Source organism: Zea mays, chromosome 8, assembly GCF_902167145.1.
Source record: "Zea mays cultivar B73 chromosome 8, Zm-B73-REFERENCE-NAM-5.0, whole genome shotgun sequence".
Lineage (NCBI taxonomy): Eukaryota > Viridiplantae > Streptophyta > Magnoliopsida > Poales > Poaceae > Zea > Zea mays.
The window spans coordinates 39,746,652-39,818,740 of NC_050103.1; the positions used below are offsets into that span (position 1 = coordinate 39,746,652).

The window sequence follows — 72,089 nt, forward strand, 5'->3', positions numbered from 1 at the left end:
GCTAGGGCATGATATCCAAGATAGTTTGCACTTGATTAGGACCTTGAATTCAAAGTTTGAGGTACTTTGCCCATACAAATCTTCATGTGATAATGGGTTAAAAGGGGGTAACCCTGGGGTGGACACCCTGAGTAACACCTGGGGTGTTACAGAGGGCACATGCGTCCTTAACACAGGACGCTGGGCACTCAGATACCTATAAATACCCCCGCACAGTGCCCTTGAGAGGCTAGATTAACAGAGCTATTGTCGTCTTGTGCGAAAACCCTGTTTACGTCACTACACACCCCCATTGGATCACCTTGCACCGGAGAGCAAGTTCCAACATGGCCCAAGAAGGGTTTCTTAACACTCCCCCTTGGCCCAATGCCGCGAGATGCATATGTCCCAAAACTCCATAAAAACCCATTGGGAAAAATTGGAGAAAGAGTACATAGCTCACGCTTGTTGTGTCGCACGAATTGCCTCATCAAAAACCTTAGTGAGAAACTTTCATGAAAACTCACATAAGGGAAAAAGAGTACAATTCACCCAATATAATAATTTTAATCTTCTAGATTATTTGGGTACTTCAAATTTACGTTTAAGATTTATTAGGGTGTGTGTGAATTTTCTCCCCCTGAGATCTGCAATTCTCTAAGTCCCATCATTCCAAGTCCTCGGACGCATCTTTCAAAGGATGACGCGGGGAGTGACTTTGTGAACATATCTGCGAGATTTTCACATGACTTTGTGTGCAATATTTTAATCTCATTCATCTTATGTAGCTCATGTACATAGAAGAATTTGGGGTTTATATGCTTTGTAAGATTGCTTTTTACATAGCCCATTTGAACTTGTGCAACACAAGCTGCATTATCTTCATAAATGATTGTGGGTGTTTGCTCAATATTCAACCCACATACAGATTCGATATGGTTGATCATTCTTCGAAGCCATGCACATTCACGCGAGGCTTCATATAATGCAATAATTTCTGAGTGGTTCATTGAAGTCGAGACCAAAGTTTGTTTTGACGACTTCCATGAAATTGTCGTTCCTCCACAAAGAAATACATATCCCGTTTATGATTTGCCTGAATGTGGATCAGACAGGTATCCAACGTTAGCGTACCCAATAAGATTCAGATCTTGATTTTTTCGATAAAACAAACCAAGATCCTTGCTTCCCTGTAGGTAACGGAAGATGTCCTTGATCCCTTTCCAATGCCTTTTGGTGGGTTCCATATTGTATCTTGCTAACAGATTCATGACAAATGCAATATCTGGTCTCGTGCTATTTGTTAGATACATTAGCGCTCCAATTGCACTTAGGTACGGGTATTCAACTCCAAGAACTTCCTCCCCCTCTTCCTTAGGTCGGTATGGGTCTTGGTCTATATGTAACGACCTTCCGATCATAGGTGTTTTGGCAGGGTATGCCTTCTCAAAACCAAATCTTTCTAATACTTTATGAGTGTTAGTTGATTGGTGGATTAATATTCCACCTTCAAAATGTTCAAGCTGCAAGCCTAAAAAAATTTGGTTTTACCCAAATCTTTCATCTCAAATTTAGACTTCAAGTATGAGCTTGTTGGGGCGAAGGCGAACACGCCACCCTTCGCTCGAAGACATCTACTTCGTGCTGCACGGACGAAGACTACATCCACAAGACCCGTTGGACAGACCAAGGATGTCGTCCATACGGAGGCCTGTTCGGCCCCCTTCGCTCTAGCGAGACAAGACGAAGGCCCCGCGAAGGCCATAGGACCTCCTCCCCCCTCAGGACAGGGAGAGGCCCATGTACAATTCGGCCCATGTAGCAGGGCCCCGCGTGAGCAGCGTGGGTTGGGCCGTGTCTGTAATAAAGTATGCCATAATGACTCGTTGTAACCTCCCCTCATGGGAATATTCTAGGGATAAACTAGGTAATTGAGGGTCTAAATGTCCTTGACAGGGTCGGGCAGTCCCTCGAGTACCTATAAATACCCACGTACTGTGCCAAAGCGCGGGGAGAGAAATATTGTGGCTTTGACGCCTCGTGTTAGCATTACAAATCCTTTCCCCCATTTCCGTTGGATCTACCTGTCCTGAAAGGCAGGTTCCAACATTTGGCGGCCACTGTTCGTGCGACGAAAAAACAACCCGCGATGGCCCCCAAGAGAGCAACCTCGAAGGCTGCCACATCCATCGACGACGCGGCGAAGACAGCACTCCTAGCGGAGAAGAAAGGCAAAGCCCTCGTGGATAACGCCCCCCAGGAGGCCTTCGAAGATGATGCTGTCAACAGCAAGAGACAGCGCTAGGATAACCCCACCCCCGACGGCACTGTGCACACTTGTAGTTCCGAGGGCGCACCACAAGCACCACCACCAGGCTTCGCTACCCTAGAGGGCGAAGACACCATAGAGGATGGAGAAGTCATAGGCATCTCGGCCTAAGACCAGCTAAAGATGCGAGCCCTGCGCATCAAAAACAACCACCTGCAAAAACAGAAAGAAATACTTGCAGCCAAACATCAACGAGTCACTATGCAAGCCAAAGTGCGTCAGATGATACAAGATGAGGAGCAGAGAACTCAGGAGCTAGAACAAGAGATCACGCTCATGCAAGGGGAAGGCCCATACAACCTGCAACATGGCCCCTCGCACCGCTAGTGCCTTTCCAGCAACACACACAGGCCGGAGACCCATTCCACTCACAGCGCGACCCCTTCATCCCCCAGCTGCCGCTTTCTAGGGAATCAACTATCTCGATGAGCGAAGTCCTCTGGCTCCGCAGCTCCAAGCATCACCCTGGCCATCCAACTTCAGGGTTGGTGCCTACCCCAAATACAGCGGCATCACCGACCCGACTCAGAACATCATGAGCTACCAAGTCGCTGTTGCATCATCCAGAGGGGACGACGCCACTATGGCCAAGTCCTTCATCATCACACTCGAAGGCCTGGCCTCAACTTGGTATACCAGGCTACCGCCACTGTCATCCGATTTCTAGAAGGAACTTCGCGACAAGTTCCTGCTCAATTTCCAAGGATACCGGCCCGACACAGATGCACTATAACACCCCAGGTGTTACCATGGCTAGAGCCCACCTTGGCACTAAAGGCTGTGATCACATGTGGTAGAGACTTAAGGGAACATATAAGAACCTTGGAGGTATTGTGTTAATCAAGTTGTTAATGTCCTAAGAAGTGTTAATCAAACCCTTGCACACTTATTACCTTGGATAAGAGGGGGGGAAAGAACCCTAGGCCCTCCTAAACCCTATCTCCCAAACCCTGGTTAAGGGGGGGGGAAAGAGAGTAAGCAAGATGCAAAACATGAGTGATCTTTAGCAAAGCCCTAGCTAACCTTATAACCATCAATTAGGGGAGGGTAATATTGCAAAAGACCCCTGGAGAAACCCCAATTCAAATCTCCAAGTGGAGAGAGAGCTAGAGCTCTCTATTTCTCTCTAAGTCCAATTTTTAACCCTAATCTAAAGATCAACCGTGTTCACTTTGAAGATGGCACCAAAACCACTTAGGATCTATACCAAAAATGTGGCATACCACCTAAGGCACCCCCTGGAAAAAGTGGAGACCGAGCCTTTGACGTTTGACAGGTCTTGGCATCAGTTTTGTCGTGATGTGGGCAGTGAGACAAGCCAGATTTGGCGCCCGTCTATCTCTTGATCTAGGGCGTATCCTCCATTGGAACTCACACATGAGAGATAGCCCTAGGTGCCAGGAAGAGGTCTGCGCCGGATTCATGGCAAGATTCGCACGTTTGTGATCTCTGCACGCGTTTGAACAATGGAAGAAACACGTCCACGTGTTCGACGCCTTCTGCCCGCGCCAGAGCATGCCCGCGCGCGCCCCCGCATGCCCAGCGCCGCGCCCGAGCCAAGCCAGCGCCATGGCCCGCGCCCGCGCCTATAAAGCCCTCCCAGGCTTCGACTGTACTCTTCCGCGCACACTCAAACCCCACCGGAGTTTAGCTCGCCGCCGTTTGCCCGTGCGCAGCGTGTCCGCGGCCGCCCAATCCCTCTGCCACCGTAGACCGGCCAATAGAGCCATTCCCAACCCCGTCCAGCCCTCGGAGAAGGCTGTGCACACCTCCGTGAAGCTCCCCGAGAGAGGAATCGGAGTTTGCTTCGCCGGAGAGGCCAGTCCACGCTCGCCGGAGCTCTCAACCCCGCCAGAGTACGTGGACCGGGTAATCCACTCAACCATCCTTCGATTCCTTGTGCACACGGTCACTACGTTACCCCGTGAAGCTCACCGTGCCCTTGGATTGAACCAGTTCGCCGTGGTTTGGCCGGTACACTCGCCGCCGACGAGAACACCCGCCTGCGCGCGTGGACCGAGCGATTCCGGCCATCCCCGACGTCAAGCTGTACCTCGACGTGACCGCCAGAGTCTCCCCGAGCCAACCCCACCCTTCGCCGGACCTCCCTCGCCGCCGGTAAGCCGCGCCACCCTTTTCTTTCGGTTACTGTTTACATTGGGGGAAGGACTGCGGGTGAGAGGGAGAGAAGGTCAGGGGGTTTTGTGAAATGTCAGAGACACAGGGGAATAGTGGTGCAAGGGTAGGATTGCGAGGATTGATTTGGTTTAAACCCAGGGACCTCGGTGTAAACTGTTTTTCCAGAAAACCTTTATTAAGTCTGTTTTTAATTTGAACAGAAACTTTAAAAACTCATAACTTCAGTTTAGTTCATCCAAATTTGGTCAAACCAATTTTGCCAGACCTTAATTAATGTAACCTACTTAAGAAAAATATAAAACCCCTTGGTAGTATAGAAAACTTTAAAGTTCTGATTTAATGTTAGTTTTAGCCAAAAGCTCAATAATAGAAAGAAAAATAGTTGTGCTATTTGACTAGGGTTGGAAAAATTTGGAGAAGTTTATATCTACCTACTGACCTGTTTAAAAATGTTAAACCTCTCTGTCCACCCCAATAAGTTAGTCTTTACCCCTTATTTTGCAATATGCTTAGGATTAAGCAAAATAGAAAAGGGGGTATAAATAATGAACCAGAAGGCACCCCTATTTTTGTTAGGATACTTATTCAATATAGTTCATTGGAAAAACATATCATACCCTGGTTTAGTATAAAATAAGTAGGATACCTTTTATTTTAATAAAATAAGGATAACTTAGAAAAACCCTACAAAAATAACCCCAAGGTAAAAACACCCCCACCCTTGGGATAACTAATGTTTTATTAATGAGAACTTAGGAAAAATATAAAATCTGCTGTTTGACATATTTCAAATAATAATGTAGTAGAAAGTGCCTTTTGACATTAAACTTAAGAAAATCATAACTAAATAACCACCCCTTAGTTTTCTGTGATTTTTAGCACAGAAGCCTATTATTACTATTGGATGCCAGCAAAAATAACCTTTAGGACAGAACCCACCCCTAACTAGGAGATGTAGTGTAAAGTGGCCCATTTTGCATAACTCTTGTTATTTCTGTTTAAAGCCTAGCCTTTGTACTTTAAGCCTCAAATTCTTAAAATAGGCTAGAATAGCAAATGGTAACCCACTGTAATTTTTACAAAATTTTTGGAAATTTTTAAAACACTATCATAGTTCAAACCTACACTAGAAACCATAAGTAGAAAATAAAAGAAAGGGAAAAGTGGGTAATAGAAAAATGGTGCCATCCTAAAATTCTTTATATCTTATCCACTGAAGGATACAAGAGCAATACAAATTCCCTATGTATATCCTCAACAAAAACCTAAGCCTAAAGGTGATAAGTCTAACCCACTAGAAGCCCCACATAAACAAGAAACCCTAAGTTACTTCTTGACTTAGTTTCTTTTTAGCATAATGTTATTAAATCCTGCATAATCATGACATACATGTTCATTGCATTCGATAGACTGTAACCTTGCTGACGGAGAGTACATCCTCGTGCCGGAGCAAGGAGCTGCTCAGGAGGTAGCCCCGGATCCAGCCCCCGAGTCTGCACCAGAGGACCTGCCTGCCACTGCTTTGGAAGGCAAGCCCCGGTTTATGCATAACCTGTTAATTATGCTATTTTACTTCACTCAATGATTGTAGGATGGATTGTGCACTTAGGTGTAGGAATTGTTTGAAACCCTAGTTGCATGATCTCAGGAATCCTTTTGAGATGAATACTAGTATGATAGGTCGAGTAGTTGCTTTATTTAATTAGGATCTCGGTAGAAGACGAGTGATTTTTCTAGCACTCGCGCGAGATCAGGATTTGGTTGTACCCACCTTCATACTATTATGATATTAGTGGTAGACAACAATCCATGGGGATTTGTTGACTACGAGATGGGAAAATGGAATAAGGATTAACGTGCGGATACCTGTGTCAAGCGTTTGAACGTACTAAACACATACCGAGAAATATGGTAAATCGGTAAGCCTAGTACCTGAGTGAACCTGCCCGCAGACTTTACCCCTCACGCGACCTGAGACGTGGTCTCCCATTCCGATTATGGTGGGTACAAGTGCGGTCACTGCATGACGGCAGTCGGGGTCAGTGAGGCATTGTACGCCAAGGCGGTGAGCCCTGATCTGTTGCCAGGGAATCGATGGGGACGGTTGATGTGTGTGGGGACGGAGTGCCCCTATATATCGTGTGTTTAGGTTTACCTTGCAAGGATAAAAACTCGATTCGAATCGTCTGCTTCTCGCTGCTAATGAGACTGCTTGATCCATTGTACTGCATTGAGTAACAAGTGAAAATGTGATGAGTTGATATAAGCTGTTGGTTGCTAATAATGCTTGCTACCATGTATGAATAGATAGTCCACTTTTAGCCTTAAGAGAGTCACACTTAAATTTGACAAAGTTAAAAAAACTTGATTTAGAAACTCAGCTAGTGCTTTTGGCAACCAAACCCCATAGCCAAACAGCTGCATGTCTAGAGGTAGAGGAGTAGACTCCTCACACCGGGTAAGTCTAGCTGAGTATTAGTATACTCAGCTTTGCTTGTGGCATAATTTTACAGGTTCTCTGGAGGAAATGGTTGCTGGAGTGACTTGGCCGTCCATCTTGCCACCGGGTTGGACTGTCGAGTGGGACCCTGCCTCGGCTGAGGAGGAGCATGAGGAGTGATGGGACAGGCTTCCCCATCTCTCTGTTTAATTACCGTTAGTTTTATTCCGCTGCACTTCGAACACTGATGGCTACTTTTGCAAAAATCCGATGGTGATGTAATAATTTTAATACTATGACATGTATGGTTTCATGCTTTATTGTATTTGCTCTGTGACTCACCATCGAGTGAGATTGTGGTACTTGATCCTGTCAGTGGCCGTGTCGGACTAGATCCGAGGGATTGACGGGTTATTCCCATTTAAGTGTGGTCTAGCCTCTAAGGCGGGGCTTAGGCACTTAAGTTGGAATAATTTGGGCAGTTCCGCCACAGCTGGTATCGGAGCTTGTACCACCACAGAGGAATCAATATAATGTGAATACCATCGTTTTTCCAAAGTAAAACTTGGTAGAAACAATGTTGGATAGATAGTAGGACGAGCAGGATAGACCTAGGACGTGAAGCCTTAGGATGATAGAAGGGGTAGCTAGGTGGCTAAGTGATTAGGCCCTACAGGCCACATTTACAGGATGGGAGTTCTTCCCTATTCCTTTTATCTTGTTGTGAAGTCGATCAGGACGAGCATACATGCATTCTTAGTTAAGCAAATGGATAACTGAGTAAGGACTTAAACACAAGATAACAACCAACTAGGTCCCCAGTGCCTTTTTATTTAACTAAAGAAAGGCTGAGTTTTATTTTTCTTGTTCTTTTTATAATTCTTTTTCTTTTTTTACTTACGCTTAACCATACACAGATGACTTCCCACGGATCCTCAGACGACGGGAATGCACTGTCTCACACTGACGGGCTTGCACGAGAGGGCTTTCCCCGCATTTTGTGGGAGGTACTTCAGGGGGCCGGATACACAACACCCCCTCAGTACGCGGTGCAGCAGTTCGAAAAGCACCGAGTGCCCCGCTGTAGGGTGAGGATGAACTTGGAGCCTCATCCCCTGCAGCCAGGCTGGCGCTCTTTGGACTCTGAGTCTTTCGGATACCGAGCGGAGGACACGATCGAGGCAATCGCTCTGCATGGATTGACTACTTTCTGCGGATTCCATCCTTTGGAGCTGGCTACCCACCCCCATTGGCTTGTTCCCCGCCGAGAGGGAGGACGACCCAATGTGGAAGGATCGGGTGGAGCATGCCAAGGATATCTGGGCCATCTACCCAGGACAGACTGCGCATTTGACCGTACGGTGCATGAATGCTCTGTACCGTCTGCAAGTGATGCGCGGTGAGGCGATGTCCCACTTGATGGCACTGCTGGAGGCAACAAAGATTACGTTGGACAACAGAGAGGAACTCGTGGTTGACTTGTCCCAAGAAATGGTGGAGAAGGACTTGCAGGTGGAGCAGCTATCCACTGATATCCAAGAGTTGGAGGAGCTAGTGGGCACCAGGGAGAACACCATTGAGGTTCTTGAGGATCAGCTCATTAATACTCAGCAGCAGCTTGCTGAGGCTAACGAGCACCTGGATATGCATCACCAGGAGATCCAGGACCTGGAGGCCAACGAGGATGTCGACATGGAGGGAGGAGATGAGCCTGCCTCTAGTTTGGACACTGCCGGCTCAGGGAGACCACCTTCCCCCGAGTCGAGTGTTGCCTCGTTTGCTCACTAGATGTCCAGGATAGGGTTAGAAGTTGGATGGTAGGACTCCTCGCAGCTAGCTTAGCTTTTGCACCCTTGGGGTACTAGGCTAGATAGAGTTGAGTCTTTTTGGGACAATTGATGTAATCGTGCTAAACTCTCTTGGGAGCTTGTTTGATGGATGCTTTTATCAGTTTAAATTTGGAAGGAAAAATTTATGCCTTTTAAAATCCTTTTGTTGAAGTCGGAGTCTATCATGTTGTTTTTGACTCTTTTCGCCGCGATAAAATCTTGAACTTGGAAATGTGGTGTTAAGTATGTATGTGGTTTTTCAGATGGCCGGGAGGCAGCGTCGTGGCCAGAATGAGCGTGTTCCTCCACCGCCGCCACCACCTCCCACTCTGCAGGAGCTCATGGCTCAGCAGAATGAGATTTTGAGGCAGCTAGCTCAGCGCCAGCCACCACCTCAGCACTATGGTGGTGGAGACCATCAGCGTCACCCCGCGGCAGCTACCTACCAGGAGTTCCTTAGTACCCAACCTCCATTGTTCACAAGGGCAGAGGACCCACTTGATGCAGATGTGTGGTTGCGAGTGGTGGAATCCAAATTCCCACTACTCCATGGAGCTTGTTCTGAGGTCACTAAAGTCAGGTTCGCCACCCAGCAGCTTCGCGGACCCGCAAGGACTTGGTGGGATCATTTTCTTGCTATGCAGCCAGAGGACCGAGAGGTAGAGTGGAGGGAGTTCAAGGCAGCTTTTAGGGGACACCATATACTAGCCGGGATTATGGACCGAAAGCTCAATGAGTTTCTGGCACTCACTCAGGGCAACAGGACAGTGTTGCAGTATGCCCAGGTTTTTAATGACTTGTGCCAGTATGCGGGATATCATGCAGATACAGATGAGAAGAAGCGAGACAGGTTCAGAAGGGGGCTCAGCACCAAGCTCCGCGACCGTCTCAACACCGTCAGGGCCAACAGTTACAACGAGCTGGTCAACATGGCTATCTCCCAGGAGGAATGCATTACAGCTCGACAAGCAGAGAAGAAGAGGAAGACCCCTGTGGCAGGACCCTCAGCTCAGCCACAGCGCTTCAGGATTGTGTCCGACACTCAGAGCAGGGGACCCCAGCAGCAGCAAGGGCGATGGGTGATCCGACCTCAGCAGCAGCAGCAGCAGGCACCCAACCGCGCCCAGTTTCCAGCTCAGAGGAACAATCAGCAGCAGCAGCAGCAGTACCGCCAGGCAAATGATAACAGATGTTTCACTTGCGGCAACACCGGACACTATGCCAAGAATTGCCCCCGGAACCAGCAGAGGCAGGGGCAAAATGTCAATCAGAACCAAGGCAAGAGGCAGAAGGTGCAAGTGAGGCAGGGCAGGCTAAATTTCACCACCATGGCTGATATTCCAGAGGGAGCACCCGTCATGACTGGTATATTTACAGTTTTGAATTATCCTGCTATTGTTCTTTTTGATTCTGGTGCTTCGCATAGTTTTATCAGTGCCAAATTTAGTGCCAAGTGCCAATTGCCTTTTCACCACACCAATGGGGGTATTACAATTTCAACACCAGGAGGCAGGGTTGCCACCTATCAAGTGAACAGGCATGTGCCCATAAAGTTTGGTAGCATTGTAATTAAAACCACCCTCCTCATCCTAGGTTTGGATAGCGTGGATATCATATTGGGAACTGACTGGTTAACCAGGCACCAAGCAGTTATTGATATTGCAGCCAGGGCCATTGAGTTGCACTCACCGACTTGTGGTGAAACCACACTATATTTGCCCAACCAAGGTTGTACCCGTTCTTGTGCCTTCGTCATGATAGAGTCCCCAGTGGAAAAGATCCCAGTGGTCCGTGACTACCCGGATGTTTTTCCGGATGAATTGCCAGGGATGCCACCTGACCGAGATATTGAGTTCGCCATCGAATTGCAACCCGGGACTGCTCCTATCTCTAAGAGACCCTATAGGATGCCTCCCGCGGAATTGGCAGAATTGAAGAAGCAATTGCAAGAAATGTTGGACAAGGGGTTTATTGTAACACCCTGAATTTGGGGGTATAAAATTTTTTTTCTAATATCCACCAAATTCGGGTGTTACTCTCTCTTTTCCTTGCTATTCTTTTCTTTTTCCTAAATAAGGGGGGATAGGTTTGTAACGCCCTGAATTTGGGGGTAGAATTTTTTCTTCTTTTCTCTCACCAAATTCAGGCGTTACTCTTTTCTTTTCTCGTTCTCTCGCTAAACCTTGACCTTTTCCAAAGTTATAGCGGGGTTTGGCTTGGATTTCCCGTGTTATGAAAAACCCTAAATTACTTTATGTTGTTTGATGCACCATGCCGAACTATGCATTCTTTGATTGCTTAGAGATGTAAGTGCATTCATCTAGAAAGATCGGATTTCGAAAAGGAGAAAAAACCCTTTTCTTTCTTTTCTTTTTCTTTTTCTTTCTCTCTCTCCTCTCTTTCTCTCTCCCGCGCCGTGGGCCGCCCCTGGCCGGCCCAGCCGCCCCCCCCCCCCGCGTGCCCCCTTTGGGCCCATTGACCCAACCGCCCCCTCCCTCCCCCCCCCCCCAAATCCCCCCAATTCCCCAATCCCTCTCCCTCCCTCTCATTTTCTCTCTTCCCCAACCCAACCGCCGCCCCCTGCCCTAGCCGCCGCCCCGCCGCTCGGCCGCCCGTCCCCGCCCCCGGTGAGGTCCCCCTCCCCCTCTCCTCCCTCCCCCATCTCCCCTCCCCTTTTCCCCTTGCCGCTCGGCCGCCCGCCGCCCAGCTCGGCCGCCATGGCCGGCTCGGCCGCCCCGCGCGCCCTGCCCCGTGCCCGCCCGGCTCGGCCGCCCCTGCGCCGCCCGGCCTCGGCCGCCCCGGCCCCGGCCCAACCGCCCGCCCGCCCCTGGCCGGCTCGGCCGCCCTTGTGCGCCGGCTCGGCCGCCCCCTGCCCCTGCGCCCCGCCGGTTCGGCCGCCCCCCCCGCCAGCTCGGCCGCCCGCCGCCGGTTCAACCGCCCCCTGGCCGGTTCAACCGCCCCCCCCTTTTCTTTATTTTTTTATTTATTTTATTTTCTTTCATTATTGTTACTTATTTTATTTTAGGTAGATTAATCATTGTCCATGTTATTGAAATAGGAAACTTAATTTAGAATTTCGTTACGCTAGTTAACTCATATAATTAATTGTTTATCCAGTTCAATGTTGATCAACTAAAAAGAGACTAGGTTTCCATTGGTGCATATAACTGAATTCTTTTGTTAGAACCAATTGTAGCCAATCATTAGTGCATAAGCTTTAACCCCCCCCCCCCCGCGAGACCTTCTCCCGTTTCTTTCTAACCATAATGAATGCGATATCGAATGTCATACTTGATGCATATTCACTTTCTTTGTTCCCTTGTATGATGTACTGTTTGTTTCCCAATTTGAATGGATGAATGTATGTATGCTTGCAATCGCATAGAGAACGATCCGGTTGAAGAGCCCGAGGAACTCGCAGGAGAAGCCCCTGAGCAGCAGTCGTTTGGTGGAGGCAAGTGTCCCTTGACCTATCTATGTCCTATTCATTATTTAATTCACCTCCCGCTTTACACATTTATGCCTAAGGATTGACTAGCTTTTGTTATCCATGTCCTTGTTCACCTATTTGGGTTGGATTATTACTGTTTAGCTTTATGCTATTGCTTAACTCTAATCAATGAACATGATGAGAATATCTATGATACGCTGTTTTCCCTTCTCTTATTATGATGTTGTACTTGTGGTCTTCAAGGGGGCTCGAGCGGTTTCTCGAGTGCCTCTCCGTAAGGACCTGTTCTATGGATGACCGCCCGGGAAAACAGTGCAACCATGAGGGTAGAATGGGGTGCCCTTAGCTGAATAATTAGAGGATCCGGGGTGTAGTTCACTTAGCCGTCGTGCCGTCAATGGGGCTCGGTGTATGCGGCTCGCTCTGCCAAGTTTGGGTTCGTCCCTTGGGGAGGAGTGCGGTGCATTTAGGAAACCTAACGGGTGGCTACAGCCCCGGGGAATCTTTGTAAAGGCTACGTAGTGATGCCCTGCTAGGCCACCTAGGTAGTGGTCAATGGGGAGTAGCTCTCTCCGGGCAGAATGGGAATCACGGCTTGTGGGTAAAGTGCACAACCTCTGCAGAGTGTTTGAAAAACTGATATATCAGCCGTGCTCACGGTTATGAGCGGCCAAGGGAGCTCCAGTGATTAGTGGTACTTGATCAGAGATACTTTGGTACAGGTGGTTATGAGATCGATGATTCTGGTTATGACTATGGAGCTGGTAAGTGGTATTCTTTCCGTTTGGAAAGGGTACATCGGGTTAATAACTTGGGTTAATGCTAAAACTTGGCTTTCTACTAGTAAGTAATAATCTGACCAACTAAAAGCAACTGCTTGACTCATCCCCACATAAAGCTAGTCCACTACAGCCAAACAGGATACTTGCTGAGTATGTTGATGTGTACTCACCCTTGCTCTACACACCAAACCCCCCATCCCTAGGTTGTCAGCATTGCAACCACTGCTCAGGCGAAGATGAAGCTGTGGAAGGAGACTTCCAGGAGTTCCAAGACTACGACGAGTTCTAGGTGTGGGTTAGCGGCAACCCCCAGTCGGCTGCCTGTGAAGGCCGCGGTTATCTACGTTTCTTTTCCGCACTTTGATTTATTGTAAGAACTATATGGACGTCTCAGACGTATGATGTAATCGACTATTTCCCTTATTAATACTATTTTGAGCACTGTGTGATGATGTCCATATTATGTAACTGCTGTGTACGTGAATAACTGATCCTGGCACGTACATGGTTCGCATTCGGTTTGCCTTCTAAAACCGGGTGTGACATAAGTGGTATCAAAGCCGTGCTGACTGTAGGACCGCTGACCTAGAGTAGCATTGGCCGTTTTAAGGACCTATTGATTATTACTTCACCTCATCCTTTCTGCTTCAAAATATTAGTCACCTCGACTAATTCTATGTTGTGCTCCTATATGCCCCTTGCCAAAAAGTATTTTATTCTAGTATGGTCTATACTTCTCTCAATCTATTAGACCTGATCTCATCTTGTGCTTGTGACATCTTTGTAGATGCCTCCTGACCATAGCCTTTAGTCTTTTGGGTCTCTTTCCTCATCCATTATTAAATTGCTACTATTTGACCATCTCTATTCCATTTTGTTATTGACATGCTCGTATCCTTGCATTTTTAATACCCTCATCCCTTAATCTAAAGCACTTACCCTTGTACCTCTACTACCTATTTAAACATTTCAGTTTACATGTCCATGATCTTACTGTCATTTGAGACCCTTTCCTATTCTATTGATAAGTCGCTATCTTTTTGGCAATTTGTACTTTCTTGGTCTTGGTATGCTCGTACCATTGGAATCTTGCATACTCTTATTTTTATATATGCTTACCTTTATGTCCCAATATCTGTTTGAAATATTTTAGTTAACATGCCCTTGACCACCCTTGTTTCCTAATGATCCATGAGTGATCATTTTATTTTGCACACCTGTAGTAATCTCGTTGTTTCCTTGTAACTCCACTCGGTAATGAATCTTTACTTCAACCCTTCTGTTGGAACCATACCGATCTTACCCTTGATTGTTTTCTCCACTTTGTCGTTTCGCGAGTCTTGTCTTAACTATATCCTTTGTTATGCTTTTTAATTATTATCATATGCACCCTTGACACCTCTATATCCTACATTGATGTTTGTCTCATACCTGCCCTCTAAAATCGCCCCTCTTCCGTCTCATACCTTCTTTTTCTTGGTCGTATCCTCTTCTTTGGCTCGCGAGTTTGTAACCTCATCCTTTGTTGTGCTTTTGTTTCTTATTGCCTTTACCCTTCTCATCTCTCAATCTTACCTTGGTGATTACGCTATGTTCGTTGTCTAAAACCTCCAATCTCCCACCTTAGTTCAAGCGTGGTCTCTTACTTATCTCACCCGTGGATATATCCTATACTTTACCACTTGCAAGACTTATCTTAACTCTATTCTTGGTTGTACCTAGATTCCTGGTTTTTATGCACATTTACCTCTTCCTTTATATCCTTATCTATTATCGCCTTTGACCCTTGTGATATTGAGGCCTTCCACCTAAATGTTTACTTTAAACTTATCCTTTAAAAGTTTCCCCTTTCTTTCAACCTAGTTTGAGAGCTGTGAGTTACCCATCTCTCCCTTGATTTCCTTTCAATTCTTGTTGCCTTACAAGTCTTGTCTTAATTCCATCCTTTGATGTGTGTTTTATTTGCTATAACCATTACCTTGTCATCCATCGGTCTTGCCTTGACACTTACCTTTATTCTTGCTTTTAAAATATCTCCTCTCTTCCACCTCAATTTGAGAGTGGCAGTTTACCTATCTGGCCCTTGGACGTACCCTCTCCTTTTCCATTTGTAGGTCTTGTCTTAACTCCATTCTTTATGGTATTTATATTCTTGGTTCTTATGCATATTTACCTCCTCTCCTACATCCTTGTCCGTTATCACCTTTAAACCCTCGTGATACCTATGCCCTTGCCCACATGCCTACTTTGAACCTACCCTTTAAAGCCTCCTCTTTTTCATCGCTGTTTGAGGATAATGCATCACCTACTTCACCATTGATTGCTTCCCCTTCTTTGATGCCTCGCAAGTTTTGTCTAAAATACATCCTTGGTTGCGTTTGTCTATTATCACCTTAACCCTTGTCATCCCTTGATCTTTACCATGATGCTTATCTTGCACCTGCATTTTAAAGCCTCCTCTCCCATTTCATTTCAAGAGTGATGTCTTACCCATCCCACTCTTGTTCGTTCCCTTTTCCTCTGTCGCGTTGCAAGTCTTGTCCTAACTCTATCTTTTGGTGTGCTTTTGCCTTTCATCTCCATTACCTCAGTAATCTCTAGATCATTTCATGATACTTACCTTACGCCTACCTTTTGAAATATCATCCTTCCCATCTTGATTTGAGAATGGTGTTTTACCTATCCTGACCTTGGCTGCATTCCCTCCCTATCAGTTTTAATCCTTGCTTTAACTTCATCCTTTATTATGCTCATGCCCCTACCGTGCATGCCTTATCATTCCCCTTGCCTTTCGATGGCCTTAGAGTAGTTTCCCCTTTGTAAAGAAAGACCACCATCTAGTTAACATTAACGTGTAGCAAAGATATGTTTGTTGTTGTATGCTTGTGTCGTTTGTCTTTGTGTTATGACTGATTTGCTTCTTTGTGATGAGTGTTGATGTGTTGTGGCCCTTGGTCCTCAATGACACTAGTTTACTAGGTGAGTGCCATAGAGTTAAGTAGTTGGGTTCTCCCCCTGCTCACTCTAATCCGTCTATACTTACCTTTTCTCGCTATTCTTTCCTCTCGCACCTATCCAGTTGGCCACCTCCAACTTCTCCAAATCAGTCAAGATCAGAGTCGGCAACATCTTCATCAAGTGCATATCAACGCTTTTGTTAAGGGGGTTAGCCGCTAACCCCAATGAAGACAATGCGAACAACATCAATCAACAAGATCAGAGTGGCGCAGCAAGAGTGTGTGTGGGTCCTAACCTACATGTCCAAGAGATCCTCAAGAATTGTATCAATTGGTCTCGAGCATCTGAAGGTCAAAGCAACCAGTCCGCAAGTTAAAGTTTCTAGAGTCAAAGTTGAGTCAGGAGAAGCTATGAAAGACCAATGAACCAATCTCATTTTCTTGCTAGCCTCTTCTTGAATCTCGAGGGCGAGATTCCTGTTAAGGGGGTTAGATTTGTAACACCCTGAATTTGGGGGTATAAAATTTTTTTTCTAATATCCACCAAATTCGGGTGTTACTCTCTCTTTTCCTTGCTATTCTTTTCTTTTTCCTAAATAAGGGGGATAGGTTTGTAACGCCCTGAATTTGGGGGTAGAATTTTTTCTTCTTTTCTCTCACCAAATTCAGGCGTTACTCTTTTCTTTTCTCGTTCTCTCGCTAAACCTTGACCTTTTCCAAAGTTATAGCGGGGTTTGGCTTGGATTTCCCGTGTTATGAAAAACCCTAAATTACTTTATGTTGTTTGATGCACCATGCCGAACTATGCATTCTTTGATTGCTTAGAGATGTAAGTGCATTCATCTAGAAAGATCGGATTTCGAAAAGGAGAAAAAAACCCTTTTCTTTCTTTTCTTTTTCTTTTTCTTTCTCTCTCCTCTCTTTCTCTCTCCCGCGCCGTGGGTCGCCCCTGGCCGGCCCAGCCGCCCCCCCCCCCCCCCCCCCCCCCGCGCGCCCCCTTTGGGCCCATTGGCCCAACCGCCCCCTCCCTCCCCCCCCCAAATCCCCCCCAATTCCCCAATCCCTCTCCCTCCCTCTCATTTTCTCTCTTTCCCAACCCAACCGCCGCCCCCTGCCCTAGCCGCCGCCCCGCCGCTCGGCCGCCCCTGCAGCCCGGCCGCCCGTCCCCGCCCCCGGTGAGGTCCCCCTCCCCCTCTCCTCCCTCCCCCATCTCCCCTCCCCTTTTCCCCTTGCCGCTCGGCCGCCCGCCGCCCAGCTCGGCCGCCATGGCCGGCTCGGCCGCCCCGCGCGCCCTGCCCCGTGCCCGCCCGGCTCGGCCGCCCCTGCGCCGCCCGGCCTCGGCCGCCCCGGCCCCGGCCCAACCGCCCGCCCGCCCCTGGCCGGCTCGGCCGCCCTTGCGCGCCGGCTCGGCCGCCCCCTGCCCCTGCGCCCCGCCGGTTCGGCCGCCCCCCCCGCCAGCTCGGCCGCCCGCCGCCGGTTCAACCGCCCCCTGGCCGGTTCAACCCCCCCCCCCCCTTTCTTTATTTTTTTATTTATTTTATTTTCTTTCATTACTGTTACTTATTTTATTTTAGGTAGATTAATCATTGTCCATGTTATTGAAATAGGAAACTTAATTTAGAATTTCGTTACGCTAGTTAACTCATATAATTAATTGTTTATCCAGTTCAATGTTGATCAACTAAAAAGAGACTAGGTTTCCATTGGTGCATATAACTGAATTCTTTTGTTAGAACCAATTGTAGCCAATCATTAGTGCATAAGCTTTAACCCCCCCCCCCCCCCGCGAGACCTTCTCCCGTTTCTTTCTAACCATAATGAATGCGATATCGAATGTCATACTTGATGCATATTCACTTTCTTTGTTCCCTTGTATGATGTACTGTTTGTTTCCCAATTTGAATGGATGAATATATGTATGCTTGCAATCGCATAGAGAACGATCCGGTTGAAGAGCCCGAGGAACTCGCAGGAGAAGCCCCTGAGCAGCAGTCGTTTGGTGGAGGCAAGTGTCCCTTGACCTATCTATGTCCTATTCATTATTTAATTCACCTCCCGCTTTACACATTTATGCCTAAGGATTGACTAGCTTTTGTTATCCATGTCCTTGTTCACCTATTTGGGTTGGATTATTACTGTTTAGCTTTATGCTATTGCTTAACTCTAATCAATGAACATGATGAGAATATCTATGATACGCTGTTTTCCCTTCTCTTATTATGATGTTGTACTTGTGGTCTTCAAGGGGGCTCGAGCGGTTTCTCGAGTGCCTCTCCGTAAGGACCTGTTCTATGGATGACCGCCCGGGAAAACAGTGCAACCATGAGGGTAGAATGGGGTGCCCTTAGCTGAATAATTAGAGGATTCGGGGTGTAGTTCACTTAGCCGTCGTGCCGTCAATGGGGCTCGGTGTATGCGGCTCGCTCTGCCAAGTTTGGGTTCGTCCCTTGGGGAGGAGTGCGGTGCATTTAGGAAACCTAACGGGTGGCTACAGCCCCGGGGAATCTTTGTAAAGGCTACGTAGTGATGCCCTGCTAGGCCACCTAGGTAGTGGTCAATGGGGAGTAGCTCTCTCCGGGCAGAATGGGAATCACGGCTTGTGGGTAAAGTGCACAACCTCTGCAGAGTGTTTGAAAAACTGATATATCAGCCGTGCTCACGGTTATGAGCGGCCAAGGGAGCTCCAGTGATTAGTGGTACTTGATCAGAGATACTTTGGTACAGGTGGTTATGAGATCGATGATTCTGGTTATGACTATGGAGCTGGTAAGTGGTATTCTTTCCGTTTGGAAAGGGTACATCGGGTTAATAACTTGGGTTAATGCTAAAACTTGGCTTTCTACTAGTAAGTAATAATCTGACCAACTAAAAGCAACTGCTTGACTCATCCCCACATAAAGCTAGTCCACTACAGCCAAACAGGATACTTGCTGAGTATGTTGATGTGTACTCACCCTTGCTCTACACACCAAACCCCCCCATCCCCAGGTTGTCAGCATTGCAACCACTGCTCAGGCGAAGATGAAGCTGTGGAAGGAGACTTCCAGGAGTTCCAAGACTACGACGAGTTCTAGGTGTGGGTTAGCGGCAACCCCCAGTCGGCTGCCTGTGAAGGCCGCGGTTATCTACGTTTCTTTTCCGCACTTTGATTTATTGTAAGAACTATATGGACGTCTCAGACGTATGATGTAATCGACTATTTCCCTTATTAATACTATTTTGAGCACTGTGTGATGATGTCCATATTATGTAACTGCTGTGTACGTGAATAACTGATCCTGGCACGTACATGGTTCGCATTCGGTTTGCCTTCTAAAACCGGGTGTGACATTTATTCGTCCAAGTACTTCACCATGGGGATGTCCAGCTTTATTTGTGAAGAAAAAGGATGAGAGTTTGAGGATGTGTGTTGACTACCGCCCTCTCAATGCGGTGACTATCAAGAACAAATACCCACTGCCCCGTATTGATGTTCTGTTTGATCAGTTGGTAGGAGCCAAGGTATTCTCCAAGATAGACCTTCGCTTAGGTTACCATCAGATCAAGATCCGTGCCAGTGACATTCCCAAGACAGCTTTCTCTACCAGATATGGGCTGTATGAGTTTCTGGTGATGTCTTTTGGGCTGACCAATGCCCCGGCCTATTTTAGGTACCTGATGAACTCAGTGTTCATGCTAGAGTTGGATAAGTTCATGGTCGTTTTCATTGATGATATTCTGGTTTATTCCAAGAATGAAGCCGAGCACACCAAACATTTGCATACTGTACTTCAGAGACTGCGTGACCATCAGTTGTATGCTAAGTTGTCTAAATGTGACTTCTGGCTGAAGGAGATCAAATTCTTGGGTCACACAATTTCTCAGGATGGGATATCAGTTGATCCTGAGAAGGTGCAGGAGGTGATGGATTGGAAACCCCCGACTACAGTGAAGCAAATTCGGAGTTTTCTGGGTTTGGCACGGTATTATCGACGATTTATCCCGGATTTTTCCAGAATTGCCAAACCAATGACTGAACTGTTAAAGAAAGGAGTCAAGTATGTTTGGAGCCAGAAGTGTGAAGATGCCTTTCATACCTTGAGGCAGCATTTGACAACAGCCCCAGTGCTAGCTCAACCTGACAACACCAAGCCATTTGAAGTTTATTGTGATGCTTCTGGTACCGGATTGGGATGTGTCTTGATGCAAGAGAACAGAGTGATTGCTTATGCTTCCCGAGCACTTAGACCTCATGAGCAGAACTACCCCACACATGACCTGGAATTGGCAGCCGTGGTTCATGCTCTTAAGATATGGAGACACTATTTGATGGGAGCTCACTGTAACATCTATACTAATCACAAGAGCCTCAAATACATCTTCACCCAGGCAGATCTGAACATGAGGCAAAGGAGATGGTTGGAGCTAATCAAGGACTATGATTTGGAAATGCATTACCATCCGGGCAAAGCAAATGTTGTGGCAGATGCCTTGAGCAGAAAAGCCCCGTGCAATTGTATGAGCATGGATGCAAGAGTCACCACCCTGTGCGATGAGTTGTGCAAGCTGAACCTGGAAGTTGTTTCTTCGGGTGACTTAAGTTATATCTCGGTGGAACCCACATTGCAAGAGCAAATAGTAAGGGCACAGATTGAGGATAAGGGTGTCCAAATGATTAAGGAAATGGTCAAGCAAAAGGCAGAGAAATACAAGTGTTTCCGACAGGACAGCAAGGGAATTCTATGGTTTGGAGATAGAGTGGTTGTTCCCAAGGACCCTGAGCTCAGAAAGAAGATACTGGATGAAGCTCACCTTTCCAAATTCTCCATGCACCCTGGTAGCAACAAGATGTACCATGATCTCAGATCTCTATATTGGTGGACCAGAATGAAGAGGGAAATTGCCAAGTACATATCCGAGTGTGACACCTGCCAGAGGATCAAGGCCAGTCACTTAAAGGCAGCAGGCCCTTTGCAGCCCCTTCCCATACCATCTTGGAAATGGGAGGACATTTGCATGGACTTTATAGTGGGATTGCCCAATACATCCACGCACCATGATTCTATTTGGGTTATTGTGGACAGGTTGACCAAGACCGCTCACTTCTTGCCAGTGCACACCACCCACAAGACGGAGAAGTATGCAGAAATTTATGTTGATCAAATAGTGCGATTGCATGGTATTCCAAAGACCATTATATCTGACAGAGGAGCACTGTTTGTGGCATGCTTTTGGGAGAAGCTGCAAGAATCACTTGGGACCTAAGTAATCCGAAGCTCAGCATACCATCCCCAAACAGATGGCCAGACCGAAAGGGTGAATCAGATTTTGGAAGACATGTTGCGAGCATGTGCACTACACTACGGGAAGGATTGGGACAAGTGTCTGTCTTTGGCAGAGTTTTCGTACAATAACAGCTATCAGTCTAGTCTGAAGATGGCACCTTTTGAGGCATTATATGGGAGAAGGTGTAGGACCCCACTGAATTGGTCTCAAGCAGGAGAGAGGGAAATTTTTGGACCAGACTTGGTACTTGAGGCAGAGGCAAAGGTTAGGGTTATTACCAAGAACTTAGAAGCTGCTCAGGCCAGACAAAAGAGTTATCATGACAAGAGGCGGAAGCCCCTACAGTTTGAAGTGGGAGATCATGTTTATCTCAAGGTATCACCAACCAAGGGTGTCCAGAGATTCGGGATCAAGGGCAAGTTAGCTCCTCGCTATATTGGACCCTACGAGATCAAGGAAGCTTGTGGACCCGTTGCCTATCAATTGGAATTGCCACCTCACATGTCAGCAGTTCACAATGTGTTCCATGTATCTCAGCTGCGGAAATGTGTTCGCCTACCCACTGAAGTACTACCGGAACCAGACATTGAGATAGAACCAGACTTGTCCTATCAAGAGTGCCCCGTCAAGGTATTAGATCAAAAGGAGAGATCAACTCGGGCAAGGTCGGTCAGAATGTATAAAGTTCAATGGAGTCACCATTCAGCAGAAGAAGCTACATGGGAGACTGAGGATTTTCTACGCTCTCGCTTCCCCGACTTTCTGCCCAAAGGAATCGGTACGTAACCCCAGAACCCCACCCCCACCTGCCCTTTGAATACAAATATAAGAAAAACTTAGATAACAAGGATATTCTAAGTTGTGGATTTAACTTAAGAAGGGCTTCCTTCTGAAGTTGCAAAGAGAATGACATTCGAAGAGCAGTTAACAAGAGAAACTTGAATATAAAGAAAGAGTAGCACCAACACACCTTCAAGCACCCTCCAAGGGACTCTACCTAAAATCTCGGGACGAGATTCCTTTAAGGGGGGAGGGCTGTAACACCCCAGGTGTTACCATGGCTAGAGCCCACCTTGGCACTAAAGGTTGTGATCACATGTGGTAGAGACTTAAGGGAACATATAAGAACCTTGGAGGTATTGTGTTAATCAAGTTGTTAATGGCCTAAGAAGTGTTAATCAAACCCTTGCACACTTATTACCTTGGATAAGAGGGGGGAAAGAACCCTAGGCCCTCCTAAACCCTATCTCCCAAACCCTGGTTAAGGGGGGGGGGAAAGAGAGTAAGCAAGATGCAAAACATGAGTGATCTTTAGCAAAGCCCTAGCTAACCTTATAACCATCAATTAGGGGAGGGTAATATTGCAAAAGACCCCTGGAGAAACCCCAATTCAAATCTCCAAGTGGAGAGAGAGCTAGAGCTCTCTATTTCTCTCTAAGTCCAATTTTTAACCCTAATCTAAAGATCAACCGTGTTCACTTTGAAGATGGCACCAAAACCACTTAGGATCTATACCAAAAATGTGGCATACCACCTAAGGCACCCCCTGGAAAAAGTGGAGACCGAGCCTTTGACGTTTGACAGGTCTTGGCATCAGTTTTGTCGTGATGTGGGCAGTGAGACAAGCCAGATTTGGCGCTCGTCTATCTCTTGATCTAGGGCGTATCCTCCATTGGAACTCACACATGAGAGATAGCCCTAGGTGCCAGGAAGAGGTCTGCGCCGGATTCATGGCAAGATTCGCACGTTTGTGATCTCTGCACGCGTTTGAACAATGGAAGAAACACACCTCCACGTGTTCGACGCCTTCTGCCCGTGCCAGAGCACGCCCGCGCGCGCCCCCGCATGCCCAGCGCCGCGCCCGAGCCAAGCCAGCGCCATGGCCCGCGCCCGCGCCTATAAAGCCCTCCCAGGCTTCGACTGTACTCTTCCGCGCACACTCAAACCCCACCGGAGTTTAGCTCGCCGCCGTTTGCCCGTGCGCAGCGTGTCCGCGGCCGCCCAATCCCTCTGCCACCGTAGACCGGCCAATAGAGCCATTCCCAACCCTGTCCAGCCCTCGGAGAAGGCTGTGCACACCTCCGTGAAGCTCCCCGAGCGAGGAATCGGAGTTTGCTTCACCGGAGAGGCTAGTCCACGCTCGCCGGAGCTCTCAACCCCACCAGAGTACGTGGACCGAGTAATCCACTCAACCATCCTTCGATTCCTTGTGCACACGGTCACTACGTTACCCCGTGAAGCTCACCGTGCCCTTGGATTGAACCAGTTCGCCGTGGTTTGGCCGGTACACTCGCCGCCGACGAGAACACCCGCCTGCGCGCGTGGACCGAGCGATTCCGGCCATCCCCGACGTCAAGTCGTACCTCGACGTGACCGCCAGAGTCTCCCCGAGCCAACCCCACCCTTCGCCGGACCTCCCTCGCCGCTGGTAAGCCGCGCCACCCTTTTCTTTCGGTTACTGTTTACATTGGGGGAAGGACTACGGGTGAGAGGGAGAGAAGGTCAGGGGGTTTTGTGAAATGTCAGAGACAAAGGGGAATAGTGGTGCAAGGGTAGGATTGCGAGGATTTATTTGGTTTAAACCCAGGGACCTCGGTGTAAACTGTTTTTCCAGAAAACCTTTATTAAGTCTGTTTTTAATTTGAACAGAAACTTTAAAAACTCATAACTTCAGTTTAGTTCATCCAAATTTGGTCAAACCAATTTTGCCAGACCTTAATTAATGTAACCTACTTAAGAAAAATATAAAACCCCTTGGTACTATAGAAAACTTTAAAGTTCTGATTTAATGTTAGTTTTAGCCAAAAGCTCAATAATAGAAAGAAAAATAGTTGTGCTATTTGACTAGGGTTGGAAAAATTTGGAGAAGTTTATATCTACCTACTGACCTGTTTAAAAATGTTAAACCTCTCTTTCCACCCCAATAAGTTAGTCTTTACCCCTTATTTTGCAATATGCTTAGGATTAAGAAAAATAGAAAAGGGGTATAAATAATGAACCAGAAGGCACCCCTATTTTTGTTAGGATACTTATTCAATATAATTCACTGGAAAAATATATCATACCCTGGTTTAGTATAAAATAAGTAGGATACCTTTTATTTTAATAAAATAAGGATAACTTAGAAAAACCCTACAAAAATAACCCCAAGGTAAAAACACCCCCACCCTTGGGATAACTAATGTTTTATTAATGAGAACTTAGAAAAAATATAAAATCTGCTGTTTGACATTTTTCAAATAATAATGTAGTAGAAAGTGCCTTTTTGACATTAAACTTAAGAAAATCATAACTAAATAACCACCCCTTAGTTTTCTGTGATTTTTAGCACAGAAGCCTATTATTACTATTGGATGCCAGCAAAAATAACCTTTAGGACAGAACCCACCCCTAACTAAGAGATGTAGTGTAAAGTGGCCCATTTTGCATAACTCTTGTTATTTCTGTTTAAAGCCTAGCCTTTGTACTTTAAGTCTCAAATTCTTAAAACAGGCTAGAATAGCAAATGGTAACCCACTGTAATTTTTACAGAATTTTTGGAAATTTTTAAAACACTATCATAGTTCAAACCTACACTAGAAACCATAAGTAGAAAATAAAAGAAAGGGAAAAGTGGGTAATAGAAAAATGGTGCCATCCTAAAATTCTTTATATCTTATCCACTGAAGGATACAAGAGCAATACAAATTCCCTATGTATATCCTCAACAAAAACCTAAGCCTAAAGGTGATAAGTCTAACCCACTAGAAGCCCCACATAAACAAGAAACCCTAAGTTACTTCTTGACTTAGTTTCTTTTTAGCATAATGTTATTAAATCCTGCATAATCATGACATACATGTTCATTGCATTCGATAGACTGTAACCTTGCTGACGGAGAGTACATCCTCGTGCCGGAGCAAGGAGCTGCTCAGGAGGTAGCCCCGGATCCAGCCCCCGAGTCTGCACCAGAGGACCTGCCTGCCACTGCTTTGGAAGGCAAGCCCCGGTTTATGCATAACCTGTTAATTATGCTATTTTACTTCACTCAATGATTGTAGGATTGATTGTGCACTTAGGTGTAGGAATTGTTTGAAACCCTAGTTGCATGATCTCAGGAATCCTTTTGAGATGAATACTAGTATGATAGGTCGAGTAGTTGCTTTATTTAATTAGGATCTCGGTAGAAGACGAGTGATTTTTCTAGCACTCGCGCGAGATCAGGATTTGGTTGTACCCACCTTCATACTATTATGATATTAGTGGTAGATAACAATCCATGGGGATTTGTTGACTACGAGATGGGAAAATGGAATAAGGATTAACGTGCGGATACCTGTGTCAAGCGTTTGAACGTACTAAACACATACCGAGAAATATGGTAAATCGGTAAGCCTAGTACCTGAGTGAACCTGCCCGCAGACTTTACTCCTCACGCGACCTGAGACGTGGTCTCCCATTCCGGTTATGGTGGGTACAAGTGCGGTCACTGCACGACGGCAGTCGGGGTCAGTGAGGCATTGTACGCCAAGGCGGTGAGCCCTGATCTGTTGCCAGGGATTCGATGGGGACGGTTGATGTGTGTGGGGACGGAGTGCCCCTATATATCGTGTGTTTAGGTTTACCTTGCAAGGATAAAAACTCGATTTGAATCGTCTGCTTCTCGCAGCTAATGAGACTGCTTGATCCATTGTACTGCATTGAGTAACAAGTGAAAATGTGATGAGTTGATATAAGCTGTTGGTTGCTAATAATGCTTGCTACCATGTATGAATAGATAGTCCACTTTTAGCCTTAAGAGAGTCACACTTAAATTTGACAAAGTTAAAAAAAACTTGATTTAGAAACTCAGCTAGTGCTTTTGGCAACCAAACCCCACAGCCAAACAGCTGCATGTCTAGAGGTAGAGGGGTAGACTCCTCACACCGGGTAAGTCTAGCTGAGTATTAGTATACTCAGCCTTGCTTGTGGCATAATTTTACAGGTTCTCTGGAGGAAATGGTTGCTGGAGTGACTTGGCCGTCCATCTTGCCACCGGGTTGGACTGTCGAGTGGGACCCTGCCTCGGCTGAGGAGGAGCATGAGGAGTGATGGGACAGGCTTCCCCATCTCTCTGTTTAATTACCATTAGTTTTATTCCGCTGCACTTCGAACACTGATGGCTACTTTTGCAAAACTCCGATGCTGATGTAATAATTTTAATACTCTGACATGTATGGTTTCATGCTTTATTGTATTTGCTCTGTGACTCACCATCGAGTGAGATTGTGGTACTTGATCCTGTCAGTGGCCGTGTCGGACTAGATCCGAGGGATTGACGGGTTATTCCCATTTAAGTGTGGTCTAGCCTCTAAGGCGGGGCTTAGGCACTTAAGTTGGAATAATTTGGGCAGTTCCGCCACATGCACTGGCCGAGTTATCCCTCTGCAAGCAGCAGGAAAAGGAAACACTTTGCGAATACTACAGAAAATTCCTGACACTCAAATCACAACTGCCATCAGTTGACGATCACATAGCAATCCACTACGCCATCAGTGGTCTTCGGTCCGGTGTCCTGTACAGTCATTGTATCAGGGATCCGCCCAAGCACCTATAGGAGCTCTACCAACTGTTTGAGAAGTATGCCAAGTCTGAGGAGCTCCATCTGCGTAAAGTTGAATCCCAGAGGAAGCCCAAGGACCCTCTGCAGTCCAGCAGAACTTGGATCCGGCTGGCGTAGTCATATTCCGGCAGGGACAATCGCAACCAGCAATAGGTGCACACCATAGCCAATCAGCACCCAGCCGGAGAGCCCACACGCTGTCAGGAATACCCCCTCAAGGCCGCGGCAACGGCGCAAGAGGAAGGGGCCAAGGACGGACCCAACAGTCGCAACGATTCTATTGCTTGTTTCACGGCGAAGACTGTGCGCATCCAACAAGGGACTGTCCAGAGACTAAGGCCACCAATGACAGAATGGCCAGAGCCCAACTAGCCGACAACCAGCGGGTCGTCGCGCACACTTACCACCCCCAACAACACCAACAACCCTACCATAACGAGCAAATTCAACACCAACCCAATCATGCTTACCATCACCATCAAGAGGTGCAGGTTCTACCACCACCGCCTCCGCACCACCCAAATCCTCCACGTCACAACCCCCCACCGCCAACACTCAAATAAGAAGACTTCGCCGAGCCAGCATACCGCAGAGTCATCCACATGATCATTGGGGGATCCAGCGTGGACTTCGACACCAAGCGACAGAAAAAGGACCACTATCGAAGTGTGAACCACGTCGCTCTCACTCGCCCAGTGGTGCAAACGAAGTGGTCCCATGTACCGCTCACCTTCGACGCCAGGGATGTCCCTTTGCGCAGCGCTCCACACGCAGACGCCATGGTAATCAACTGCAGGGTAGCAGGTTGGGATCTGCACAAAGTGCTGGTCGACAACGGCAGTCAGGCTGACATCATTTTTCTGCACGCCTTCGATCGTAGTGCCACTGTCGATAATACATATATCCTCCATAGACCTTTCATAATACAATTATTGCAATTACTAATTATCATAAGGGAAATATTGCATAGTAAATTTAAATAGTTCAACATTCATGAAATAAAGATAATGCTCTTATAGAGCTTACATACCATAATTTATGTTTTTTTGAACTCTGAAAAATAAATGTGCATGCAAGCACTGAAATGGAATCAAGGAAGGCTTCGGTGTCAGCCTCCACTAGAGCTATGGAGGTGTTCTCTTCGGTGGCAATCATCTTCACAGCACCTGCAAGATCAAGAGGCATGCCATATGCTTCAAGTGTAGGGTCTTCTTCTATGGCTTCATTGTTGGTTGCCATGGTGAAGTGTGCCTCAGGTTTATGTTTGTGTATGTTCTTTGCCTTATATGCTTCTATGACATGCTTTGGTGACTGACATGTTTTGGACAAATGTTCCCACATGCCACATTTGTAGCATGTTTGATCTTGCAATCCAAATGGCTTGTGTTGCGGCTTCTCTTTGCTTGTTTTCTTTCCGTGAGCATTGATGGGATTAATTGTGGTTTCTTTCCGTGAGCATTTGTAACATTTGTACCATGCTTGTCTCTCTTTCTCTGGATATGCTTTCTTATCTTGTACGAGGCGACATTAACTTTAGTGCTAATACCCTTTCCATTTGGATAAGCATTAAAGTTCGTCTTCAATGCATCATCTTGTACCTCATTTACTTGCACCATATCGATAAGATCGCTATACTGCTTGTATGCGTCTTGTCGATAGTTGCGGGCAGATTGAATGGCGCTTGGGTGGAAGGTAGTTTTTTCAATCTTATTCTCATCTGTTATCACCTTACCACAAAGAGATAATTTGGTGCATATTCGGTGCAGTGCTGCATTGTATTCTCCCATAGTTTTGAAGTCGGCATATCTAAGACGAGCCTAGTCTTATTGTGCTTGGGGCAAGACTGTGTATTTTAACCTCTCAAAACGCGGTTGCAATGCATTCCAGAGGTTGCTTGCCTTTCTCTCTGACATGTACTCATTCTTGAGTGTAGGGGAGAGATGGTGCCGCAAAAAGTGCAATGCTTGATCATTTTGCTCGTCGGTGGCCACTTCATCTTTTTGGCCAAGCCTGATTGCGGCTTTGAGTTTCTTGCCTCCAAGCACAATCTGCACATAAGATGCCCACGTGAGGTATTTTGGCCATGTAGGGCTAACACCTCAAATTCACGGCTCACAATATCGGCCATCTACATGTAATAAATTCCATAATTAGATTACTTCTTGTAATCATTTTAGAGAATGAGATGAATAATTGCAAAAAATACTCTTAAATAAAATGTACTACATACAAATATAAATGCACGAGCAGGTACACTTCTATACTTCAGATACAAATTTCTAGATTCGTTACAATAATTAAATAATTAAATAAATTTCAAGTTTTTTTTGTAGAGAGAGGCACCGCTACCCATGGCCACTGCCATAAAGTCTAAGCCTTGACATGTGTGCATGAGCAGGTATCCATGTGCGCATGCTGTTTTTTTCTTTTTACTCCAGCGCATTTAAGATGACAGGTGTGCCAGGATCTTTTGGTTTTACTAGACGTCGCCTACATATTTCCCTCTTTTTTTATCTACTTCCCTTTGCGTTGGACATAAAATAAATGGGAGCGGGAGCGACAGCCCTTAGCTAGCGTGCAGCCTAGGCGACCGTGGAACCCGTTCCCGCATGGTTGTGCAGCAGCAGCGACACTGCGGTGTCTGCGTGTTCACATGCATGTGCTGCAGCGATGGTGCAGGGCCTGCTTGCTCGAGCAGTGAGGCCACGGAGGCTGCGCGTTCTAGTGCGGTGACGACAGCGACGCTAGCACAACTGTTTTTGCTTATTTTTTTGATGCAGTAAAATAAAACATGTTCATCACACGTAATTGATCGACGTGTGTCGGTGACTTCGAATCAGTAGCAATCACGTGTACATCCCACCGGCTTCGTGCCGACGATAAGATCTGCTAGAGGATGTGTTTGTTTCGATACTTGTGCTCAAATAGAAAATAAAAATAGAACTTCAAGTGAGCATAATACATAAAATATATAAGTTCAATACCTTTTTACTTCCTTTTCTTGCTCTCCTTTGTAGAGCCACGTGCGTGATAACGTGTTAAGAACCCCTTGCTACCGAGTGTAGTCCAATGACTCTTTAACTGAATAATAATAGAACACAAGAAGACAACAGTGTAGAGAGAAAATGATTCTTTGTTACTATATGGTGTTGCTGTCCAAAGTTACATGATATGAGAATCCCGTCTCTATTTATAGACAGAAACTAGTGTTTCGTGCATATGGGCCAAATGAGTCTTCTTGGCCCAAGAAGAATTTCTTAACAAAGTGCATCCGCTTAGGGCATATTCGGTTACACCAATCCTCCCAATCCTCCGAACATGCCCTTGGTGGGGAGAGAAACGGTGGTGGTGGAGGTGGAGGTAGGGGCGGGGGCGGGTCCGGTTACTAGGTGTGCCGGATCGCTGCCGGCCGGCGGGACACTCGGCGAACGAGGAGACTGGATGGCGCGGGCTGTGGTAAATTGGTGCTTGGGAGGGAGCTCACGATCTGATCTAGAGGTCTTGGCTGCCGGGAAGGGCAGGCAGGCGGCGGTGGGGCGGGCGGGGCAGCTTGGAGCGGCAGTGGGGGAGGGCTCGCTTGCCGTGGGGGCAAGGCGGGAGGGCGAACCGGACATGCTCAGTTCTGGCTATATGAGTGATGCAGTTGTGACTTCCTTGAAAGATAGGTCTTGTTTAATCAGCAGACAGTTCCCCTTTGTGTATTTCATGGATGGTGCAAAGACTTGGTACGAACATATTTGGGTAAACTAGACCTACATAATAAATAATTTGAGTATTAGCTATTGGACTATCTTGCACTGTGAACTGGTGAAGCATCATGATCCTGACTCCTGAGTGGTCGCATGCTTCTTCACACTACCAACCTGACATATCTTAGTTTTCAGATGCATATTTTTGGTATTACTTAGCACTGGTATCATTAGTTCTGACTCATCAACATCCTTTAGTTCAGATATATTCTGGTTCTTCTAAAATTATACTTTCATTTTCAACAGTTCAAACCAGTAGTGAAGAATCAAGAGGAGGAAGCATCCCAAAAGGTGTCAAAAAAGAAACTGGACAAAGGAGCTAACAAACTTGGTGCTGCCCAAGCTGCATCATGATCTTCCTGTGAGAAATGTTGCCGGTGCCTTCAGTTGCAGTGGCTCCAGTCTCCAAATGTACAAAGATGGTTAATACGAATGAGGAATGCACTTCATGACAGGAATCAGCTGATTTTTTCTTGGGCTATTGATGTTATCAGCAGATCCTGTGCCTCGGCATATTATTTTTCATAGAATGTATAGCATCAATTTCACTAGTTGTACAGAAATATGACATGCTCAATCAAAGAGTTTTTGCATAATTCATTCTTCAGTTCTTACAGGATTAGCACGGGCAGGTACGCAGAACTCTGAATTAAGCAGCAGAAAATATTTACTGAGTACACTACCAAAATCCGGCAGAATTCTAAATTTAGCAGGATAAAATATTTACTGGGTATCTTACTCTTTGCAACGATTTATTAAGTGCAATTTATCGGACATTCGGCAAAACACACATGTCGAGTGCCATTCTTGATGAATAATGACGGGAACATTTCTCACACCTGAGAATAAGCAATATATCGACGAAAATTAGTAATTCTCGTCGGTTCTTGAGAACCGATGGGACTTTGTGGACAAGGTTTAATTAATTTCTGTTGACCACCGACGAGAATCAATTAATTCCGTCGGCTTTTAGTGGCCCACGAGAGTTATGCAAGCTGCAGCGGACACGGCCGACGTGTGCGGCACAAAGCCACAGGGTACAACAACATGAGCCTGTCTGTCTGTGATCATATGATGTTGCGGCATGTTCCGTCGCAGGGGTAGGGGCAGTCGATCGCCTTGACTTGAGCTCGACCGAAGTACCAGTCGCCCACTGACTTGGCAATCCCCTGCATTCATAATTTGCTTTCGTAATACTAATATATGTATGGCTGCAATGCAACGGTTTGGTTGGTTTATTACCCTGCTTTGGATGGCGGGGGAGGCACCTGCCGCGTGGCTCCAGCTCCAGGTGGCCGGCAGCTCGGACTGGCAGTGCGCGAAGCAGGAGTTGATGAAGAGCCCGTTGTTGCTCCTGGAGCCGGCGAAGCGCCCGCCCAACACGGACGCTACCATCTGGTCCCTGAAACCTGCACGCGCTAGCTGTCGCACTAATTGGTGGATCGGATCCAGTGGTGTAGAAACAAACAAAGGCACGGGTGGGTTGGACCTTGCAGGAATTTCATCTGGGTCGCGTCGCAGGCAGAGTGGTTGGACTTGCAGGCTCGCCAGGCTCCGCTGGGGTCAGCTCCGCTGGGTGCCAGGCTCTCCTGTATCTGTAGATCGCATAGCTAGATCGTTGGATCGATCTTTATATTAACGCAACGCAAGTGTGCATGTAGTATATATGTACCTGCCAGGCGTCGTACGCTGCGTTGAGCAGGAAGATGGGGGTGTTTACGCCATCGATCACGTTCTGAGGGAAGAAGCACTGCATTCAACTCACAAGGAAATTAATTAAGGAGCATGCATGCCTGCCTGCCATTTGCTAGCTACTGGAACTGCAAGTGCGAGGAGGAAGCTAAAGCTAGCAACAGCGGCTAGCGCGGCGGGCGTACTACGCACGTACCGAGGCGGTGTCCAAACGGGCAGTGCACGCCGGCGGCAGGTTGGGACCCACCCCCTGCATGGCCACGATGTCGGAGTAGTAGGACCGAAGGCTGCGCCCGCCGGAGACGTCGATGCTGCACCAGGCACCAGAGATATTGATGGAGCAATGCAACAGATACTGTAACAAACAAATAAATAAAAGGTTCGTTAATTTGGTACGTCTCCCCCACGTACGTACGCGTCGAGGAAGAGGCCGGCGTCGGCGAGGCACTTGACGGTAGTAGTGGTGGTGGTACCGCCGGCGGCGGCGGCGTTGTTGGACCGAGGGAAGAAGGCCTGGAACTGGTCGCAGTGCAGTATGACCGCCAGCCCGCCGGCGGAGCAGCCAGCGAGCAACACCTGGTCCGCAGCGGCCATCCCGATGGAGAGGAGGTGCCGGACGGTGGCGTCCCAGACGCGCTGCCCGCGGAAGTAAAACCCGTTCACCTGCAATTAGTGTATTGATCGTCAGGTCCACTAATCGAATTGAGCATGCCCATGATATGGCTATGTCGAAATGATGTGATTTTTAACAATATACTAGTTTCTACTCCTATGCAGGTAGTGTTCAGAGGAACCCACTGGATAAGACAATGGTCCGTGTTGCAAAAAGAGGAAAACATGACACAAATCAAGTGGGGATGTCGTGCGCTTGAGACTACAATGATGCAAATTTTCTCATACAACGGATGGAGTTTTAGTAATCGAATTGGTTTTTAGTAGATTTCGAAATATGGTTGTTCTTGAAATATTAAACATCATGTGTTTTGGTTTGAGATGTAATAATTGAACAGCCACATGCATCTATTGATGCAGAAGCTGGAATATTTCAATATATTCCCTATTCTAAAAAAAATGATATATAGACGACGAGGGTTGTCGCTGTGCCTTGTCGAAGGCTTCGCCGGCGAAGGACGCGCCGTCGCAGTAGCGGATCTTCACCCGGTTCCAGTTGTAGAAATCTGTCCGGACCGATGCAGGGCGACGTACGATCGAGAAAAGGATCGATCGGAGTTGGTTATATATGTATACATATATACATTGTCATTCAAATTAGACGATGGCGTGAACGTGAGACAGCGTACGGACCAGGGTTGTCGACAGGGCTGCTGCTCATGATGCCGGAGAAGGGGATCTCCTTCTCCATCAGGTCCGACGAGCCGCGCCGGCTCGCCTTGCGGAACTGGCACGCCCTCACGTTGTTGCACCAGCCGCCTCCCTGTTCAGACGACGTGCAGACAGACAGTAGGCGTTGCGTTTATATATTAGTATCAACTGTAGAATAAAGGCGGAGGTAGAATTAGGAATACAGAAGACGCGCTGAGGCTGCCTCCGACGGCGACGAGACGCATGCTGCGGCCTGCGGCTGTGTTACGGGAGCCGCCTGATTCAAATTTGAATTCTCGTTTTATTGGAACGGCTGGTATTCAGGCGGAACAACAAGGATCGCACTCGCACGCATGTTTAAGAGTGTGTTTGGTTAGGAAATCAATTAGAATGAAATAGTTCTATTCTCGTTTTTGACAATGTAGTCATTCTATTCTTCGTTTGACAAGTAGAACGGGGCCACTCTATTTTTTGTTTGTTGAAGAAAAGCATATGAGTATAGAGGGGAGAAGATGAGGGAACGCTTGCATCTGACCATTTTGGTGGAGCGGAAGCACGCCAACTATTTATGATAATTTTCTTATGAAAATTTCAGGAGCCGTTCCGCTCCCTTTTTATTAGAAACCAAACATAAAAAAACCAGAATAGAGTTGTTTCATTCTTCTCCATTGCTCAACCAAACATACCCTAACTTCGGAATCAAGATTTTTTGGCTCGAACAAATATGAAAAAATCAAACTGGGAGGGCCTAGCGGCTGAAACTCAGCCCTAGGATCCCATACAGGCCCACGTCAGGATTGGTTTGCCTCTTTGCACGTGCAGGCACCAGGCCAGCTACTGCTAGGGCAATTCATTTGCCTATCAGGGCGTCGGCTCATAGCTCTTTCGTGGCTACGGGTAGGTAAGCGTTGGCGATGGGTGGTGATCATGGCGGCCGTGGAGGTGGTAGATGTGAGGGACAGATATCCCCGAATCCACTAGAAGGCGAAAGACTTTTGCATGGGGCCACAGACCAATTACCCCGCAAGGCCATCTCGTCGTGGGCCGGGCAAAGACTACAAGTGGAATGGGCCGACCCAAGAAGGCAATGGACTCATGTCCGGATCGTCCGTCGGATCGTGCACAATCTCAAGAAACCGTTCGTTTTTCCCGCGCCTGGCGCCCTTGAATGCCAGGGTGGTTCGGGGTAGACTCGACGGGTTTTTCTGGAGATCGGTTGAGTTAGTTCGCTATTAGCTAGGAGATATGCTGAAAGAATGTGATCATCATGTACGTAGGGAGTATCCCACGGTCGTGTATATAAGGCCCAGGGGAACCCCATCATTTTCATCTCATTAGCCTTTCTCCATTTAGGAGATGCCACTTGTAACACATCACACATATAGACCCATCCCAGGAAGTAGGGTATTACACCTCTTAAAGCGGCCCGAACCTACAGAAAATCGTCGGTCTCTCTCTCTCTCTCTCTCTCGTGCTCCTAGCACGAACCATCGAGCTACAATCAACAACACCGTCCTACCCAAAAGTACCGCAAGGGTATCCCTGGGTGTGCGGTCGGACTCTAAACACCGACAGCTGGCGCACCAGGTCCGCTGATCGGAGCTAACTCAATGGCCATCGTCTTCAAGAGCAAGATCACTCTTCGCCCAGGAGCTATGTTCTGTTTTGGAACCATATCATGCATAGCAGACAAAGAGGGAACTCTGCACCACGTAGCGGATCCACCCGAGAAAAAGCCTTCCTCGGGAATCCCGAGGGAAGCCAGAGCAAGACTGTGGGAGGCGCCACCGCTCGCAACTCAGGAGAAGATGATCCCTCACAGACCAAGGATCGGGAACCCTCAGGAAAAGAAAGATCGACTGGTCGGGGTCTCGCTTACCCAGAGAACTCTGTTGTCCACCTCGCCCACAAAGGAGTGGACACAAATCACTCGGAAGAAGGAAACAAATGTACCGAGTCAGGGGATGAGAACACACCGAGCCACATTTCCGATACTTCCGCCCTCAAAGGAGGACGGAAAGAAGAGCACCGTCGCGCCATCTCCTTTCTACCCCGACATCCTCTTCATACAGGGGAGATTAGAGTCAGCACCTGTCTTCGACGATGAGCCTACCATGCAAGGGGAGGTGCCTCCCCAGCGTGAAGCGCGGTGACGGTGGAACAGACGCCGGAACATGCGGTGACATCATGAAGCCGGGGAACAGGATCCGGCGCAGCCCGTATACCGAGACGAGGCCTCATAAGTGGGAGAAACTCTCGACGAACGAGTATACCGAGAAAGGCGTAACTCTCGCCATCGCGATCGCCGACAAGCTCAAGACCGGGAGCGAGAGCTAGCTGAGCAGGATGCCCGGCTACGACGAGAAAACCTTCTCTTCGCTCGAAACCTGTATCCCGATTTTGCTCAAGCAATGAACACACCGAGTGAAGTCAGAGGGGTACTGGCACAGATAGCTGACGGTCTCCCGCGAACCCCAGACGCGGAAGGCTACCGGTGGCTTCTTACTCAGGCAGCTAATCACCTTCTACCCCTCGCTCATCCTGTGAACGACCTACGTCACGCCATCAACAGCCGGCGAGACGCGCGAAGCTCCATCAACGCTTCGCGCGACCGATGACACGAAAATGAGATAAGGTGCCATGAGGAGTACGACCGGGATCATGGCGTACCAGCACGGAGTCATGCCACCCGAGTTGAGTCGGCTACAGCCTCAACTAGTGGGCCGTTTCAGGGACAGTCGAGACGACCTACTACCGACTCCCCTCCCCGGGACCAGCGACACAAACACCGGCAGGAGGACACATGCGGAATTTCCACTCTTACTCCACGTCTCCGGGTCATCCATTGGCCTCCCAACTTCAAGGTCCCCAACGTCGACAAGTACGAGCCTAAGCAGGACCCGGGCAGCTGGTTGGCTGTATAAACGACTGCCGCCCAGGCCACCGGGGCGATAGAGGACGTCATGACTGCGTACTTGCCCATTGTCCTGGGGCAAGACGCGCTACAGTGGCTCTGAAACCTACCCGACACTGCATCGACGATTGGAGCGACTTCAGTCGTCGCTTCATCACCAATTTCCAGTCCCTCTCTGACAAACCGGCGCAGCCATGGGACCTCAAATCCATCAGGCGCCAGAACGATGACCATCCGATCATTCCTCAAAAGGTTTTAAACAATGAGGAACGACATCCCCGAAGTCGCTGAAGTGGCCGTAATTGAAGACTTCTATCGGGGATCCAACGACTCGGTTTTCATCCGAGCCATACTCTAGAAAGCACCAGCCACCTCCGAACAATTGTTCTGGGAGGCGGACATCTACATCACTACGGATGAACGGGCCCAGGACCTCATCAGGGGCACAAAATCCGCGCCATCCGCACCACGGTGGGATGCAAACCAGCAGCTGGACAGGCGCTGGGAGAAGAGGCCTCGCGAGGAGGTGCACACCGCCGGACCACCTGCCGCTCGGGCTCGCGGCGCACCCCACGGAGGGGTACGAACACTAGATGAAATCCTCGACTCCCAGTGTCCGTACCACAAGGACATGCGCCACACCCTGCGGAACTGCAGATACTTCAAGCACTCCATCGGGCACGACCGACCATTCTAGCCGCTACCGCCTCCCCCGCCACGAGGAGAGCCTAGCAAGCCTAGGCAGCCTCAGTAGCAGGAAGGGGGAGGGGTGGAGCTTTCTCGCGCGTTGACTCGGAGGTCAACGTCATCTTTGTAGGTCATGGGGCACAAGAAAACAGAAGGCAGCAAAAGCTCAACAACCGGCAGGTCTTAGTGGCCACCACCAGTGCCATAGCTCCCTACCGGTGGTTAGAGCACGCAATAACCTTCAGCCGAGCTGATCAATGGCTTAACTTTGATCATCTCGGCAAGTACCTGCTACGGTTGATCCGGTGATCCGAGAAATCTGGGTAAAGAAAGTATTGGTAGACGGGGGAAGCAGCATCAATGTCACTTTCCCCTGGACACTCCAGGCCCTGGGGGTTGCTATCAAAGACCTCACTGAGTCGGATACCCCCTTCTTCGGCATCGTGCCGACTGAAGGGGAGTACCCACTCGGACACATCTACCTGTCCGTCACCTTTGAAACCCCAGAGAACTTCTAGAACCGAGTTCCTGAGGTTCGAGTTGGCACGTTTCGACTGTGGGTACAACGCCATCATCGGAAGACCAGGACTGGCGAAGTTCATGGCTATTCCGTATTACCCGTACATGATATTGAAGATGTCGGGACCTCAGGGGGTCATCACCGTGCATGCTGATTTCCAAGGCGCCACAGAGTGCTTCCAGGGAGCCATTCAAACAGCTCTCACTGTTGGGCCCCCGGTAGCTCTTCACTCACAGGCAAACAGCGGACTGGAGGAAGAAAGTCTCACGATCCTCTTAAACAAAGCTCAGACCGTGACCTCTATATGCCTGACTGAAGAAACTAAGAGGGTTAATCTGTGATTCTTTGATGAACGCAAGACTACCATCATTAGCTCCAGCCTTGATGACAAATAGGAAAGAGCGCTCGTCCGATTCCTGCAAGATAACCGATATGTATTCGCATGGCAACCTGCAGATATGCCGGGAGCCCGAGAGAATTGGCCGAGCACAAACTTAAAGTGTATATTCAGGCAAGACCGATTCGATAGAAGCTGCGTCATTTCACGCCTGATAAAAGAGAAGTCATAAGTGGAAGCTAAACCCGGAAAAGTGTGTATTCGGAGTACCAGGCTGAAAGCTGCTCGGGTTCATTGTCAGTCATCGGGGAATAGAAGCAAATCCAGAGAAGATTCAGGCCATCATAAGAATGGAAGCGCCACGGTCGCAGAAAAAGCTGCAAAGGCTCACTGGGTGCATGGCAGTGCTGAGCAGATTCATATCAAGGCTAGGCGAGAAATGAATGTCATTCTATAAATTTCTCAAGAAGGTGGACAAATTTCAGTGGACCACAGAAGCGCAGGAGGCTCTAGAGGCACTGAAGAAATTGTTGACCACTCCGCCAGTACTGAAGCCACCACGCCGAGCTATGCCCGGCCAGCCAGTAGAAGATTTGCTGCTATATATCTCCTGCACGACTCACGTGGTAAGCACCCATTAGTAGTCGAGCGGGCGAAAGAGGGGCACACATACCCAGTGCAACATTCGGTTTACTTCATCAGCGAAGTCCTCGGACCCTCAAAGATAAGGTATCCTCAAGTTCAGAAGCTGTTGTACGTGGTACTTCTAACCGCTCGCAAGCTCCAGCACTACTTTGACGACCACAAAGTCATAGTAGTCACAGGATTTCCAATAGGCGATATTCTTCACAACAAGGAAGCTATTGGGAGAATAGGCAAGTGGGCGTGCGAGCTTGGAGCTCATGATATAGAATTCTGACCCCGCACGACGATGAAAACTCAGGCACTGGTTGACTTCATATCAGAATGGACTGAGCATTAGGTCCCGGAAAGCCTAGAGGTCACTGAAATATGGAGGATGTACTTTGATGGCTCGCTGAGACTACAAGGAGCAGGAGCAGGGTTTCTCTTTATTGCTCCCAGAGGTGAACAACTCAAGTATGCACTCCAGCTTTTGTTTCCAGCATCCAATAATGCAGCAGAGTACGAAGCACTGGTCCATGGGCTAGGCTTCGCGGTTTCACTCGGCATCAAGAAGTTAATGGTGTACGGTGACTCACTGGTGGTCATAAGTCAAATAAACAAAGATTGGGATTGCTCGACCGACTCAATGGGCAAATATTGTGCAGCAGTGCGGAAGTTGGAAGACAAGTTTGAGGGATTAGAATTCCACCACGTGGAAAGGGATCGCAATGCAGCGGCTGACGCATTGTCAAAACTGGGATCCAGTCGGGCCCAAGTTCCACCTGGGGTCTTCGTCCAAGAAATACAGCAACCGAGTATTGCCACAGATCAGATGGAGGAATGCAACGCTCTGAGTCAGGCAGAGGCAGATCCCAATGACTAGAGAGAGCCAATCATTAGATACATAAAAAAACAAGGAGGAACCGGATGACAAGGCCGCGACAGAGCGCATCGCGAGACAGTCGGCCCAGTATATCGTCATAGGAGGCCTGCTGTATAGAAGAGGCGCAGGAGGGGTCTTCATGAAGTGCATCCACTTGGCTACTAGGAAGCAGCTATTAGATGAGATTCATGCCGGGCATTGTGGCATACATGCAGCATCAAGGACTCTGGTGGGAAAGGCTTTCAGATCCGGGTTTTACTGGCCGACTGCGAAGAACGACGCTGCCGAGTTAGTCCAGAAGTGCGAGGCATGTCAATTCCTGTCAAAGCAACAACATCTACTGGCACAGCAGTTGCACACTATTACTATAACCTAGCCGTTTGCATGCTAGGGTGTAGCATCCCAAAAATTCAAATTCTGAAATTTTCTCAAACTCGCCCTAAATTCAAAATGAATTTCAAATTTCATTTCAAAATGTTTGTTTGCGAGTTGATATCAACAAATAAAGTATAGTGGTCTATATTCTCTCTAAAATCCTCCTCAAAATACCCTACAAATATTTCCTCAGTGATCCCCCTCAAATTGTTTACAGAAATACTGCCCAGATATTTCCCTAGTGATCCTCTTCAAGTTCTTTCCAGAAATACTGCCCAAATATTCCACCGATATATCTCCAGATATTTTCCTCCTGAGAAATACCTTCAGAATCATTTTTCAAGTCCCTATAAATATTTTCTTCATAACTTTCCTCATGCTCATACGTATGCGTATGCCTCCAGTGTCATACGGTGAGCTCTACAAGCAAATCTCACTTATACAAGACAAATACATGCTAATCTCCCACTAATCCTCTCATCCTCCCACTAATCCTCTCATCCCTCCCCCTAATCCCCCCACCATGGCTATAAATAGAGGGGCAAGGGCCTCCTCTCATCCCACCCCAAGCCATTTCATGGCAACTCTCTCCCCCCCCCACACACACCCACTCCATGTTCCACACAAGCACACACTAGCACAAGGATCGTTCGATCGTTCTTCGATCGTTCGTCCCCCTGTTCTTAGTTTGTTCGTTCGTTCGTCCGATCGTTCGATCGTTCGTCCGATCGTTCATGGTTCGTTCGTCCGTTCGTTCGATCGTTCGATCGTTCGTCCGTTCGTTCGTCCAAATAATCTTTTTCCTACCGTTATGCTGCCGAAATTCCGATCGTTCGTTCGTTCGATCATTCGATCGTTCATCGTTCGTTCATAGTTCCTATTCATCGTTCATCGTTCGTTCATAGTCCCTATTCATCGTTCTTCCAGATAATCTTTGTCCTGCCGTTATGCTGCCGAAATTCCGATCGTTCGTTCGTTCGATCATTCGATCGTTCATCGTTCGCTCATAGTCCCTATTCATCGTTCATCGTTCGTTCATAGTCCCTATTCATCGTTCTTCTAGATAATCTTTGTCCTGCCGTTATGCTGCCGAAATTCCGATCGTTCGTTCGTACGATCATTCGATCGTTCGTCCGTTCGTTCGTCCAAATAATCTTTTCCTGCCGTTATGCTGCCGAAATCCCGATCGTTCGTTCGTCCGATCATTCGATCGTTCGTCCGTTCGTTCATAGTTCCTATTCATCGTTCATCGTTCGTTCATACGAACTATTCACTATCACTATTCACCATTACTATTCATTGCTACTATTCACATACACTATTCATCATCGTTACTATTTATCATTACTATTCATCATCGTTACTATTCATCATCGTTACTATTCATCGATGATATCTATAATTTCTTTTCCATCGCCACTATTCATCGTTACTAATCATCGTTACTATTCATCGGTCATCTAGTCATCCCAAATTTCAACTACTTATCCATCATGCTGTCCAGTCCACCTAAGACCAGCCAGACCCATGTTCCAATCATACGAACTCCGGTGACTGTGGTTTTCCTTCCAGTGGGAACTTCCCATCTGGTCACCCATCCCAGGTTTCTCCAAGTTGAGCACGCTTAACTTTGAGATTCCTTCGAACCAGGCTCCCAAACTCAGATTCCAATAATTCTCGTTTCTAAATTCTTATCAAACTATTCCCAATCCAACCATGTCATCCCTTAAGCATGGTCCATATTCTAGAAAACTCCCAAAATACTCTTGTCCCATATCATGCCTATAACTCTTCTGTTCATACTAAGTCAGACGATTCATTCGTCACTATTCTCACCAACAGTGAACTTCACTGTGCTACACCACATACACCTAGCTATAAATACCCCCAGCTACCCTCTCCCACTCCACACACTCAACACCCTCAGCCAAGGCTAACACCCCACCCACTCAGTTACTCTGCTCTACCGACTACACGCATAGTGTCGCTTCGCCTCCAGTCCACCCTCCTGGTAAGCACCTCCGCTCCACCACTAGTAGTATCACAACACCACATGACACATATTCTACTCAAGACTCTACCCATCCATGTATCACTATTCTGACCACTATACTAAATATTTGTTGGTATACTTGCTCGTTTGTATGTTTGCTTGTTCATGTTGCATAGTTATCGGAGCGTTCGTGCCGTCTCGTGGAGGCCAGATCCGCGAGTCTACGCTAAGCGGTGGAGCCAGAAGCCAGTTCCGCGAGCTCCCCTTCCCCCTTCGCCGAATAAGCACGGCAAGCTCACTGGATCCCTTTGATGCATAAATTACCTATGTTTTACAACCACAACCCTCAGCCTGTTATTTTATGCATGATATGATTTTAAGACAAGTTATTATGGCCACCCAGCCGCTTGCCGCAATCAATCCCTGATATATTTGTTACAAAAGATTTGAGGAAAGGTGTGAGTTTTCAAAAGAAAATGTTTTTCAAAATGTGTATGATGAAGGGTTTTCACCCTTATCACCTTTGAGTAGGGATAATCAGGGACTCCCTGGTTTAGGGGAGGGCCTAAGGTGTTGGCTCAGCTGGTTTAGGCGTGAGCAGAAGGATTGTCCCCTCGTATAAGGACCGGTTTGTCATCTTCACTACCTGTACTCTTTAATAGTACAACCACTCGAGACTGTGTGGGCAGTCACTCAATCTGAACTCGTACGGTCCAACCCCAGGGTTATGAAGGCTGGGGAGCACCGGGAGGATAAGGAGGGGGAAAGTTTTGTCCGGTTTGGACATGGTGGTGGCCTGACTCCTTCCGGATAACCGTTAAGGTTAGGACGTGCGGGGAAAGAAAGAGATTTGGATTCGGATCTCATCGGCCATGAGATCGCAGAGCCGGACTAGTGGGTAAAGTGTACACCTCTGCGCAGAGTTTGAAAACCTATTCGAATAGTCTGTGTCCACAGGAATGGACGAGTCTGGTATGGTATGGCAATTAATGTTTTGTTTTCCAAAAAAAAAGAGATGCCTTTTGAAAAGTGGTTTTTAAAAGGTTCGGCGGTTGAGCCGTGAGCTATGGTGGACGGGAAATCCAGTAGCTGTTTTTGAAAATGAAAACTAGTGGGAAACTGCTGAGATACCTGGATGGTTTAGTCCAGGGGATTTTGTTATAATACTGAAAAACTTCCTGCTCCTTTTGGAGAGGATGCGCTTTGCAAAAATACAAAATGTTTTTCAAAACAACTCTGCATAAAATATTGCTGTTTCTGCAAAATATCTTGAGCTCCACATATTCCATGCATTATATCTGATTTCCCCATTCCGCGGGTGAAGGTGGGCTGCTGAGTACGTTTGTACTCACCCTTGCTTATTTGTTGTTTTTTTCAGAAAAAGGAGATCGGGTAAGAGTTACGACTGTTCCCAACCTTGTCTGTGGCTGTTGGACCGCTGATTTGCTTCGCTGCGTATATCGGGCTGCTTCAGCCCCACTCTGATGATATGTCCCGAGTTGTGGACCAACTCTTAAAGTTGTTCGCCACCTTTATAGGTTTGTCTCGTTTAAGCAGATCTGAAATCATCTGATGTATAAATGTGTTTACTAGCCTCCTGGGACTAGTAATTGTATCACATTTGAGTCCCAGAGGATTGGGGACGCTTCAGGTGGTATCGGAGCTGTTAGGTTGGCCGCAGGACGTAACCCTTAGCCTGATCAGAAGATTTTGAGTCCAAACTATTTTCTTAAAAAATCTTGCTCTCATCCCTTCATTTCAAAAATGCTTTCCCCCTTTCCTTCTCTCAGAAGTCAGATGGAGGTTCAGTGCCAAACCAGCTTCTGCCAGAATGAAGATGGTTTCCCCAAGTTGCTGAGAGCATGCACAGTCCGCCTCGGAATCAGGAGTCTGCCAGAGTATGATGGTCGTGAATTCGTCGAGCAAGGCACAGAGAAGTGTGTCGTGACTGTATACATTGGATCCAGTCCATACCATGTGGAATGGAGTGTCACTGCTGCTGGGCACAGATTCAAAGACACCTGCCAAGTCGTCACCCGCAAGGCATTGAGGACCCTGTGTCAGATCTATGAAGAAGAAGTGGCCGACACCCCGCTCAGATTCTTTCCGCCCTTTCAGAGAGACCGTCCCGCTTGGATGGCCAGGATGCGTGCATTGGAAGGGCAGCAACTGCTTGAGGATGACCCCACAGTCGTGTACCTCACTGCATACCTGCTCACCCTTGATGCACAGTATGATTTCTTGGCTCGGCACCACCGTCAAATGATTGCCCGAGCAGAAGATGCAGAGAAGCGCAACCGTCAGTTGCATGTGGATCTCACCACAACTCAAGCCCGTGTAGCTGCCTTAGAAAGTCGTGAAGTCATTGCTGTTGAAGCCCTGAAGCAAGCCAAGGATGAGCATGTCCAGAAGCTGATGGAGGCCTACTTGGTAACCCATAACCAACGTAGAGCCCTGCGGATCCAAGAGCCCGCTCCATCCAACCATGTTGAACCCACCAAAGCTGAAGACCCCCAGATTCTTGAAGGTCACCCGGTCTCTATCAGAGGAGAGAAGAAGGCTTGGGAACTACCGGAAGGAGCCATAGTCTTGGAAGGAATTCCAGTCTTCCCTCAGGCTATGGATAAGCAAGAGCACCCTGAATCCTCCCAAGATCCCCCGCTAGAGATGTTTGAGCCCCTCACCATGAAGAAGATTCCAGCACCATCCCTTGAGGTCAAGGAAGAAGCTGCAAGCACCCCGCCAGCACCACCGCCCTTTGAGGAGCTACAAGAGCCAGTCCCGCTTGAAGAAGAGTTCGACCCCGTGCTGCCATCTCAGTCGCTGCCAGAAGAAGTCATCAACATCAGCTCCCTGTTGACCCATCCAGGAGATGTCTCAGATTGAAGTTGTGAGCCAGCCTTGCCAGAAGAGAAGCTGCCTAGTCTGAAGTTAGTTATGCCAAGTCCTCTGCATGCATTGGGTAGTGAAGTTTTTCTTCACTTTGGCTAGAGCCCTGCATGTATGAGAGGTAATCGTGTAGCCTCGTGTTTTCAAAAACTCTAATTGTGTGGCCCCCTAGGGCATTTCAAAATGAATTTTGCTTGATGTTTTCTCCCCTTTTGAGTGCATATGTGATGCTTTAACGTTAGTGCTCATAAGTTGCAATTAGCATAGTTCTCAATTCAGGAGCCAAGCAATAATAGTTATGCTTAGCCCCGAATCTGAGTAGTCCGTGCTTTGGAAAAACTCTATTCTTCCCTTATTCAAAACATTTGATTTGTTTGTGCTTATCATTACTGAGCTTGTGTGTTTTCTTTTTTTTAAGAAAGGTTTTCTCTAAAAACATAGATCACAAATTAGAGCTAATCCTTACCTTATGCTTCCATTCTCATCTTAACCCATCTGAAGAGCAAAGTGCCTTACCCAAGAAGATACTGGGAAGCTTACCCTTGAAGCCTGGAACAAGCTACAGAAGAAACCAGTCCAGCCGCTCAGTCAAAAGGACCGACCATGAGAATCAAAGCACTGCCCCTGAGTCAAAGTAAATAGGAAAAGAGGACAGAAGGAGTTATTACCATACAGAGAGGCAAAGATTCTTGGAACCAGAGACCACAAACATCAGGGTCATCGACCCCACCACCCACCTGTGCCCCCGCACGCGTGCCCGCCTCCATGCGCACTACCACCGCCCCACGCCCCCTTTGCAGCGCACTACCGCCACCCACCCCCCTTTGCAGCGCACCCACCGCCGCCATCGTCGCCGGCAACACCAAGTCCCCCCTCCCCTTGTCGCGTCTACTGCCGCGTAGCACCTGCTCCATCACCACCACTCCGCAACCGAGCACCCACACTCGCCTATAAAACCCCCCACCAGCTCCCTCAGTCCCCATCCCAAGCAAAACACTCCAGATAAAACCCCCTCTTCCAAATCTCAAGCAACTCCATTTTCCACTCCCTCGCCCCTAAGATCACAATGCTCGGTGATTCTTGGGTTGAAGACTGTTGTATATGGTTCAACATCTTTGGTTTCCTCCTCTATATGATGGTAATACTCTTTGATAGAATCCTCCAGTGGGAAGAGCAAAGAGAAAGAAAGGGTCAGTGAAAAGAAGATAGCGAAGAGAAGATGAGAAGAAGGTTGTCCCAGAATCAACCTTGTGTCAGTCATCCCTCCACAGCCAGCTCAAGCAGCAACAGCAGCAGAAGGACCCGTAACACCCTTGTTATGTGGTACTTCAAGGAGTTCAAATCCCCAAGATTCAAGAGTTCTACCCTCATTCTTTTTAAGTGGGGTAGTATTCTAGCAAGGTTCCTGCTATGGAGAAAAAGAAGAAGGCCTGTAGCAAGCTTGTGGAGGACCAGATCACCAAAGCATATAAGTTTCTGGATGAGAAGTGGTCACCCAAGTTCCGTTGATGAAGCACTAGAAGAGCAATCAAGGAAGGAATCCATGTGGGAGTTCGCAAGAGAAAGGTTTGTGTGTTGGCATCTATGCTCCTTCAATAAGCAAGCTGCCAAGCGAAAGCTAGAAGCCTGAAGATGATCCTTGAGTAGCCAGAATCAGCGTTTGCAATCAGCAACCAGATGCCCCTCAAAGGCCAGATCTTGTTGAAGTTCCATCTCCTCGAAGAGTTGCAAAGTGAAGATATGTAGCTGAAGTAAAGCTATACCCATAACCCTTCTAAGCCGAATCTCGAGGACGAGATTCCTTTTAAGTGGGGTAGATTTGTAGCATCCCAAAAATTCAAATTCTGAAATTTTCTCAAACTCGCCCTAAATTCAAAATGAATTTCAAATTTCATTTCAAAATGTTTGTTTGCGAGTTGATATCAACAAATAAAGTATAGTGGTCTATATTCTCTCTAAAATCCTCCTCAAAATACCCTACAAATATTTCCTCAGTGATCCCCCTCAAATTGTTTACAGAAATACTGCCCAGATATTTCCCTAGTGATCCTCTTCAAGTTCTTTCCAGAAATACTGCCCAAATATTCCACCGATATATCTCCAGATATTTTCCTCCTGAGAAATACCTTCAGAATCATTTTTCAAGTCCCTATAAATATTTTCTTCATAACTTTCCTCATGCTCATACGTATGTGTATGCCTCCAGTGTCATACGGTGAGCTCTACAAGCAAATCTCACTTATACAAGACAAATACATGCTAATCTCCCACTAATCCTCTCATCCTCCCACTAATCCTCTCATCCCTCCCCATAATCCCCCCACCATGGCTATAAATAGAGGGGCAAGGGCCTCCTCTCATCCCACCCCAAGCCATTTCATGGCAACTCTCTCCCCCCCCACACACCCACTCCATGTTCCACACAAGCACACACTAGCACAAGGATCGTTCGATCGTTCGTCCCCCTGTTCTTAGTTTGTTCGTTCGTTCGTCCGATCGTTCATCCGATCGTTCGATCGTTCGTCCGATCGTTCATGGTTCGTTCGTCCGTTCGTTCGATCGTTCGATCGTTCGTCCGTTCGTTCGTCCAAATAATCTTTTTCCTACCGTTATGCTGCCGAAATTCCGATCGTTCGTTCGTTCGATCATTCGATCGTTCATCGTTCGTTCATAGTTCCTATTCATCGTTCATCGTTCGTTCATAGTCCCTATTCATCGTTCTTCCAGATAATCTTTGTCCTGCTGTTATGCTGCCGAAATTCCGATCGTTCGTTCGTTCGATCATTCGATCGTTCATCGTTCGCTCATAGTCCCTATTCATCGTTCATCGTTCGTTCATAGTCCCTATTCATCGTTCTTCTAGATAATCTTTGTCCTGCCGTTATGCTGCCGAAATTCCGATCGTTCGTTCGTACGATCATTCGATCGTTCGTCCGTTCGTTCGTCCAAATAATCTTTTCCTGCCGTTATGCTGCCGAAATCCCGATCGTTCGTTCGTCCGATCATTCGATCGTTCGTCCGTTCGTTCATAGTTCCTATTCATCGTTCATCGTTCGTTCATACGAACTATTCACTATCACTATTCACCATTACTATTCATTGTTACTATTCACATACACTATTCATCATCGTTACTATTTATCATTACTATTCATCATCGTTACTATTCATCGATGATATCTATAATTTCTTTTCCATCGCCACTATTCATCGTTACTAATCATCGTTACTATTCATCGGTCATCTAGTCATCCCAAATTTCAACTACTTATCCATCATGCTGTCCAGTCCACCTAAGACCAGCCAGACCCATGTTCCAATCATACGAACTCTGGTGACTGTGGTTTTCCTTCCAGTGGGAACTTCCCATCTGGTCACCCATCCCAGGTTTCTCCAAGTTGAGCACGCTTAACTTTGAGATTCCTTCGAACCAGGCTCCCAAACTCAGATTCCAATAATTCTCGTTTCTAAATTCTTATCAAACTATTCCCAATCCAACCATGTCATCCCTTAAGCATGGTCCATATTCTAGAAAACTCCCAAAATACTCTTGTCCCATATCCTGCCTATAACTCTTCTGTTCATACTAAGTCAGACGATTCATTCGTCACTATTCTCACCAACAGTGAACTTCACTGTGCTACACCACATACACCTAGCTATAAATACCCCCAGCTACCCTCTCCCACTCCACACACTCAACACCCTCAGCCAAGGCAAACACCCCACCCACTCAGTTACTCTGCTCTACCGACTACACGCATAGTGTCGCTTCGCCTCCAGTCCACCCTCCTGGTAAGCACCTCCGCTCCACCACTAGTAGTATCACAACACCACATGACACATATTCTACTCAAGACTCTACCCATCCATGTATCACTATTCTGACCACTATACTAAATATTTGTTGGTATACTTGCTCGTTTGTATGTTTGCTTGTTCATGTTGCATAGTTATCGGAGCGTTCGTGTCGTCTCGTGGAGGCCAGATCCGCGAGTCTACGCTAAGCGGTGGAGCCAGAAGCCAGTTCCGCGAGCTCCCCTTCCCCCTTCGCCGAATAAGCACGGCAAGCTCACTGGATCCCTTTGATGCATAAATTACCTGTGTTTTACAACCACAACCCTCAGCCTGTTATTTTATGCATGATATGATTTTAAGACAAGTTATTATGGCCACCCAGCCGCTTGCCGCAATCAATCCCTGATATATTTGTTACAAAAGATTTGAGGAAAGGTGTGAGTTTTCAAAAGAAAATGTTTTTCAAAATGTGTATGATGAAGGGTTTTCACCCTTATCACCTTTGAGTAGGGATAATCAGGGACTCCCTGGTTTAGGGGAGGGCCTAAGGTGTTGGCTCAGCTGGTTTAGGCGTGAGCAGAAGGATTGTCCCCTCGTATAAGGACCGGTTTGTCATCTTCACTACCTGTACTCTTTAATAGTACAACCACTCGAGACTGTGTGGGCAGTCACTCAATCTGAACTCGTACGGTCCAACCCCAGGGTTATGAAGCCTGGGGAGCACCGGGAGGATAAGGAGGGGGAAAGTTTTGTCCGGTTTGGACATGGTGGTGGCCTGACTCCTTCCGGATAACCGTTAAGGTTAGGACGTGCGGGGAAAGAAAGAGATTCGGATTCGGATCTCATCGGCCATGAGATCGCAGAGCCGGACTAGTGGGTAAAGTGTACACCTCTGCGCAGAGTTTGAAAACCTATTCGAATAGTCTGTGTCCACAGGAATGGACGAGTCTGGTATGGTATGGCAATTAATGTTTTGTTTTCCAAAAAAAAAGAGATGCCTTTTGAAAAGTGGTTTTTAAAAGGTTCGGCGGTTGAGCCGTGAGCTATGGTGGACGGGAAATCCAGTAGCTGTTTTTGAAAATGAAAACTAGTGGGAAACTGCTGAGATACCTGGATGGTTTAGTCCAGGGGATTTTGTTATAATACTGAAAAACTTCCTGCTCCTTTTGGAGAGGATGCGCTTTACAAAAATACAAAATGTTTTTCAAAACAACTCTGCATAAAATATTGCTGTTTCTGCAAAATATCTTGAGCTCCACATATTCCATGCATTATATCTGATTTCCCCATTCCGCGGGTGAAGGTGGGCTGCTGAGTACGTTTGTACTCACCCTTGCTTATTTGTTGTTTTTTTCAGAAAAAGGAGATCGGGTAAGAGTTACGACTGTTCCCAACCTTGCCTGTGGCTGTTGGACCGCTGATTTGCTTCGCTGCGTATATCGGGCTGCTTCAGCCCCACTCTGATGATATGTCCCGAGTTGTGGACCAACTCTTAAAGTTGTTCGCCACCTTTATAGGTTTGTCTCGTTTAAGCAGATCTGAAATCATCTGATGTATAAATGTGTTTACTAGCCTCCTGGGACTAGTAATTGTATCACATTTGAGTCCCAGAGGATTGGGGACGCTTCATAGGGGCTAGATATGATCGGGCCCTTCAAGACAGCTCAAGGGGGATACACTCACGTACTGGTTGACATTGACAAATTTACAAATTGGATAGAATACAAGCCAATCGCCTCTTTGACATCAGCAGAGGCAGTGGAGTTCATTCAGGAGATAATATTCAGATTTGGAATACCTAACAGCATCATCACTCACCTAGGGTCTAACTTCCCCAGCTCGGAGTTCTTCGACTTCTGCGAGCAGAGGAGCATTTAGATCAAGTACGCATCAGTGGCACACCCAAGAGCTAATGGGCAGGTGGAAAGAGCCAACGGGATGATACTCGATGCACTCAGAAAGAAGGTGTTTGACAAAAGCGAGAAGCTTGCAGGGAAGTGGATCAGGGAACTACCATATGTGGTCTGGAGCCTGTGAACCCAGCCGAGCCGAGGTCTACATGGAAACACCCCATTCTTCATGGTGTATGGGTCGGAGGCAGTGCTACCAGCCGATCTGATCTTTGGGCGCCCAAATTAACCTTTGAAAGCATAGTCGAAGCAGAAGCAACCAGGCTAGAGGACATCGATGTCCTGGAGGAGGAATGGCTAAATGTGGTAATTCAGTCGGCTAGATACCAGCAGACCTTGAGGCGCTACCACAACAAAGCAGTGCGACATCGATCCTTCGCAGTGGGAGACTTGGTCCTCCGCCGAGTACTTCGGGTCAAATGACGATAATGATTTTCAGGACAATAACAAGAATGGTAACTTGGGTGGAAAATGGAGTAGGGGGTCGGGTTCACTAGAACCATCAAACAGAACAACAGTGATGTTGCCAATGTTTCAGCATCTAAGCAAAACAACAATAAGGTCTATGTTAATTTTGAGTGATGGGAATCGGCTGCCACACCTTGCCTTGCACAGATGGATTTGGCACAGCCACAAGAGATCAGGTCTACGGTTAGTATTGCCATCATTGAAGCATTTGGTGGTATTCAGGAACTGTGCAAGACCATCGTCGCAGTAAGCATCGCACCAATTCGGTGAGTGAAGACTCGCTTGTTCGGATGGAAAAGCTTAAGGTAGGATACAATTTGGATGACCAGTATTCTAAAGGTAACGACGATTCCTCTGTTGGCTTCTCAGATAGTTTTGTTTATAATTCCTTTAAAACCATTGGTCTTCTAGCGAGCAGCAATCCTAGTTCAGTTGCTTTGTCTATTAGTCAGTTAAAACAATTAGAGATTAATAGAGTAAGGACCAGCAAGAACGTACGCCTAAGAATGCATTAGCTGTTTTTATGGAAAAGGATTTAGAAGAGGAGGAAAAGTTCGATCGTTTCATTTTAAATAATTTGTGTGGAGATATTATGCATGATGTGATGGATGGTAATGATGAGCTTATTAATTCAGCCTGTACAATACCATATAGTCATAGTTCCCCATTTTCAAAAAAGAAACCAAGATTGATTATTAATTAATTGTTTCCCAATGAAATGTATCTTTTGGAATAGTAATGAGTTTAAAGGCCTTAAAACATAGATTTGTTTTGGATCTCACCAAAGAATACAATCTTAGTTTTGTTGCCATTTCTAAACAGTGCGTAAAACCATTATAGATCAAGTACTAAGGAATTTGTGTGCTGGGAAAAATTACATCTGGCACTGCAATGAACCTCATGGTCGATCTGGTGGATGCTTTTAGGAATTGATCTTGATGTTTTTCATATAGGTGCCATTGAGGAAGGTGATTTCTTTATAAAGTTTAAGTTACATAATAAAGCAGATGGTTTTAAATGGGCTCTTGTTTCTGTATATGGACCTGCTCAAGATAGTCTCAAACAAGACTTCCTTTTAGAGTTAGTTCGTTTGAACAATACTAAGAGATCACATATTATCATTAGGGGAGATTTTAATATTTTAAGATCTCCATTTGAGAAAAATAATGATAGATTTGACCATCGATGGCTGTTCCTATTCAACGCCATAATTGATGGTCTTGATCTGAGAAAATGAATATGTCTGGCCGAAGGTACACATGGGCTAACTCTAGGGATAATCCGATATATGAGAAATTGGATCGGATTCTGGTAGCCACTAAATGGGAGGAAAATTACCCTAGAGCTTCAGTGCTTGCCCTCTCTAGAAATTTATCTGACCATACCCCCTTGCTCCTTAATACATGAGTTGTAACTGTTCAAACAATATCCCCATTTAAGTTTGAACTAGGATGGTTTCTTAGGGATGGTTTTGTGGATATGGCAAAAGATATATGGATCAATGAGACATGAGGATATAATCTGATGGAGAGATGTCAAGCTAAGATTAGGAAGGTGTGTCAATACTTAAGGGGTTAGGCAAAGCATACCTCTGGTATTTTAAAAAAAGAAAAAAGGAGATTATCTTTAAGCTTGATGAAATTGATAAGAGAGCTGAATCATCACCGTTGAGTACAACAGAGTTAGATCTTCGTAATTACTTCTAGAGCAGGCTAGCACAACTTCTTCGTGGAGAGAAAATAAAGTGGTACCAAAGAGTGAATGTCAAGGAGCTCCTAGAGGGTGACAGTAATACCAAATATTTTCAAATGGTAGCCAATGGAAAACATAGAAAGAATCGTATCTTTCAGATGCAAAATGGAGACCATATGCTCTATGATGATAGTTTCAAATTCATATAACCAGGTATTATAAAAATCTCTTTGGCCCACCATAAAGTTCGTCCTTTTTTCGGGACGAGGATCTTAGGGACAATATAATACAAGTTACACAAGCTGAGAATGAAGAACTATAACACTCCAAAATCCTATTCTAGATAAATTAGAAAAACTCATTACGTGATTTAAATAAATGTGTTTTTAAATAATAGATTACTTAAAAGGTTCTTATGTGAACTATCCTTTGTGCTAAAGATCTATTCTCTAAAAAGAGAATTAAGTTAAAACATCTCTTAATATAGGTTTTACATAAGAAATTATATCCTTTTAAATAAATATGTGAAGATTATAAATTTATTTTATTGTACTTCTAAAATGTGGCTATGTGTTCGAATTATTTTATTTAATAAATAGTATTGTAAAACATCTTACATGAATTATTTCTACTAATTTTTATTTTCTTAAATGGATAAATTAATTAATAAAAATGCTTTGCATTCAAGTTGAGTTTTTGTTTGTTGCAATTTATGCTTGAAATAAAAAATTTAACTTAGCTCTAAATTAGACTTGAATTTTAAATTTAAAATAGAAAGCATAAATTATAAATATAAGATAATATAATGGATCGATGTATGTTTGGTTAGTTTGTTTGTACACGACGTCCTTTAGGTAAAGTCGATACAAATTAGGATATCACAATAAGATATTTAAGAAAATATTCCTTTCAGCTCGCGTATAACACCCAAAAATTTAATTTAAAGTTTTAAATAAAAATATATTCTAAGATTTATTTAAATTGAAGGTCTAATATGATTAGTACAAATTAACAACAATAATATTAGAATAAAAGAGAGAAGTTAGAGTTCCTAACAAATAAGATATGATTGTAACAGAAAAGTACAATATTAGATCTGTCATGTAACCACACAGCTCCCAGCCTATATAAATACATGCCACCATAACACCTCAAGCCATCAATCATAGACTCATCTCCTCTATAGCCTCACAGCAGCGCTGCCACCATCCAAGCCACAGCAGCCCGCCGCTAGCTAAGCTCACAACCATAAGCCTCCATGACTAGCTCGTCGAAGTTTCACTCCCGGCTAAACTCTAGCGACAACTCCAGTGAGGAATTTATCTCTGCCCGTTCATCTTTTGGGGCAACCTAGAACATTGTCGTGACCAGCTCGGCGAGAGCTTCGTCACTGTGCTTCCGGTTCGTCGATCGAATCTCTCGTTCATCGTCAAAAACTGAGATGACCAATAACAACACGAGGTTGAAGGGTTTGATTGTAAGGTAAGTTAGTGGTAGGTTAGGCGTCTTTCCCACAAAATAGGTTTGACACTTCCCGTCTAATAGATAATCACCACCATAGGTCCTTTTACATGCAAGACTGTCATACAACATGAATGTAACAGTAGGTACAATCATGATAAGTTGGCAACAGATAGGTCATGCATATGTAAACAAACCTTTCTCATCTTTAACGAACTTAATTAACCAATCAGATTACGTCATGTCACCTATTTCTGTGCAACCCTACATATAGGTGATATGGGACGCCCTTGGCTGACTAATTTGGAAAGCTAGTGGAGGACTACCTTACTCGAAAGGGGCAAGGGCGATAGAGGAGTTGCTGGTGTAGGGAGGTTCTTGGGTCGATCATGTTGCGTGGCTTTTCGAATGAGGGATTCCTATATCGCTCTTCTCACGAAATTGTAGCGTGTTTTCTAAAGCTAGTTTAACTTTGTAAATGCCTCGTACTGGATCCCTAGCCATTCACCTCAGAAGAGTCTAAGGGCCTTGCAAACCCTGGTTAGATGGGATACACGACTTGTGGGTAAAGGGTGCAACCTCTATAGAGTGTAAAACTGGTATATCAGCTGTGCTCACGGTCATGAGCGGCTCGGACCCTCACATGATTAACTTATGGAATTAAACTTAATCTATCATTCACATTGCATTGTGGGTTTTATTGTTAATTGTGATCAATTATTTAATTGGGTTGGTATCTACTTATACTCGGTAACTGCTAATAAAATTTTGACAAACTTGTTAAAAGTAATGCTCAGCCTTAACCATTTTCTTTATTAAGCCTTACACTTCACATGAGCCCCCACTATAAGTGAGCTCATGCACATTATTTCCAACAACTTGTTGAGAGATGAACGTATGTGAGCTCACTCTTGCTGTACTCACATCCCCTCAGGTCAAAAATAGGTACTACAAGATGAGGAGCATGAAGGATGCCGTGATGAGTTCGTGAGAGGTCTAGACCGTCGTCTCCTAGTCAACTATGGTTGTGGAGGATCATTGTCTTTGTATGATGTATTTATTTAGCTATTTTGTACAGAACCTCTATTATATAAAAAATGTGACATTCATTTCTGTACCATGAGTTATCATATGTGTGAGACTTGATCCTAGCACACATTTGATTCGTGCCTGAACTTGCCCTTAAATCTAAGTGTGACAAGAACTCATACAGGCTTTTTAAGAGGAAGAAGTCAAAGCGGCGGTGTTTAGTATGGAACACAATAAGGCACCAGGGCCTGATGGATTCCCAGTGGAATTTTATTAAGTCTGTTGGGATGTTATAAAAATTATCTTTTGGCTTTGTTCCAGGAGTTCCATGCTGGGAACCTCCCTTTGTATAGTCTTAACTTTGGGACTATAATCTTGCTTCCTAAAAGTAATGAGGCGATTACTGTTCAACATTATTGACCGATATGTCTTCTAAATATCAGCTTCAATTTTTCACAAAAGTTGTGACTAAGAGGATTACAGAGGTTGCGCAAAAATGTAATCAGTCCCTCGCATACTGTATTTCATCCAGGAAGAAATATCATGGAGGGTGTGGTGGTCCTACATGAGCTTCACACCAAGAACAGAGATGGGGTCATTTTCAAAATTGACTTTGAGAAAGCTTACGATAAGGTGAAGTGGAGCTTTGTCCAGCAAACCCTTCATATGAAAGGCTTCTCAAGTATGTGGTGTAGTTGGATTGACACATTTATGAAAGGGGGGCATGTTGTGGTTAAAGTTAATAATCAAATGGGTCTGTTTTTCCAGACTCAAAGAGGGGTGAGACAGGGTGATCCATTGTCACCCATACTTTTTAATTTGGTAGTAGATATGCTTGCTACTCTGATTAATAGAGCAAAGGAAAATGGGCAAGTAGAGGTTTTGATACCGCATTTGGTAGATGGAGGGCTTCCCATTATGCAATACGCAGATGATACAATCTTGTTTATGCACCACTACCTGGAGAAGGCAACGAATATGAAACTCATATTATGTGCCTTTGAGTAGCTGTCGGGTATAATGGGAAGGCAAAAGAGGATGAAGGGAGGTACACAATGTTGTTTGGGTATAAAAGTGAAGCATCCCTTTTAGATATCTTGGTATTCCAATGCACCATCGCAGGTTGAATAATGGTGATTGGAAAATAGTGGAAGCAAAATTTGAGAAAAAGCTGAGTAGTTGGAAAGGAAAGCTCATGTCAGTGGGAGGGCATTTAGTGTTAATTATTTTTGTACTGACCAGTCTAGTGATGTTTATTATATCTTTCTTTGATGTACGAAAAGGGGTGCTAGAGAAGATAGATTATTTTAGATCACGTTTTTCTGGCAAGGTGAGGGCCATAAGAAAAAATATTGGCTGGCTACATGGGATGTAATTTGTCAACCTAAAGAGTTAGGCGGGTTAGGCATACTGAATTTAGAGATACAAAATAAATGTCTACTAAGAAAATGGTTGTATAAACTTCTTAATGAAGAAGGAATGTGGCAATCTTTACTGAGACGAAAATATTTGGCCAATCAAACATTATCGTAGGCACAACGACGGGCTACAGATTCACACTTTTGGAGTGGCCTTATGAAGATTAAGGATCTATTTATTATTAAAGGTACCTTTAAAGTACATGATGGGTCCCAAGTGCGTTTGGGAGGACAATTGGCTTGGGTTGGGGGCGCTAAAATTTCGATTCTCTCTTCTGTATAACCTAGAAAGGAGGAATAACTCAAGTGTTGCATTTGTCTTCTCCACGATACCCTTAAACTTATCCTTTCATAGGGGTTTGGTACACCAGCCAAGGGCCCAATGATTTCAACTAGTAGCGCTGGTGGCGCATACTAATTTGAATACTAATAGGGATTCATTCAGATGGGACTTGACTGCTAATGGGTTGTTTACTGTTAAATCCTTGTACCGGGCAGTTCTCAACAATGGAGTGGTAATTAATAACAAGGACCTTTGGAAACTTAAGATACCTTTGAAAATAAAAGTTTTATGTGGCACCTCAAAAGAGGTGTGTAACCTTAACAATGGATAACTTGGCTCGGAGAAATTAGCAAGGTAATCAGAGCTGTTGCTTTTTAGCACACCGGAGACAATAAACCACCTATTTTTAGGTGTACTTATGCGTCTTTCATTTGACGTTTGGTATAGATAAGCACATGGTTAAGACCTCCCCGTGATGTGAATGATTTGTTTGGGGACTCGGCAAGGGTACTGTTGGTCAAATCACGCCGTTTACTACTAACTGTAGCATTTGCAATTTGTTGGGCCATTTGGTTAAATAGGAATAATGTGATTTTCAATAAATCTTCTCCTAAATCTTATTTGCAGGTAACCTTCAGAACAACCTATTGATGTCGCTTCTGGCCACAACTACAGCTTAAGATGGAGGACCAAGAGGTAATAAAGTCTTCATGTTGTAATGTGGAGACGGTGCTTCTACAATTTTTTTCACAATTTTGAATGGAGATTCGCTTTGCGTTTGACTTTGTAGTTCCTTTGGTTATGTCTTTTGGTGAAGTCGTCTCATGTGTCAAGAAAGTATGCTGCCTCCAGTTGTAAATGTTGGTCATAACCTCGTTTGAGGCTAAGATTAGACTATATTTCTATTATCTTAAAAATATATATACATAGCCATCAGTTGATGAGCAATTAATCATCAGGCATCGATCACCGGCTGGTGCATGCATTCAGGGGGTGGTAAAACAATTGCAGGTAGTAACTCATCACCTCCAGGTTGACGATCCAGCTGTTGTTCCCTGCTCCGGAGCCCGGGTGCAGGTGGTAAGCAGGCGGTGTTCCGTCCATGCACACTGCCCCCCAACAGATAGTACGTACACACCGTTATTAATAAAACACCGGCAAACATGGCGCTAAGCATAATAATCATACCGGCTCCCAAGTCGACGGCGGACTCGAGGATGGTGATGGGCACCATGAGGGGCGCAGGCGGCGACGTCACTGCCGCCGCGGCCCGCCTCCTGCGGCTGCGACGACCAGCTCCTCTATTCCTGCTTTTCTGCTCGTCCGCAGCGGCGGCGGCGGCGGCGGCGAAGTAGCTACCTATGAGAATAGCGACGACGAGGAGGAGGAGATGCTGCCTGCTGCAGGGTCGTTTGGCAACAGCCCCATGCACCCCCATCTATCGTCGACCCTGATCTCTCCCTCGGCTCTAGCTATCCTGTCGTCTCTGTAAAGAAAGCTAGCAGAAGCAGATAGGTGTATCCAAGGAGCTCAAGCCAGCAGCAAGACTTTATATACTTTTTATATACTGTGTATATATACTTAACCCGCGCATAGCAAGGGGATGACGCACCTAGTAGCTAGCAGCATATATATCTAGCCAACAGCAAAGAACCATCATAGAACCATATCACGCCGCGGCTGCGCTCTATTGTGTGTAGCTAGACTGCAGAGTTGAGCTAAATATTGTGTGTTTCCATATATGCATATATATGCATGTGGTGAGCAGTAGTGTCCGAAATCAGTCTCTTTGCCGAGGACAACCAACACTCAGCAAAATATGCTTTAGCGAGTACCACACTCTCGACAAACAAAAACACTCTGTATAGACCTTCTCTACCGAGCGTAAAACACTCATCATACGCTGGCGCTCGGTAAAGGAGGTTTTACCGAGTGTTAAGCTCTCGGTGAAATACAACGTTCGGCAAAGGACCGTTACTAGCTGTATATATTTGACGGCCGATAACTATATCGACCGTAAGGGGTACTAGTGTTTTCAACTTGCTAGCTAGGTAATGCGTGATTGTATGGATTCGCAAAAATCTCGTTTGGTTTAACAGTGTATAATAACAATGATTTCCAGATTATCGATCGGCAAAGTCAGTTCGCCAGCTGACTCATTTAATCATCATCAACCAGATATCGTATATACGGTGCTGGATCGGGTAGCCATCGATTTCGGCGGTCCACTCACCGGTATCATTCAAAGCCATGATAAATACAAACACGTTTATTTCATCAAAAAAGCTAAAAAACAACTCTACGATGTCGACCTCTCACTAGCTAGCCCGCGCTCGCTACGTACGTATGGTGCCAGCTCGCAAAAGGTACACATTGTCATCGCCGCCTACTACTAAATGATAGTCTATCAAATCCATGTTTTAGGGCGTCCTCAACAGACTTATACAAGTCGCTAGCAGAGAGTAAATAAAGAATAGAAGAAAACGCCAGAAGAAAAAAAAGGGAGAATGGAGTTGGAGACAGTAGATTTTTTAGACTTCATGTCATGCGAGCTTGCTGTTTGAGTCCTAGCGCTAGAGATTGTGTTTTAGCCAATCTATTTCATCTTCACTACCGGAATCGCCGCCTTTGCCGAGTGCCTGAAGCACTCGACAAAGCCTTAAAAACACTCGGCAAAATCTTTGCCGAATGTCGCACTCGGCAAAGAGGGCTCGGCATATAGTGCATCGGCAAAGCCGTCTTTGCCGAGTACTTTTTCTCGGGCACTCGGCAAAGTGGTTTGCCGAGTGCCAGAGAGCACTCGGCAAAGAAAAGCAGTCGTTACGGCGACGGGTGACGAAGATGGAGTCTTTGCCGAGTGCGGCAAATGAGTTAACTTTGTTGAGTGTCTGCCTGACAGCACTCGACAAAGAATCCGCGAGAGGGGTCCCTCCTATCAGATACTTTGTCGAGTGCCTGGTATGGCACTCGGCAAAGCGTGGTTCTTTGCCGAGTCCAGAGCCACTACACTCAGCAAAGAACCTATACCGGTGCCCATGTCTTGGTTCTTTGCCGAGTGCTATGGTTCTGACACTCGGCAAAGCAGCTATTTGCCGAGTGTTACACTCGACAAAGTGACCAGTAGGCACCTTTTTTATTTGTTTTCCCTATTCCATCCAAACAAACAAAAGATATTTGACAGATATCACATATATACATCACAGATCATCACAGACATATATAGCCAACACAAACAGTATTAACACAAATTCTAACATAAGTATTCAACATAAGTTGAGAGGTTCTCAACACAAACAGTATTAACAGAAGTTCAGAAGTATCAACACAAGTTCACAAGCTCTGACAAGTATTCAACATAAGTTTTGTGTTCGAAACACTAAAAACATAACTCGGCACTCATGGAGATGGGCGGTTGGTCTGGTGCTGCGTTGGGCTGAACCCTTCATGAGGGTTGTTGGATGCCGCCCCCAGATTAGCCCTGCACAGAGAAGAGATTACATGTGTTATACCATATGCATTACCAACATGTAACTACAATTTTAATACTCACATGAGTATGGAACTGAGCAGGGTCAACTGAAGGGAACAATGGAGGTGGTGGAGCGAAACCCTGTGCGGCGCCAAGGCTTTGCATGTACTGGAACATCTTCGCCATCCTCTGATCAGCCGCCAGGCGAGCCTCCCGCTCCGCCATCATCCTCGCCTCCATCTCTTCTAGTTGGGTCTGTAATATTACAAGCCAACGTTATAGTAACTCAAAGAGAAAGTATATAACTCAAGGAAGGACGAGTTACAGAAGCACTAACCTCGAGTTGCTGTATGCGATGATGTGAGCTATCGTGCCGAGGTCGTATGGCTGGACTCGAGCCCGTGCTCCTTGCTCGCACCTGAGACATAGTGGGAGTGGAGGACGAGTCGATTGCCCCGTCGGCAATCCAGTACCGCCCATGTCTCTTGCCTCCTCCGACCCTCATGAGCACATTGGGGTCGATCGGCTCGGTGCTCGGATCATAGTCTGGGCCATGGACCTCCTGCGCCATGGCGGTGTAGTCATGAAGGCGGCTGTAGACAACGGGGTTGGTGTAGGCCTCGGGCCCATCATCCGGGTTGTAGGTGACGTTGAACGTCGCCTTGCCCTTATGGGCCATAGCATAGGCCGAGAAGGTGGAGCAAGGTCGGCCACCATGTGACACCGACTGCAAGAAAACCAACGAGATAGTTAGAAATAATATCTAATCCAGTGCTATATACCTAAATAAAAAAGGGGGCGTACCCATGCTTCTGCATATTGGCCCAGGCTCCGGCTGCCTTGGTGGTGGGAGGGACCTTGCATCATCATACGCCGTTCCCGGCTAGCGTTGTGCGCCTCGTCCCACTCAGCCAAACACCACCTATCCACCATCTGCTCCCAGCACAGAGGATGTGCAGCGCACCAATGTGGAATCATCTACAAAGTAAACACGTTAAGCTTCTTACAGCTCGTGGTGGCCACCACATCCGCCCTAGCCTCGTATCTAGCCTCGCATCTGAAGAAATCCTGCATACAAAAACGATGTATCCATACATTATTTCAAGAATTTGCAACGAATGCGACATATTTTACATTATACTAAGACTTACCCATAGCTCTTGCTTCACCCGCTCCGCCTTGTTATTGAATTCCCGGCTGTCCCAGTCTACTGCATCGGGGGCGACGACGTAGTGGTCAAAGGTGTAGGCTGGGCCCGTCACTCCAACGTACTCAACCAGTCCAGGGAAGTGTTCCCTGCACAGCAGGCCGAGGATGCCATTGGGGAGGCGACGAACACGGGCCAACATGTGTACGGGGCAGCGCTCATTCCATAGGGATTGAACCCATCTGTGGCCAACGCAACACATACATTACGAGCCTCTTCGGATTTTTCACGGTGAATGGCATCAAAGTGTTTCCATGCTTCACCATCAGATGTGTGCACCATCTTGTCAGGATTGTATCGTTTTCCATTTTTGTGCCATGTCATCTGTTTCGCGGATTCCTCTGTCATGTACAGACGCTAGATCCTCAGTATGAATGGAAGGTGTCGTAGGATTGTCAAGGGGATATCGAGCTGCCTCTTCTGTCCATCACCAGAGTCTACCTCCATGAACCTAGACGAATTACACTTGGGATAGTACTTTGCCTCCGCGTATTCTTTCCTAAATAGCACGCAGCCCTTCGGACAAGCATGAATCTGCTCATACGTCATCTTGAGTGCACGAAGGAGTTTCTGTGCCTCGTACATGCTCTTTGGCAGAAAGTGATCATCTGGAAGCAGGCTCCCAATAACCGTCAACAAGCCATTGAATGCGTCTCTACTCATGTTGTACTGCGACTTGAACGCCATTACACGCCCAATGGTATCCAGTTGAGAAACCTTTGTCTGGCCGTGAAGGAGCTTCAGTGCCGCGTCGAACATGTCGTAGAACGCCTTTGCAGTCGGCTCTAGCTTGTCATCCATACATCCTCCCGTGTACTGTGCCTCCTGATAGTCGTTCAACATATCCACTACCCCCTCATCCACGTCATAATCCTCGACACGTTGTCTCAGCACCTCCTCTCTCGTACGATGTGCTTCACCATGAAATATCCATCGAGTATAGCCGGGCGTAAATCTATTCTTCCAAATATGTTCTACCATGGCCTTCTTTGGTTTTCTTTTCCGGTTGGCACATTTGCTACACGGGCATGGGACTAGACTCGCTCCTTTAGCAGCTTCGCCATATGCCCGTTCCACGAAATCATCGGTCTTTCTAATCCATTCAGTGGTGACATCATTTCTTCCTCTACGGCCCGTGTACATCCACTCACGGTCCTCCATCCTCTAATAAATGTAACACCCCAGGTGTTACCATGGCTAGAGCCCACCTTGCCACTAAGGACTGTGAGTTATATGGGGTAAAGGCTTAGGGCAACACATAAGAACTTGGAGATCATGTGCTATCAAGTTGCCAATGACCTAAGAAGCATTACTCAAATCCTTGCTCACTTACTACCTTGGATCAGAGGGGAGAAGAACCCTAGACCTCTCTTAAAACCCTATTTTCCATTACCCTAGGTAAGGGGGGAAAGAGAGTGAACAAGTGTGCAAAGCATGTGTAACTTTTACCCAAACCTTAACTAACCTTGTAACCATCAATTAGGGGAGGGAAATATTGCAAAAAGACCCCTGGAGAAACCCCAATTCAAATCTCCAAGTGGGGAGAGAGCTAGAGCTCTCTATTTCCCTCTAAGTCAAATTCTAACCCTAATCCAAAGACCAGCCGTGTTCACCTTAAAGATGGCGCCAAAACCACTTAGGTTCTATACCAAAAATGTGGTATACCACCTAAGGCACCCCCTGGAAAAAGTGGAGACCGAGACTTGGACGTTTGACAGGATTTGGCATCAGTTTTGTCGCGGTGTGGGCAGTGAGACAAGCCAGATTTGGCGCCCGTCTATCTCTTGATCTAGGGCGTATCCTCCATTGGAACTCACACATGTGAGATAGCCCTAGGTGCCAGGAAGAGGCCTGCGCCGGATTCATGGCAAGATTCGCACGTTTGCGATCTCTGGAGACGTTTGAACAATGGAAGAAACACACCTCCACGTGTTCGACGCCTTTTGCCCGCGCCAGAGCACGCTCACGCGCGCCCTCGCACGCCCAGCGCCGCGCCCGAGCCAAGCCAGCGCCATGGCCCGCGCCCGCGCTTATAAAACCCTCCCAGACTTAGATTGTACCCTTCCGCGCACCCTCAAACCTCACCGGAGTCTAGCTCGTCGCCGTTTGCCCGTGCGCAGCGAGTCCGCGGCCGCCCAATCCCTCTGCCACCGTAGACCGGCCAGTGGAGCCATTCCCAACTCCGTCCAGCCCTCGGAGAAGACTGTGCACACCTCCGTGAAGCTCCCCGAGCAAGGAATCGGAGTTTGCTTCGCCGGAGAGGCCAGTCCACGCTCGCCGGAGCTCTCAACCCCGCCGGAGTACGTGGACCGGGTAAACCACTCCACCATCCTTCGATTCCTTGTGCACACGGTCGCTACGTTACCCCGTGAAGCTCACCATGCCCTCGGATTGAACCAGTTCGCCGTGGTTTGGCCGGTACACTCGCCGCCGACGAGAACACCCGTCTGCGCGCGTGGACCGGGCGATTCCGGCCATCTCCGACGTCAAGCCGTACCTCGACGTGACCGCCAGAGTCTCCCCGAACCAACCCCACCCTTCGCCGGACCTCCCTCGCCGCCGGTAAGCCGCGCCACCCTTTTCTTTTCCGCGGTTACTGTTTGCTTAAGGGGAAGGACTGTAGGTGAGAGGGAGAGAAGGTCAGGGGGTTTTGTGAAATGTCAGAGACACAGGGGAATAGTGGCGTGGGGGTAGATTTGCGAAGGTGGATTTAGTTTAAACCCAGGGACCTCGGCGTAAACTGTTTTTCCAGAAAACCTTTAGTAAATCTGTTTTTAAATTAAACAGAAACTTTGAAATTTCATAACTTCTGTTTAATTTATCCAAATTTGGTCAAACCAATTTTGTCAGACTCTAAATAATGTAACCTACTTAGGAAAAATATAAAACCCCCTATGTACTATAGAAAACTTTAAAGCTCTGATTTAATTATAGTTTTGACCAAAAGCTTAATAATAGGGCAAAAATTAGTTGCACTAATTGACTGGGGTTAGAAAAATTTTGAGAAGTTTGTATCTACCTACTAAACCAAATAAAAATGTTAAACCTCTCTGTCCACTCCATTAAGTTAGTTTTTACCCCTTATTTCATAATATGCTTAAAGGTAAGAAAAATAGAAAATGCAATTTAAACAAAGAACCAGAGAGTACCTCTATTTTTGTTAGGATACTTATTCAATATAGTTCACTGGAAAAATATATCATACCCTGTTTTAGTATAAAATAAGTAGGATCCCTTTTGTTTTAATAAAACAAGTGAAACTTAGAAAAACTCTACAAAAATAACCCCAAGGTAAAAACACCCCCACCCTTGGGATAACTAATGTTTTATTAATAAGAACTTAGGAAAAATAGGAAATCTGCTGTTTGACATTTTTCAAATAATAATGTAGTAGAAAGTGCCTTTTTGACATTAAACTTGAGAAAATCATAACTAAATAACCACCCCTTAGTTTTCTGTGATTTTTAGCACAGAAACCTATTATTGCTATGGGATGCCAGCAAAAATAATCTTTAGGACAGAACCTACACCTAACTAAGAGATGTAGTGTAAAGTGGCCCATTTTGTATAACTCTTGTCATTTTTGTTTAAAGCCTAGCTTTTGTACTTTAAGCCTCAAATTCTTAAGACAAGCTAGAATAGCAAGTGACAACCCACTGTAATTTTTACAGAATTTTTGGAAATTATTAAAACACTGCCGTAGTTCAAACCTACACTAGAAACCCTAAATGGAAGTTAAAGAAAAGAAAATGAATAATGGAAATTAATGTAGTCCCAAAACCTTTATAAAATTGTCCACTGAAATCTATAAAGACAATACCAATCCACTATGTTATCCTAAAGGAAAACCTAAGCCTAAAAGGTAATAAGTCTATGTATATGTATACCACTAGAAGCCCCACATAACCAGGAAACCCTAAGTTAATTCTTGACTTAGTTTCTTTAGTAATGTTCTTAAATCTTGCATAATCATGACATACATGTTCATTGCATTTCGATAGACTGTAATCTTGCTGACGGAGAGTACATCATCGTGCCGGAGCAAGGAGCTGCTCAGGAGGTAGCCCCAGATCCAGCACCCGAGCCTGCACCAGAGGACCTGCCAGCCACTGCTTTGGAAGGCAAGCCCCGGTTTTATGCATAACCCGTTATTTATGCTATTTTACTTCACTTAATGATTGTAGGATTGATTGTGCACTTAGGTGTAGGAATTGTTTGAAACCCTAGTTGCATGATCTCAGGAATCCTTTTGAGATGAATACTAGTATGACAGGTCGAGTAGTTGCTTTATTTAATTAGGATCTCGGTAGAAGACGAGTGATTTTTCTAGCACTCGCGCGAGATCAGGAAATTGATTGTACCCACTTTCACACTGTCATGATACTAGTTGGTGGACAACAATCCATGGGGATTGGTTGTTCACGAGATGGAAAATGGAATAAGGATTAACGTGCGGATACCTGTGTCAAGCGTTTGAACGTACTAAACACATACCGAGAAATATGGTAAATCGGTAAGCCTAGTACCTGATTGAACCTGGCAGTGGACTTTACCCCTCACGCGACCTGAGACGAGGTCTCCCATTCCGGTTATGGTGGGTACAAGTGCGGTTACTGCACGACGGCCAGTCGGGGTCAGTGAGGCATTGTACGCCAAGGCGGTGAGCCCTGATCTGCTGACGGGGAATCGATGGGGACGGTTGATGTGTGTGGGGACGGAGTGCCCCTGCATGTCGTGTGTTTAGGTTTACCTTGCAAGGATAAAAACTCGATTCGAATCGTCTGCTTCTCGCAGCTAATGAGACTGCTTGATCAATTGTACTGCATTGAGTAATAAGTGGAAGTATGATGAGTTGAGATAAGATGTTGATTGTTAATAATGCTTGCTACCATGTATGAGTAGATAGTCCACTTTTAGCCTTAAGAGAGTCACACTTAACTTTGACTAAGTTAAAATCTTGATTTAGAAACTCAGCTAGTGCTTTTGGCAACCAAACCCCACAGCCAAACAGCTGCATGTCTAGAGGTAGAGGAGTAGACTCCTCACACCGGGTAAGTCTAGCTGAGTATTAGTATACTCAGCCTTGCTTGTGGCATAATTTTTTACAGGTTCTCTGGAGGAAATGGTTGCCGGAATAACTTGGCCGTCCACCTTGCCACCGGGTTGGACTGTCGAGTGGGACCCTGCCTCGGCTGAGGAGGAGCATGAGGAGTGATGGGACAGGCTTCCCCATCCCCCTATTTATTTACCGTTAGTTCATTTCCACTGCACTTCGAACAATGATGGTTACTTTTGCAAAAAAAACTCCGATGATGATGATGATGCTGTAATAATTTAATCCTCCGACATGTATGGTTTTATGCTTTATTGTATTTGCTCTGTGACTCACCTTCGAGTGAGATTGTGGTACTTGATCCTGTCAGTGGCTGTGTCGGACTAGATCCGAGGGATTGACAGGTTATTCCCATTTAAGTGTGGTCTAGCCTCTAAGGCGGGGCTTAGGCACTTAAGTTGGAATAATTCGTGCAGTTCCGCCACAGCTGGTATCGGAGCTTGTACCACCACAGAGGAATCAATAAAACATGAATACCATCCTTTTTCCAAAGTAAAACTTGATAGAAACAATGTTGGATAGATAGTAGGACGAGCAGGATAGACCTAGGACGTGAAGCCTTAGGGTAATGGAAGGGTAGCTAGGTGGCTAAGTAACTAGGCCCTACAGGCCACTTTTACAGGATGGGAGTTTCTCCCTATTCCTTTTATCTTGTTGTGAGGTCGTTCAGGACGAGCATGCATTCATAATTAAGCAAATGGATAACTGAGTAAAGGACTTGAAAACGAGATAACAACCAACTAGGTCCCCAGTGCCTTTTTCATTTAACTAGAGAAAGGGGTGAGTTTTATTTTTCTTGTTCTTTTTATAATTCTTTTTCTTTTACTTACGCTTAACCGTACACAGATGACTTCCCACGGATCCTCCGATGACGGAAATGCACTGACCCACACTGACGGACTTGCACGAGAGGGCTTTCCCCGCATTCTGTGGGAGGTACTTCAGGGGGCAGGATACACAACACCCCCTCAGTACGCGGTGCAGCAGTTCGAGAAGCACCGAGTGCCTCGCTGTAGAGTGAGGATGACTTTGGAGCCTCATCCCCTGCAGCCAGGCTGGCGCTCCTTGGACTCCGAGTCTTTCGGATACCGAGCAGAGGACACGATCGAGGCGATCGCTCTGCATGGATTGACTACTTTCTGCGGATTCCATCCTTTGGAGCTGGCTACCCACCCCATTGGCTTGTTCCCCGCTGAGAGGGAGGACGACCCAATGTGGAAGGATCGGGTGGAGCATGCCAAGGATATCTGGGCCATCTACCCAGGACAGACCGCACACTTGACCGTACGGTGCATGAATGCTCTGTACCGTCTGCAGGTGATGCGCGGTGAGGCGATGTCCCATCTGATGGCACTGCTGGAGGCAACAAAGATTACGTTGGACAACAGAGAGGAACTCGTGGTTGACTTGTCTCAAGAAATGGTGGAGAAGGACTTGCAGGTGGAGCAGCTATCCACCAATATTCAGGAGTTGGAGGAGCTGGTAGGCACCAGGGAGAACACCATCGAGGTTCTAGAGGATCAGCTCCTTAACACTCAGCAGCAGCTCGCTGAGGCTAACGAGCACCTGGACATGCATCACCAGGAGATCCAGGACCAGGAGGCCAACGAGGATGTTGACATCGAGGGAGGAGATGAGCCTGCCTCCAGTGTGGACACTACTGGCTCGGGAAGACCACCTTCCCCCGAGTCGAGTGTTGCTTCGTTCGCTCACTAGGTGTTCAGGATAGGCTTAGAAGTTGGATAGTCGGACTCCTCGCAGCTAGCTTAGCTTTTGCACCCTTGGGGTACTAGGCTAGATAGAGTTGAGTCATTTGGGACAATTGATGTAATCATGCTAAACTTTCTTGAAAGCTTGTTTGATGGATGTTGTCATCAGTTTAAATTTGGAAGGAAGAATTTGTGCCTTTTTAAAGTCTTTTTTGTTGAAGTCGAAGTCTATCATGTTGCTCTAACTTTTTCTCCGCGATGAAATCTTGAACTTGGAGATGTGGTGTTAAGCATGTATATGGTTTTTCAGATGGCCGGGAGGCAGCGTCGTGGCCAGAACGAGCGCGTTCCTCCACCGCTGCCACCACCTCCCACTCTGCAGGAGCTCATGGCTCAGCAGAATGAGATCCTGAGGCAGCTGGCTCAACGTCAGCCACCACCTCAGCATTATGGTGGTGGAGACCATCAGCGTCACCCCGCGGCGGCTACATACCAGGAATTCCTTAGCACCCAGCCTCCATTGTTCACAAGGGCGGAGGACCCACTTGACGCAGATGTGTGGCTGCGAGTGGTGGAATCCAAATACCCACTGCTCCATGGAGCTTGCTCAGAGGTCACCAAAGTCAGGTTCGCCACCCAGCAGCTTCGCGGACCTGCAAGGACTTGGTGGGATCATTTTCTTGCTATGCAGCCAGAGGACCGAGAGGTGGAGTGGAGGGAGTTCAAGGCAGCTTTTAGAGGACACCATATACCAGCCGGGATCATGGACAGGAAGCTCAATGAGTTTTTGGCACTCACTCAGGGCAACAGGACAGTGTTGCAGTATGCCCAGGCTTTTAATGATTTGTGCCAGTATGCGGGATATCATGCAGATACAGATGAGAAGAAGAGGGATAGGTTCAGGAGGGGGCTCAACACTAAGCTCCGTGATCGTCTCAACACCGTCAGGGCCAACAGTTACAATGAGTTGGTCAACATGGCTATCTCCCAAGAGGACTGCATTACAGCTAGACAGGTAGAGAAGAAGAGGAAGACCCCTGTGGCAGGACCCTCAGCTCAGCCACAGCGCTTCAGGATTGTGTCCGACACCCAGGGCAGGGGACCGCAGCAGCAGCAAGGGCGATGGGTGATCCGACCGCAGCAGCAGCAGCAGTAGGCACCCAACCGCACCCAGTTTCTAGCTCAGAGGAACAATCAGCAGCAGCCGTACCGCCAGGCAAATGACAATAGGTGCTTCACATGTGGCAACACGGGGCACTATGCCAAGAATTGCCCCAGGAATCAGCAGAGGCAGGGGCAGAATGCTAATCGGAACCAAGGCAAGAGGCAGAAGGTGCAAGTGAGGCAGGGCAGGCTGAACTTCACCACCATGGCTGATATTCCAGAGGGAGCACCCGTCATGACTGGTATCTTTACAGTTTTGAATTATCCTGCTATTATTCTATTTGATTCTGGTGCATCACATAGTTTTATCAGTGCCAAGTTTAGTGCCAAATGCCAGTTGCCCTTTCACCACACCGATGGGGGCATTACAATTTGAAAGCTCTCTTGTGGTTTTGGTGTTTGGATGACAACTCAATTAAAGGACTAACAAGTGTGTTAAGTGTTGAACAGGTGCTTAGTGTAAAGCTGACAGGGTTCAACACAAGTGAACAAATGTGATGGTCCAAGAACTGGATTATGGATACATGATGGACATCACAAGTAAGATGGACATTGCAAAAGTGATACTCGGGTGAGTAGCTCGGAGACAACTGATCAAGCCAAGGACTGAGGCAAGAAGAGCTTCGAGGTACCAAGTGCACGGGAGAAGGTCAAGGAGACTGAGGAACCCAAAGCCAAGGGTGAAGAAGAAGGCTTGCAAAGTCAAGGGTGATCGAGTTGAGAACAGCTACGACACATCAAGGATCACTACATAAGGACGTGACTTACAATCAATGAGGTAAAAGCTACAGTCATGTGGTGTAAGTCATAAGGCTCAAGATCAAGCTCTAAGAAGGAGATCAAGGTCACTAGAAGGAGAACAAGTGTCAAAACCAGAACTGGAAGCAGCCCAAAAGAGCTAAGTTCATGTCGATCTTTAGTTTGGGTTGTTCCTATGTTTGGAGATGTTCTATGTGACCTTTGCAGGATGTTGGAGCTAAGAAATGTCAATCTAGATCAAGTCAAGCCAACTTGATGATTTATGAGTCCAACATCAAAGCTCAAGCATGTGGAATGCTATAGATTTAATGGTTAAGAGAAGGTATGTTTCTATACTTAGTACATTGGTTTTGTGGACTAATATACTTGTCTAAGTGTTAGAAACAGAAAGAAGAAGAAAAGAAGAGAGGTGCAAAGGGCTTGGCTATGTACAGCCAAGGCAGCTCAGTCTGGCACACCGGACTGTCCGGTGGTGCACCGGACAGTGTATGGTGGTGCACCGGACAGTGTCCGGTGAGCCAGGCTGAACTCCAGTGAACAGGCCGCTCTCGGGAGAAGTCTGGCGACGATCGGCTATAATTCACCGGACTGTCCGGTGTGCACCGGACTGTCCGGTGAGCCAATGGTCGGCCGGGCCAACGGTCGGCCGCGCGATCTGCGCGGGACACGTGGCCGAGCCAACGGCTAGATGGAGGCACCGGACTGTCCGGTGTGCACCGGACATGTCCGGTGCGCCAACGGCTCCCGCATCTGCAACGGTCGGCTTCGCCATAGAAGGAAAGAAATCGGGCACCGGACAGTGTCCGGTGTGCACCGGACTGTCCGGTGCGCCACCCGACAGAAGGCAAGATTTGCCTTCCTGGTTTGCTTCCAACGGCTCCTAGGCCCCTTGTGCCTATAAAAGGGACCCCTAGGCGCCTCAAGCAAGATACAAGTGCAGCCAACAAGTGTAGACATCACTCGAATCAATTCTCACTCTCCCTCGTGTGTGTAACTCTATAGTTTGTGTAGAAGGCACAGCTATAAGCCTTAAGAGAAAGGAGAAGTGCTGCTTAGAGCTAGAGCAAGGTCTTGAGCGTGTCGTTACTCTGCCGGAGTGCTGCCAAGAAGTTTGTAAGCAGTCGCGGTTCTGTTGTAACCCCACTCAATAGTGAAAGGCTCTATCTGTCATATTGACAGATCTGAGCAAACGGAGGAAGGAGTTGAAATAGACTCCAAGCCCAGGTGTGGCTAACTCCAACGAGGACTAGGCAAGCATTTCAGGCTTGGCCGAACCTCGGGATAAACCCTTGCGTCTGTGTGCTCTGTTCTATCCTGACTCTCTGCCTTACTCGTTTTTATATCTGCACTTCAATACTTATCTGTGTTATAAGCTTGATTTGAAGTGCAGGACATATTGAGACAGGATCTTCCATTCCGCTGCGACCTACTCGAAGAGTCTTCTCATTCCACTGCGTACTAAGTCTTCGAGTAGAGTAAGAATTTAAGTTTTAAAGTAATAAGTTTTATTCGCCTATTCACCCCCCCCCCCCTCTAGGCGACATCCAGATCCTGTTCCCGGGTCAAAGGGAACTTTCAATTGGTATCAGAGCTAGGCCTCTCCAGTGTGGGCTTAGCCGTCCGGAGATAACGATGTCGTCACAAGAGGTAACTGTAGAACTTCTTTTAGGCGATGGCTCTAATTACAAATCTTGGTCTGTCTCTATTTATAATGCTTTCATGAGTGTTGATCCTGATTTGAGACAGATCTTTAGGAGAAGTATTTTTCCATCTGATATTAGTAAAAATCCCTCTAATGATGAACTAAGATGTTTTTCTCTCAATCACCGTGCTTGCAGCATCTTAGTTGATTCTCTTTCTAGAGGTGCTTA

At 46.5% G+C, this 72,089-nt stretch overlaps 1 protein-coding gene and 1 long non-coding RNA gene across 3 annotated transcripts; one reads left to right on the plus strand and one right to left on the minus strand.

The window, feature by feature from the left end:
- Window positions 1-30,314: 30,314 nt before the first annotated feature.
- LOC109942001 (uncharacterized) lies at window positions 30,315-31,101 on the plus strand. Its single transcript, XR_002264594.2, has 2 exons — window positions 30,315-30,477; window positions 30,748-31,101. It is a non-coding gene; the product is annotated as an uncharacterized lncRNA (long non-coding RNA).
- A 135-nt stretch (window positions 31,102-31,236) lies between these two features.
- On the minus strand, window positions 31,237-58,525 carry LOC100383497 (uncharacterized). Of its 2 annotated transcripts, XM_008657060.2 has the most exons (10): window positions 57,986-58,525; window positions 57,824-57,906; window positions 33,499-33,628; window positions 33,298-33,371; window positions 32,609-32,856; window positions 32,390-32,504; window positions 32,174-32,251; window positions 31,991-32,096; window positions 31,744-31,910; window positions 31,237-31,670 (listed from the first exon to the last, which is right to left on the minus strand). In XM_008657060.2, the coding sequence occupies exons 1-10, from the start codon at window positions 58,233-58,235 to the stop codon at window positions 31,569-31,571; spliced, it is 1,353 nt and encodes a 450-aa protein (XP_008655282.1). In that variant the 5' UTR covers window positions 58,236-58,525; the 3' UTR covers window positions 31,237-31,568. The 2 variants fall into 2 exon arrangements, with proteins under 2 accessions (XP_008655282.1, NP_001169616.1); NM_001176145.1 differs by lacking the exons at window positions 33,298-33,371; window positions 33,499-33,628 and having other exon boundaries at window positions 31,349-31,670; window positions 57,986-58,279.
- Window positions 58,526-72,089: the final 13,564 nt, after the last annotated feature.

Bases quoted from the DNA above. Each gene is read 5' to 3' on its own strand.
- LOC100383497 (XM_008657060.2), bottom strand. From the start codon at position 58,235: ATGGGGGTGCATGGGGCTGTTGCCAAACGACCCTGCAGCAGGCAGCAT. The intron at 57,907-57,985 runs GTATGATTATTA...GTTGGGGGGCAG, and splicing joins CGCCGTCGACTTGGGAGCCG to TGTGCATGGACGGAACACCG. The intron at 31,911-31,990 runs GTCCAACCCACC...TAGCGCGTGCAG, and splicing joins CCAGATGAAATTCCTGCAAG to GTTTCAGGGACCAGATGGTA.